Below are 71,109 nucleotides of genomic sequence, written 5' to 3' on the forward strand. Positions count from 1 at the left end.
CTGGTAGAGTGGACACAGCAGGCCTGCTCCCTCCACACGGTGCCAGCTGTTTACGAACTCAGAAGACAAGAAGAACTTGCTGAAGAAAGCTGACTTGAGACCTTAACTCACAGTTGAGCAGCAAAGGGTAAACTAACTTCCTACAGGAGGCCTGGGTGGGGAGTTCTTCCTGAGCCCCTATTTTCATCTGCATCTCTAGCATCTGTGAGTCAGAGAAGAGTTTACTACTCCTCGGTGGCTGTATCTACAGCCCAGGTTGCCTCACGGTTTCTAAGACCTTCTTTCCAGTTGCCTGTAACACAGACAAACTCTCATCATCCAGGTCAGGCTTTTCTGTGATCAAGCTGGTTGATTTACCTGCCTCATTTTCAGTGGGGACACCTACCAGGCAGAAGCTATATAGCAACATGCTTGTTCAATCTCAGTGGAAGAAAAAAGTCCTACAATTGGGGTGCTCCAAGAGCTGCAAACTTTGGAGAGGCAAAAGGCCCATGCACCTTGCCTGGCATGACCAACCAATGTTGCCCGACTGAAGCCCCAGGCTCAGTGGTCCCAACCATGGGCTGCCTCATCAGCCTCCTCTGCACTGCTTCTATGCTGATCACAAAACCAGAAGAAAACTACTCACTGTTGAGCTAGTTTTTTTGTCAGGTCATCAAACTCGATTGGCTTAGGAAAGGGTCAAGCAGAAGCCATAGCCAGCACAAAGAAAGGGGTTGATAAAGGAGGGGGAGAAAGGGGTGGAACTGCAACCTGAAGAAAGCAGACCAACTCTTGATTTGAAGTGCAGGGCAATTTCCCTTGATTAGGTCATCTAGGTTGTGAACCAATCTGTGGGGTGAAAAGGAAGAACCTAGTCTGTGTAAATATGAATACGTAGACAGAGCAGTGGCAATGTGATGAATAGTTCTTTCAGGCTTTGTAGCCTGAAAGAGAGCGCCTTGAGAATGAGCTGTAGTTAGGGCTGCCTGGAAGATGATGAGTGCAAATGTTTCTGCTTAATGAGCATGCACGCTCATTTGCTCATTTAGAAGAAAGAAGTCATAAAGGAAGGCAATAAGCCGAAACAAAACCAGAAATTGCTGTGCTTCACAAACACCTACCTGTTCATAGCTTTTGCAGTGATCTCATGCCTTGCAAAGAGGTGCAACAAATACAGCACTGGAGTGCCAGCACGTTCTGAGGATGAGGAATAAGCCTCTCTTATTGCCCTTCTCTTTGATTTGTAAGGCCTTGTCTAGGAATCACTAGATAACTGAGGTAAATGACTCTATTTTATGGATTTGTCTGTGTTAAAAAGCAGCGTGTTTCTTTCAGCAGTTGGTATCTCCTTTATCATTACAAGCATTACCCATTGAGGTCCCCTGTAGTATCTTCAGAAAGCCTTGATCTGGTCATGGAGGCTCAACATGCCAGAAGACAGAGACACGGCCAGAGGAGGAAAAAGAGAGACAGATTGAGGCGTTGAACACCAAGGCCACAGCAAACCTGTGACACGTTGGGGGCAGCAGAAAGTAGCTGGCATGACGTACACCTTCAACCACTTGCTCAATGTGTCTCCAAAACAAGATCAGGTCAGCAAAAATCAGTCCTGTTCTGTGACAAACATTTCACCTCATGTGAACTTACAAAATGCTCTTAGCCTGGAGACCAAATGGGGCCCACAGGCAGGACAATGTATATAAATACCTAGGGAAGGCTGGCGAGGAAACAAATGAACAGGCTCTAATTTTCTGCTGCAAAATTGGGCAGCTTTCATACTGTGGGAGACTAGAAAGGTTGAGTTACCCTGACGCCGGTACAGTCATTATTGGCTCAGGTTTTTGGCTGGCATACAAGGCTGACATTCCCACTCTAGAGGGGGCTTTACTGTAACACAGAAATTGGTAGGAAACTTCAATATGTTGTGCACCTCCGTAAGCTACCTCAGTTGCCTGAATTCCAGAACATCTGGAGACCAACCATGGTGACCACGTTGCCAAGCTGTCAGGAAGGCTAATGAACAACTTCACTGTAATTAAATGGTGTCCTCAGATGCTCTAAAATGAAAAACAAACAAACCCCAGACAATGTGTGCAGCCTGCACACGTGCACCATCCAGGCAGTGAAGTATTTCATATCACTTCCTATCAAGCAACATTCAACATTCCTCATGCCCATACTTACCACGGTGGAGGTGACTGGGGGAATTATCTTGCAACAGGCCTATGTATCTGAGGGCTAGAGAGCAAATTACAGGCTCTTAGTGTTTTCCCAAATATTTTCACATGCGCTCTGTTATTATCTGTATTGCATTACAGACTATCATGAGCCATTCGACTTTAACAACAGGCGACTTAAATTGTATGCTGGAGGTTGGAGAGCATTCATAGGAGATGTTGGCAGTAATAACCAAACACTGTGCCTTGCAAACATGTTCTCCTGAGGTCAGGGGAAGCTCAAGCTGCTAAGGACAACCTTGAGGCCTTCTAGATACCTGGAACCTGTCCATATCGACCTTTTCCTAAATTCTCCCAAGGATCTGAAACAACACATAGTACTCTCCTACCTTACTGCATCCAACCATTAGGGGTAGAAAATTATGAAACAGAGATGATCCTTTAACTAAGTGGTGAATAGGAGGTCCATCGCAGTGGAATAAATCGCATCCCTGGCTGAGTCAGAGTCCATTAGGTTCAAATGAGTATTGGGCCAGACGGATTTCTTCTCCCATTTAGCTAGTCTATGGTCAAGATAGAAAAGGAATACATTGCCATCAGTGAAAGTTGGCTGGCAACACTTTGAGGAGAGTCCCCTGTCTGACTGACCGCTACCAGCTGGAAATGTGCATACTCAAAAATGCAGGGACGTGAGTATCTCTTTCAAGCAACTGTGGAAAACATCTGTGAAGGCAGCAGTGTTCTCTTTTTGTAGCGCGTGTCATTTATTAACAAAACCTAAAATCCCAACCCCATTTTCATCCTATTGTTGAAACTGTTTCCTGTCCTAACCCCTCTGCGTCACTGTTAGAAACCATTGATATGGGTTGTAAACACCAGAAAGAACTACATTTCAGTAGTACACGAAAATAGCTCAGGTACAGCAGAATCTTGGTAAAATACAAAAATAATTGTTTTAAGTGCTTTAACTGCTATGATTTGGTAGCAGAAGCACTGCTGTAAAACAATAATCATACTTAAGCTTTTAGGTATTTCTTTATTATGTGGATGGTAAGTAAACCAATGCATAAGGTGACAGTACATGCTCTGAAGATCCCTTCACCGTTTCAGATCTTCATGGTCTAAAGTCTTTGACACAAGAGTCTTCTTTTTGAAGTGGTGCCTGCTATTTCAAAATGGTGTAAGTTACATTGCACATGGGAATTTGCAAATAGTATCCACGCAAAGAGAATGCCTGTTTTTTTTACGCTCCCATACCAGGCATTCATAAGGAACCTGCTTGCTTTGCACTACCTCAGAGAAGCACTTTGCTTCAATGACTTTCATTTTCCCAGCTCTGGGATTGAGATGGGAATACAGGCAGGAATCTGATGTGAAGGCTGCACACACCACGGCTAAATATTGCCATACAATAATGAAAGGGAATAGCTCCCTCCTCCCCCTCCTCCTCATAGTCTTTCACACAACCCTGAATCACATCTCATGTTATTATTTTAGAGTCTTTTTTTTTTTTTCCCAAATCATTTTACATCCTCTCTCTTTGGGTATCCCCAGTACTTTAATATCTAGTGTGTGTCTGATTCTGAACTGAAATTATGTATCACCAGGCACAGCTGCAAAACCACAAAACCAGTAAAAACAGAATAAGCAAAATTAACTGGGCATGGCTTAAAAAAATCCCCACCTGCGACAGAGCTATTCCTTTCAAGCAGGTAAGCAAAAATCAAGGCACCTCATAAACGTGAAACCTAGATTGGCTAAAGAAATTCTAACAGCTTCAACATGAGACATGCAAATGTGAGCGTGTGCGTTCATTTATTATGAGAAGTGTTGCTGCCTGAACGGTTTTGTGTGTGGGGGGAGACAAAACCGGTGACCAGTAAATTCCCTTCTGAGTACTCTAACAGTTGTTTCCCCTCCAGTTGGTCAGCACATTATCCTTTTCCTTGGCCAAAATTTTCAAGGTGTTTAAATTCAATTAATTATCATTTTTTTTGCAATTGTTTGGCCCAAAGAGAATGGATGCAAAAATGACCGGCTAGGTTTTTTGGGTGATTCAAATCATTGCAATTCTGCCACCTGGGCCGGGATGAAGCTGGATGACAGCAGCTGGGGCCACCGACTGTGGAAGGGGGCAGACCCGCCGGTTGGGAAAATAACCCCCGATCCCTGCGTGACCCCCCACCTCCCCCCGAGGCTGGGAGGGTTTGTCTGGCAACCGGCAGAGCTCCGCGGGGGGGTGCTCGCCTCGGGGCTACTTTGCCCTCCCGGGAGGAGAGAGCGGGAGAAGCGGGATTCCCCCTTGGGCTCCGGTGTCATCCCCGTCTGGAAAGATTTGGGCAGCCTGGAGGGGGTGGGTATCAGCATCCCCCCTCTCCACGAAGGCTCAGCGTGGCCGAGCCCCGTCGGGAAACGGCTTCTCAGCAGCCACCCGCGGCGGGGACACCCGGGACACCCCGGCCCGACCCCTCGGGGCAGGGTGGAGGCGGAGGAGCGGAGCGGGGGGTGATGCGTTGAGCTCCGCCCGCCTCCCCTCCCCCGGGGGCCGGCGGGGGCGGGAGGGGGAGGAGCTGCAGCCGGATCGCGGCGGCGGCGGCGGCTCCGGCGGAGCCCCCGAAGTTTGCGGTGCCGGCGGAGGGCGGCCCTCGTCGTTCAGTTCCCTCTGTCCCGCCGCTTCCCCAGCTCCCAGCGGGAGGGAAGGAGGGAACCGGCTCACCGGCAGGACGGGCCCCCAGCCCCGGCCCGGGACGGGGCGGGCCGGGCCGGGCCGGGCCGCGCCGCGATGAAGAAGCCGGACGGGAAGGTGGTGCTGCTGGGGGACATGAACGTGGGCAAGACCTCCCTGCTGCACCGCTACATGGAGAAGCGCTTCCAGGAGACGGTCAGCACCGTCGGCGGCGCCTTCTACCTCAAGCAGTGGGGGCCGTACAACATCTCCATCTGGGACACCGCAGGTGAGACCCCCGGCGAGGGGGTGGGGGGGTGTCCCGGTGTATCCCAGCCCCCCGGGCACTTGTGGGGTGTTTGTTTGCCGGCGGGCTGCCCCTCTTCTCCTCGTCCGGCGGCGGCGGCGCTCGCCCCTCCGCCCGCCTCGGTCCGGGGACTGCCCGCCGCCGCCGGCCGTGGTTCGGTCCCCGCGGCCCCGTGTTCTTCTTCTCCCCCACTTTTGGTTCGGCCCTGGTGTAAAAGCTGGTGGTTGGGGGGAGGCTGTGGCCGGGTGACCTCGCTCGGGACGGCTTCGCCTCTCCGAGGGCGCGGGAGATGGAGAGGAGAACCCCGGCCGGCACCGGGAAACCCTTCTCCCCGGGTGCCCGGCCCCTCAGCGCCTTTTATTTCGGTTCTGCTGTGAAGTCAGTCACTTAAAAGCAAATGGTTTGGCAGGAGAGCAGAGCCTGGAACGAAACACATCTTTGCCGGGCCAAGAAGGGGCCTTTGCAGCTGCTGATCTCTGGTATTTTGAGACCCGCTTTGCGAAAGGTGGATGCTCAGCAGAAGGTGGCCATGCCTTGTTGGCTTTGCTCTTGCCCGAGTAGGTGGGAGTCGGAGAGGTTACAACTTCTCTTCCTCGCTTCTTCCAGCGTGCTCTCTCCAATTGATGTCAGCTGGTGTCAGGCTCAGACTTTGGAAGGCAGGCACGCAGCTCATGGGCCCCTCAGACATGGCTTGCTCTCTCACCGCCGGGATAAGAGCCCACACATCAGGATTTAATGCTCAGGGAGCGTGGGCTGCGGGTGGTTTCTGTCAGGGATAGCAGTGAGGGATTGCCCAGCCAGCTGTCTTGTGGCCCGCAGCATCTCCGGGATGCAGGAGGGACCTCGGGTTGTGGTTTGGAGCCCTGGGGTGGAGAAGGTTGGGAGGGCACGGGCTGGAGAAGTGGTTTGTGGTGTTGGTCATATGACTAACTTGCTCTTGGTTATTAGGTCAGGAAGCTCTGCTCTGTCACACAGAGGGCTGGACTGCCCTGAAAAAAATGAGGTCTGTGAACATTCTTGCCTGTTAAGTTGGTCGTGGGAGAAATATCTTGTTCAATATTTGTGTTTTCACGTTTAGCTGAATTTTGTTAAAGTTTGTCAGGGGCGTTAATGAGGAATGCAGATCGTGTATTCTTGTGAAACTTGGGGAGCTACAGCATCGTGCAATATTCCAGTTTCCTCTTGGTGACGTTTAGGAGGGAAGTTCATTTGCTGTGTCACTTCATGTCACAATCTAGTCCAAAATGGCTTTTCCTGTGTCAGGAATAGAGAAGGAGGAAGGGGGAATGAAACTGCCAAAAAGTTATGCAGAAAAACTTTTTACAGGGAGGAGGAGATGTTTAAGAGCATTTCTTGATCTATTGCTATGATGAAAGTTCTTTACTGGTAGCTCTATTTTAAATACAGTTTCTATGTCCTTTGCAGATATATTTTTTTCTTAAATCTACTTTAGTTTTAGAATTGACATAATCTAGTGTGGGCAGTCTCCTGTGGACAATTGCTGCTTCTTTCTAGTACGCCAGGCCCATGTGGGTGATTTATGTGGGCTTTATTTCAACAGAAGAATTATCTTGATGAGATTGTTCTTTGGTAATTTCCCTTATGCCCTTCTGCTCTTTTTTTTTTTCTTCTTTTTCCTTTTTTAATCATATACTATAAAATAAGTCCCTCCCAGGCTTTGTCTTTTGGTTTTAGGGGCCTTCTTTTTCAGTTGTTTATACTTGTTGCAGTAGTTTCTTGTGTTAGTTGGGGATGGAGGTTCCAGCTCTACATGGGATCTGGAAAGCTCCAGAGGTGGTGCTCCATGTGCCAGGTGGTAACCCGTCTCGGAGCAACACAACCGTTCGGAGCTCATCTCCTTCCTAGCAGCTGGAGGCCCTCTGCACTCTGGACCTGCTCCTGCAGAACGATGGAAGTTGCCAAGTCCAGGCTTAGACTGTGGGCTCTGGTTTATTAACAGCTCTCATTAACCTTTTAAGAAATAACAGCTCCCAGGACACACATATGCTTTCTCCTGTCCTGATGAAGAAGGAAGGGACCCCGTGGACACTGCAGCTCTGTTGATGTGAAGTCAACAAGGGGATTTAAAAGCCTGCATTGTTTTTGTGTGGGGGTGGTTGGGTTTTTTTTATTATTTTTGTTTTGTGTGGATCTTATGCTTTGGCTGTCCACAACCTATCTGCCACAGTCCTTGGTCTGTGGCTCTTATCTCTCTGTGGTGTCACTGTCTTATCAGGTGTGTTCGAAGTAAGCTTGGAATTTTTGTAGTAAGGCAGAGTTTAAAATTTAGCTCATTTGTCTGTTTATTAACCTGACATTTCTTACTACTTAATTCCTGTGAGGCAGTTGCAAGGTCATCAGATACACATACGTTGTTTTCTCTAACTGTGTGTGTGTATATGTAGGGGAATCCAGAAAGAAAGACCATCCAGCAGATTAAAAATTCTTTAGCACGACAACATGACAAAAGTACGGTTCAATGTTTGCACTTGTGTTACCTGCCTAAATACTGAATGCCAGCTCAAGATGTCTGTCTTAGTACCCCAATAGTACTTTACAGGATCTGCAATGTAGCAATATGGAAGATCTGGCCTAGAAAATGAGAGGATGCTTGGCTGTAACTACTACACTAGTTCAGTATTCTAGTAAAATACACAATTATACAAGGTTAACTGGAATGCATGTTCTTTTAAAATTCTCTTAGTTTATGTTATATTTAATGTGTGAATGCATGTTGATTTTTGTTGTTGCTTATCAGCATTAGTTTGGGGACTGTTGTCTCCATAGGAGCCCCCTATATTTTACTTTCAGTTCAATTTGGACGGTTATTTACTATTCTGGTATGGGTTAGGCAGTTGGCTGTAACAGCCTTGATACACTGAAGCTTCATTCCTGTAACACAGAGTTTTGTTTTTACAAGATTAGACTTCAGTGATTGATGAGTATATCTGCAGTATCGGTGATGGATCAAAAGTTAATTATGCATGGATATTAGTAGTGCATCAGTTTAATTGTTAATCTTCTGAATTATTTAAAATATGTGTCATTTTCACTTACCACTTTGTTGATCTTGCATTACTTCTCACTCTGTTATTCAGAAAAATCTCACTTTTTTTTTTTTTTTTCAGAAAGAATTAAATCTACTTGCCAAAGTGCTTAAAATGTGTGTTTCTGTGTTGTTATCACTCAGTAAATCACAGAAGTGCATGCCTGACCTGTTCTACCAAGTTAGGTTTGAAGTGCAACTCGGTTATTCTTGGTAGGACTCTTCTCTTGGCTGTGCATTCACACTCCTCCTTATCTTGGAAAAGTCATCTACTTAGTCTAGTCTAAATCTTTCATGTTCTTATCTGCAAGTCTTGTAAAATGGGCCTGCAGAAGTTGTCAAGACTTGATTATTTTTTATGTAAATACAACAAATAGTTCAACATTTCCAGTCTTCCACTCTGATCGTTATGAGAGAAGTTATTTGGAAAATACATTCAACTCATGGAAACAAATGAACCACAGATGGAAGACTATTTGGAAGAAGTATCATATGCTTGCCATGCTTTTATGCTCTTTTTTTTTTTTCCCCCTAGCCATCTGCTTTGGACTGTTTCTCCATTGTCAGTGGCTTGGATAGATGGTCTTGTGTCTGACACAGCATGGCTGCTGTTGTATTCTTGGTGCAGAGAATTATTTATTTACTCCTTAGAATCTGATGCTACAAACTATATTTGCTTGTTTTCTGTTAAGGTCAGTTACTTCAAAGGAATTTAAAAACAAAAAAAGAAAGTGTAAACTATACAAAAAAAGGGAGCAACTGTAAATTTTAGCATATTTTAAAGGACTAGTCTGCTGGATGGAGGCCTGGTCTCTAAAGCATCTGCGTGTATGCTCTGAGACCTCCATAGTTGTATGTTTTGAAGTAGTATTTTTCTGAACCAAGGAAGGTGAGCAACACCATCAGCCAGAAGAACTTTACAGCCAGAACTTCACAGCTTTCTCATGTGAAAGGATTGGAGGTTGGAGACTCAGGATGTCAAAGCTATATATATGTATATGTGTGTGTGTGTGTATATATATATACACACACATATATCTATCTTCTAGGCAGTGTTGACAGCAACTGTGGAGTAAATCAAAACTTCCTGCCGGGTGTTGATGGCATGCAGCTCTGAGAGAGCTTGTGGCCTTTTATCTCAGGCAGTGCAAACATGTCCTGAAGTTCTGAGGGTCTTGGTCCTTTAAACATGGAATGCTAATCTGTGGTGGCTGCAGCTAACAATTTTGTGGGAGACTTTTGGATTTTCAGGCACATTTTCTGATGCCTTGATATTTTTAAAAGGAAAACCTTGTTTGTATGTTGGATTTTAGACTCTTTAAACTGACGTTTGTTCATCTGTTAAGCGGTGGCCTGGCAACAAGGCTTCTTCATTATTAGTGGTCATGTCCCCTGTGTTGCTGGCTTAGTATTAGAAGAGCCAACTGGTAAATTAATGACAGGTATTTAATAAAGTTCACTTCATGATGCTGTAAATGTATTTAAGAAAGAGGCTGGGTTTTGAACGTACCAACAGACAGTCATGTAGCGTTATAATGAGGAAACCTAAAGGTTAACTGGGAAAGCAAACTTCCCTTCTTTTCCTTCCTCTCATCTTGAGCTAGCTGTCTGCATGCAAGAACTGATTTGACTCTTTTCTTCTGTGAATATTGAGTTATCAGTTCATATTTTTACACCCTCCACCCCTTTACTTTGCACCTGCAGATTTTTGTTGGTGACTTTTCACTTGCCAGAGCTAGTAAGGACAGAGGAGATAAACATAGCCCGGAAAAATGCTTTTCTGTGGTGGGTCAACTGCAGTGTATCTGCATTGCCTACATCTCTGTCATTTCTTGTGACCGATTTGCTGATTGTGTGATGGATCGGTGCTGGTGAGCTTGTGTGAATTGCTCACAGTTTCTGATCTCTGATCGCCAGTGTTTTGTTGTCAGCAGTGCAAGCTGCTGCCTGGGCTGAGCTTTCTCGGGCTAGGTGTGAGTGTTCAGCTGGTCAGAAGTGTTAGCTTCCTCCCTCACTTAGTTAGGCTTTGAGGGTTTTGGGGTTTGGTTTTTTGTTGTGTGTTGGGTGGTTGTTGTTTTAATTTATTTGTCTGTGTTGATGTATACTTCCTCCTGCACATGTTTTTCTCCTGGAAAGGATCCAGCAAAGTTCTCAGAGAAGACTTGTGATGGGCTGACTCGGTCCTTTGCAGTATGAGATCAGCCCAGGTAGGCTGGTCTCCCTGCTGCCCTGGAGACAAACATTCCCCTGTGCCATGAACAATATATATATTGTGGGTAGGGAGAAAGCATGGTCCTCCATCATACTGAAACAGAACAAAGACAAGAGTAGGATTAAGTGATGTATTTTCCTCACAACTGAGCTCTGTTTGATATTCTCCTGGTTTTGACTTTTGGAAGTGGAGGACCAACACTGAGAAAAAAGAAGCTACAGATGAGATGGTTTGGTAGGTTAAGTCAAAGCCAAAGAGGACTCTTGAGGCATGTGGGAAAGTCTTTCCAAACCAAGTGAGAAGGTGACAGAGTAGCAGTTGGGGTTGGGTGTTGCTGAATGTGTGAGGAGCTATGTTTAACTGAGGAGGTCATTTGTGGAAGGGTTTAGAGGATATCGCCTCAGAAAGTGTCTTGGGCCTCAGGGATCATTTAGTGGGAAAGGGTGTTGAGCATGTAACTGTCAAGAGGCTGGAACTTAACAAGATATGAGATGGAGACCAGTGATGAGTAGTGTTCCTCAGGGGTTGGTACTAGGTCCAGTGCTGTTCAACATCTTTGTCGGAGACATGGACAATGGGATCTAGTGCACCTTCAGCAAGTTTGCTGATGACACCAAGCTGTGTGGCACGGTTGACATGCTGGAGGGAAGGGATGCCATCCAGAGCTGGACAGGCTTGAGAAGTGTGACTGTGCGAACCTCATGAAGTTCTACAAAGCCAAGTGCAAGGTCCTGCACCTGGGTCATGGCAATCCCAGGCACAAATACAGGTTGGGTGGAGAATGGATTGAGAGCAGCCCTGAGGAAAAGGACTTAGGGGGGGTATTGGTGGATGAAAAGCTCAACATGAGCTGGCAATGTGTGCTGGCAGCTCAGAAAGCCAACTGTATCCTTAGCTGTGTCAAAATGATCGTGGCCAGCAGGTCCAGGGAGGTGATTCTCCCCTTCTACTCAGCTCTGGTGAAACCCTACCTGGAGTACTGCATCCAGCTCTGGAGCCCCCAGCATGAGGGGCATGGACCTGTTGGAGTCCAGAGGAGGGCCATGAAGATGATCAGAGGGCTGGAGCACCTGTCCTGTGCAGACGGGCTAAGAGAGTTGGGATTGTTCAGCCTGGAGAAGAGACGGCTCCAGGGAGATCTTAGGCCTTCCAGTACCTAAAGATGGGAGGAAAGATGGGGAGGGACTCTTCTATCAGGGAGAGTAGTGATAGAATGAGGGATAACAGTTTTAAACTGAAAGAGGGTAGATTTAGATTAGATATTAGGAAGAGATTCGTTACTGTGAGAGTAATGAGGCACTGGAACAGGTTGCTCAGAGAGATGGTAGATTCCCCCTCTCTGGAATTGTTGAAGGCCAGGCTGGATGGGGCTTTGAGTAACTCGATCTTGTGGGAGATGTCCCTGCCCGTGGCTGGGGGGTTGGAACTTGACGATCTTTAAGGTCTCTTCCAACCCAAACCATTCTGTGATTTTATGGAAATTACAGAGAATAAAATGCCATAAATTTTTGCCAGTGAGTCACGGCTTTGGGGCCAGTTGGCTTTGATTTTTGGTTTTTGCCTTTGGGAAAATTATCCTGCAGAATATGGTGTTGGCCTCTGTATTAGTTTTTCATAACTATTGCATGTAAAACAATGACAGCAGAGGACCAGTGCCTCATCCACAAGCAGTGTGGCTTCCCTGGGATTACTGTGTACGGTTATAGTCCCTGCATCTTGAAAAGGAAATCTTAAGAGTGGAGGTTCAAAGGGACAGTATGGTTGAGCTGCTGAGAAAAATCTCCCATGTACGTGGAAGAACCCTCTGAAGAGAATTCGCTGTCAGTGAGCTCTGGGTCTAAAGCCTCTGCAGCAGGTTCAGAAATAGGAATAAAGATTTAGCTTTAGACCGTCCCTGAAAGGATGGTTTTATTGTTGTGCAACAGCACAGCAGGTTACTTTTTTCTGCAATGAATGTTTCCAAATAAGAGCAGAATAACTTGGGAAGTGACTGAAAATATGACGAAATAACGAATTGTCTGGAGAAAGTCCTGAAGGAAGTTCTATTTCCCATGTCCCACAACTTAAAAATACAATTCTACTCATGTAAAGTCAAAGGTAGCAAATTCACTGCAGGTGGAAGAAGATACTTTTGTATGCAAATGAAATAAAAATGTGGAAATACCTTGTCAGAGGGAATTGTGAAAAATACACATCAAAAAGAAACAGGAGACAAAACTCACTCACTTTGTTTATTCAGCTCCGGCAAACTTACTTTATTGAAGGAGAAATTTTGGTTTTTTGTTTTCCCTCTTGGGAAGGTAAGCTAATGGGGAAGGTAAGCTACTTCTTTGCTGTGAGCACTTGATGCCAGCCAAGATAAATGTCATGTATGAACCTCTGCAGTGACTTCTGTATTCCAGCCCCCACATTAAATCCCCGCTTTGCATGTGGTATTTAATAATAGCCTGCAAAGTGACTGCGCCGTCCCAGCCGAAGGGGGGAAACTACTTGATGGTTCAGTGAGACTCTCTCTAAATAGTATCCGTGACCTGAGGTCTGTGCCTGGCTAAAGCTGTCCAGTGCCATGCCACAGCATCGCAGCTTGATGGACATTAGCAACTTTGGGGTCCTCAGCAGCACCTCAGCTTCTGTAACAAAAGAGTTTTCTGATTTTAGCCTGGAGTGAGGCCTGAGTTTTAGAGTCGAGGGGTTAATATTGGATGGTGGAAGGGAGAACAAGAATGTATGTTTGTCTAGTCTTTGATGCATGGCCTCTGTTCTTGTTGTTCTGTGAAAATGTTGCTTCTCGGCTTTGGCTGATACAAATGATGGGCTGCCCAGGGAAGTGGTTGAGGCACCATCCCTGCAGGTTTTCAAAAGATGGGCTGACATAGCGCTTAGAGACATAGTTTAGTAATTTGGGGGGTTCTTTTGTATGGTTTTCTTTTGTTGTGGGTTTTTTTTTTTTTTTTCAATCAGAGTTAGGTTGATGGTTGGACTAGATGATCTTAAATGTCCCTTCCAACCTATGATTCAATTCTATGATTCTAATGAGTTTGTACAAGTCCTTGAATTGGTTGAATGTGTCTATTTTAAACTCATGTTTTAAAGCCCCAGATCCCAGATTGGAGCGATACTAATAATCTTCCTCATAAAGAGTTTGTGCCTTTGGCACTGCATCCTTTCTTCCCAGCTTACTGAAGGAAGAGGTGCGTTTTCCAGATATCTCTGTCAAAATTGACTCGACAGCTGAAAGGTTGGTTTAAGTGTTGACTGTCTGCTTTGTGACAATACTGAAAACGTATGAGAGAGGGAGGTGTGAACAAGAGAAATGGTTAGTCAAACAATGTAAATGCAATGGCAAAGCTGCTGACAAAAATTGCAGACATATGGAAATTCATCCACAGTAGATCAGGAGCAGGGGGGAGAAACTGTAGAAAATTTTGGAAGGAGGTCAAAGAACTGGATTATTCACTTCAGTAAAACAGGTTCTTGATGCCCTTTTGCACTCTTAAGTTTGAATTTTGTCTTTGTGAAATGTATGCCTGAACTGTCTAAAAAATTACCACTCTTTCAACAGCTTGAGCGTGAGGAGGAAAACATGGGGATGGGATGCATTTTCCCCGCTCCGTAGTTCCCTCTCTAGCTGAGTAAATAGTGTTGCGCAGAACAGCAAAAGGCTTCATTAGCTGTAACATAGAGATGACTGTGTACAAAGTAACTCATGTTGACACAGTTCTGGTTATTTCTGGGTACCAGGCACATACCGTAATGAAAAACAAATAGCTACTTAAAATTAGTATTGTGTGTTTAGGTGACTGAACTTGGACTGTCTGGGTTGTGATGTCTTTTTCTGTTGACTATGAAATGAATATTTACTCTTTCCTTTGGAAGGAAGGTGACAGCGGGTGCTTAAAATACAGGAACAGGGCAAGTAACTAGCTGTTAGCTGGGTGGTTTTACAGTCGCTTCTTTGAGTGCTCATGTATAGTGAGTATTTTTCTTGTTTCATCTCGCACACTGTGATGCACAAACGTCAAAGCACCTCATAGCCAGCTTCACAGTGCCCTGGCTGAGCTGCTCCTGATATTTAGGCTACTTCTAGTAACCTTACTTCACACTGCAATCACATCTTGTATCATAGAGGAGTTGTTTACTTCACTACAGTTATTGTCTGGCGTTGAAGCCACTAGCCATGTGAGCTTCCCAGAGATTTTTCCTGTGGCAGTGTTTCACTGGCTGAACCGAAGGTGAACTCGGTAATTCCTTGACTGAGTCACGTTGTACAATTTCAAAATAACCAAACAAGTAACCTTTGTTTGGGTCTCCATCCAGAAAGACACTTTGTCCGTGGTGGATTCATCTGGGCGCAATAGAAATTATAGAATGGAAAGAACAATTTTCTCTCCCAAGTCTGAATGATTTTCTTTCTTCCAGGTGAACACAAGGTAGAACATCCTGGGATTTATTTGATTAGAGGGCATAAAATTTGTGATAAATTCCTTTTTCTGCGCATGTCGTATTAACTATAACTTCATATGTAGTACTTGAAGATATGCTTAGGAAATGAGATTTGAACTTGGTGATTAAACTTAGCTTATGCAAGTGGTACTGCTGAGAAGAGAGGTGGTCAAAGGAAATGAGGATTTTTTGCTCTTAATTTGAATGAATACTCAATATAAGTAGTTTGCCATCTTTCACCACAGAAGATCCAGAATAGCATCCTTTAGGACAATCTATTCAATAAGCACACAAGATTTCCTAATCCTACTAACCTACCTGGGTGTGGAAAAAAACTAATCTAGAAAAGAACTACTTAACATTGTTTTTAAAGAGAGATAGATCATCAGACATGTTTTTGAATCTTCTGGTATGTCTTTCCATATGTATCTCTTAGGAAGCAGACTAGAATTGAAGTTGGCATTGCATGGGCCACCAAGGAGCTATTCATGGAAGAACTCTACTGATAGTCTAAAGACCTGTGTGAGCTTGAATTTATTAGTGTTTTCTAGATAAAGCAAAAAGAGGAAAGTGTGTATTTGAGCTTTTGACTTTTCACCAATTCCATTGGAGCAAAAATACATTTCAGTCTTGTTTGTAGTATGGTGGAAGCTTCATGTACAGGACTCCAGGAGAAGATACACTTAAATCTTTCAATACTCAAGCAGGATAATGTCTTATTATGAATTAAAGCTGCTGTGCTTTAGGTTCTTTCTGTCCTGCCCTTTCACAAATTCCTTTTTTGTTTTTGCTTTTTTCTGTCATGAAAATAACCCATCATATCCTCAGCTATACAGAATATCTCCTTTTTAATTTTTTTTTTTTTTTTCCCTGGGCTAGAGGTTAATGAATTGAAGATTGGAATAATTTTGTTGAATAGTGATTCAGCATCTGATATAGGTACTTTTCACTGTTTGCTCAGCCTTTCCTGTTGATCCACTGACATTTTTTCTTTAATCTGTTACGTGATTTGATATTCCTAGCCATTTTTTTGTACTCCAGGAAATTCATATAAAATGCAGAGAAAAGATGTTGTCCAGCCATCCAACTGTTTATACTTATATGCTTATGCTTAGTTTAAAAATAATGGTCTTCAGTACAGCTGAAGTATCAGAACGTTTTTGTTTTACATTCATGCAGCTGATGACTACTGGAATTTTTGGTCAAGTGTAATATTCAGCCATAGACTTTTAAATACTTGAGATTTTATTTTTCTCTTAATTATAACATTATCTGTAAAATGAAGGATAGCTTAGTTAGACCTTCTTCCTGGAAGAATACATTGACTAGAAATCCCAAAGAAACAGTTGGGGAGCTGGGCGAGAGAAATTCATGTGTAGTACACTTCATGAAGAATGTGAAGCAAAAGTTAGGTAGATTGAAATAGACTTCAAAACAAAATAAATGTCTAAATGCTGCTCATTGGCTGGGTAATAATTTCGCTACCCCAAGTCAACCAACTCTGATTTCTGCTCAAGCTCGTGTTGTGTTCCCAGTCCACTCAATGACCGCCATGTAAAAATACACGCATGTGATGATGTGCCCTGGTTGCAATGCTCTTCAGTTGAGCTTCTGCTTCCCTTTCCCCGAGGGGTTTGGGCTGAGTGACTTCCCTTTCTGGTTGTGCCGGTTACTGCAGCGATGGGACTGAGGCTTCATGCAGTTTAACGCCTTCTGTTGTGAAAGTCCTCAGAAGTTCAGTTTCTGTTCCTCATAGTGGGGTCTGTGATCTGGACCTTCAAATCTGTTGTTGCTCTCTTCTTAATTGTCGAACTGAGAAATAAGGCTCTTGGTTATATTTTAGAGGATTTTTTGTATATTATTTATTTGTTTCCATTCTCCAACTGTCATTTGCTCTCAAAAAACAAGTAAAGATTTTTGTTCATTCAGAAGAGGGAGAAATGATCAGAAACTTTAGCAGTTTATGGTTAAAAAAAACGGAAAGAAAAAGCCCTATCTAGTTACATCGTCATCTTCTAAGCTTCATAAAAGGGATCATCAAATCTTGTGGATTGCTGCAAGTGAGACTTGTGTATTTTAAACAAAACCAAAAAAGCCCCACTAGTATAACGAGGGATTTCTTTTTTTCCTCTAATACAGGCTGTTGCTTATTTAAAATTGCAAATCTCTAATTTTGTGAAACTGAAAATGTCTCAAACCGCTGGGGCCCTCCAACCCCCGCCAGTACAATGACTTCTAATTTTTATGAGGAGAAACAAACACCTCCTGTAAAACTGTTTTTAGGACATGAGATTTCCCTCCCGCAGCAGAGAGCTATATGTGTCACATTTATATTGTTTCCCTTATCTCCTTTCCTGTTTTAGCATTGTATGCTCTCTCCACATTGTCCTGCTCAACTTTTTTGTTTTTTTTTTTTTAACTTCAGGCCTTGGAAGCCCAATAGGAGTGGAATAGTTGGCATTTATCCTCTTTTTGAGTAGCAGAGCACTTTGTGACCAAGAGATGCTGCCTCATCATCTTAATTATGAAAGAAAAGGATGTAATGCATGTAAATCTGTAGGCAGTTCCCTTTTGGTAAGAAGCTTCCCCTCATGGCATGAGGGTTGAATGGGTAGACACTGGACTGTGGTAGCATCGCTCCTTGTAGCTTATTCTGCATAGAAAGTTGAGAATCAAACTGTTTATGGCTTTTAGTGGTACTCCCTTTGTGCCAGGATGGAGAAGTTAATGAGACGAGATCAATTTTTACCATGCCTGTGTTGTGGTTTTCATTTCTTTAATCCTCAAATTAATGCCTCTAAACAGTGAATACTAAATGTGCTCTTAATAGTGCAGGCAGACAAGCCAGAAGTGGAATTGAAAGGGAGAAGTGGTGCTGGAAATGTAAATGCCATGTGTTCATCTCAGCCAGTGCAAGTTCTGAAAACACAAGCCACGTGTCCTGTGATTAAAATTTCCTGAGTGAGGTGAGCAAGTTTGAGTATGCTCCTGTAAAACCCAGGTGGCTGCTGTATGTCTGGCATGGTCTCCTGCTTTGGGCACTCGCAGCCCACCGGATCACCAGAACTTCCTTCTGCTTTTGACCAACAGCAACTGCCCAAAGGTGACCCATGAAGAAGGCTTCAGCTGAATGAACCACTGGTGGTGGTTGGTAAGGAGTAGAAGCAATTATAATTTAGCCTCGAGAAAATTACAAGTGAATGAATTCCATGTGTTCTTAGTTGAGAAGCTGCCTACAAATGAACTGATGTTGAAACAAATCATAAAAATATCTGTCTATTGAGGGGGCCTAGATTTATGTCCCATGTTACTAATGTGAGTTTCTCTTCAAAAAAGAAAAAAGTACATTTTTAATTCAGTTTGCAAGATCTGTGGCTTTCTACCCATTCAGCAAGATTTTAATATTTTTTCAAATTACTAAGACGTTTGTTAAATTCATGGTATTTCCTCGCTCAAAAAGTAGTATGGTGCATTGCATTGGTTGACTTGCTATATATGTAGTTATCCTTCTGCCAAAAATCCTATGGGAAATTTTGTTTCTAAAAGAAAAGAAAAAAGTTGTAAAGAGATATGGAAGGCATAAGCAGAGTAGCTAATGAAGAAGTTGAAAAACCTAAGTAAACTTGAAACAGGAATAAAAATGAGGAAGCATTTCTTGTCTGTGAGGGAGCAGGCAGAGGTTGACTTGCTAACTCTTTGCCCAGGGCTGGCAGGAACGTCTGACCAGTGGTACCGTTTCAGAGTGCTTATTGAGATACATTTAGGAGGGCAATCTCAATTAACCTACCCCTCTCTGGATTTATTTATTTTATTCTATTTTTAAATCGCACACCTGTATCAATGTTTGCTTGGATGAATTGGAAGCCAAGTGAATTTGCCAGTTCCTTATTGAGCAATATGAAAGGTCCAACCAGTGTGGAGTGACCTCCTGGCTCCTTGATGCCAGTCAAATTGTGCTGAAATACACCCGACCACGCATTCCTGCCTGAGCTGAGGACCTCCTTCTCCATTTGAAGAGGAAACTTTGGGAGGGAGTATGGGCTTTGGAGATCTTTTGGAGTGACTCTGAAGAAAAGGGCTTGGCAACAGCCTCTGCTTAGCAACTGCATAGAGAAGTGGGCTCATCTGCAGTGCCTGTTCCCCTGTGGAAAAGGAATTGTAAATTTAAGGGAAAAGTATCACTTTTCAGGTACTGGAAAGAAAAACAAGCTGCTTTTTAGAGCTCATCCTGTGGAAAATGAATTGCTTTTCTGTAGGAGGGACTTCTCTTGGAGGAGATGGATTGGTATTTCAGTGGGCGTTAGGACCAAAAGGCTTCTTGCACAACCCAGAAGTGTCTTACGCAGGCGAGGTTGTTTTACAGCCCTAGCCTGTCACTGGCCTCTTTGTTACCCACCGCTGAGCAATATTTGACCGTCAAGCCCTGCTGCTGCAGTGAAGTGTTCAGTCCTATTGCTTCCCGCAGAACTCTTCCAAAGTAAATCTAAAGTTGGTTGGTTTTTGTTTTCTTTCTTTTTTTTTTTTTTCCCCTGATGGTTTGCTTCCAATCATATCTTTCCTGAAGAAGGTCATCTGCCAAATAACCGGTTCTTTTTTAAGTAGCAGTTAAAAATTGTCTTTTAAACGTAAAGCTTCAGAAGAATTTCGCATCAATGCTTAAATTTTACTTACATTCCAATTTCTAAATTATTTTTGCATTCCTGCTCCCTTATACTACAAGCATAGAGGAGCTTCATAACTATAACTCCTGAGCACTCTGCGATGTTTTCTTTTCCCATTAGAGATGGTGTTGATGCTAAATCTCAGCTGGAGTACTGGTGAAACATTTACTTGTAGACAGGATGATAACGTCCCGTAAACCTGACGGGCCCTTAGTTCTTTCACCAGACTTTAGAGTTTAGATAAAAAGTCTTCCTACCCAGCTGTGAGGTTGAAGAGGGAAATAGATAAATACCTGTGTCATTTTGTGTGGAGATACACTCAAGATACGCTTGCTGGATTGGCAGGGCTAAGGTCAATTCTGTTCTTCTTTTACAAGGCACTAGGCTTCCAGACAGCTGAAAAATATGTGAATTGCTTGAAGCTTCTGGGATTATTTCCACGTAAAAATAAACACAGTAGATAACTAAACAAAATAGGTGGTTTGAAAAAGGTAAGTCTTATTTAGCTAAGTGAAAATGTTATTCAGGTTTGTAGAGGGATCAATAGGATTCCTTAGCTGCAAATAGGGGTTTTTGGGGGGGTTTGGTGTTTTTTTTAATTTTTTAGGTCTAGCCTAAGTTTTTGTTGGCAAAAGCATAACAGGTAATGTGGTTAGGAGCTTTTTTCCTATGTAATGCTTTGTGTTACTAGGCATAATATGATTAACTTTAAAACTTTGGATAGAAAGCATATTGGCAGAGTAAAATTGTGTTTCTATAGGAACTTTGATTTTGAAGTTAAAATTCTTGCAAGTTTAGAAGCTTGAGAATAACTTCATTATTATAACGGTAAGCTCTGATTTATTCTTGCCAGCAAGAAAACTGGTTTTCTACTTATGCAACAGAATAGATCCCAGGTACTCTTTGTGTCCCAGAAAAGCTGAAACTAATTCATGGGCTTAATCTTGTAGATAATAGAGATCTTCTCTGATAGTATTTCTTCTTCTTTATATAGAGAATTGTGCAGCTCCTTTGTCTGGTGAAGACATTGCTGGTTATAGATACCATGAATATGCAATTAGTCCAAAGGCACTGAGTTTATAAGTTTCTTTATAAAAAAAAAATAATTGCAGCTAGAAATATGCAGACAAAGCAAATGCGTGAAGCTGCAAATGAAGAGAGACTAATGGTGTGGAGTGCTGGTAGCAGTTTAAACTAGATTCATTGGGGCAGTAATATGTAATTTGCAAGTCCATTGAGTTGGTAGTAGATGACATACTGAGTTCTTGGTACCTCGTGGTACCTATGAGCTATTCTGAAAAGTATACTGAGTGTTGGGAAGGATGAAAGTAGTGAAGAATGTAAGTAACCTCCTGGCTTTGGTGAGACTTTTACAGTCCTGGTTGTAGAATAATATGGGGAAAGGTTGGAGAAAAGAGCTACAAGTATGGTTAATGGTTTAGAGGAATCTGCCAGAGGCAAAGAGCCTGAATATGGAAAAAATGGTGATTTTTCTGTTTTAACAAGGAGGAGGTTAAGTCATAGAGGAATATCTTTTAGAGAGGAGAGTGGGGTTTTTCTGTTTTGGGGGTTGGGATTTTTGGGGGGGTGGGTGGTTTATTCTTTTCTTTTTTTCTGGGTTGGTTTTTTTTTTTTTTTTAAGAGGATGCATAATGAAGATGAAAGTCTATAAAAATTCAGAGTCTGGAAGCTGAAATGCAGCAAACTGATTTGTGGGATATTAACTTCACTTTCTTTGTTTGCTTTATAAAATACAAGTTCCTCCTCAGTCACAAGACGAAGGCTGAGCGAAATTCTATCGTCTTTGTTATGCAGGAGATCAGACTCAAATGAGGATTATGCTTCACCTCTGGCTTTGCTCTGTGAATTTTTATTATTTTTTTTTTCTCTCTTCTCTCCCTTGTTAACTTAATCTCCTCCTTCCCATGAGTGCATCTGATGGGTCTGTCTTTGGGAACCAGTAATGGAAGTCTTCAGTGTCAGTTAGGGAATGAAAATTGACAAAGTACTCTTCAGGACTGGATTAAAAAAGTTTCTGGGAATACTTAAGGTAATTCATGACTGAATAATACAGAATTTGACAAGATGACTGAGGGATGTTTATTGTAGTTGAGGTGGGTAGAACGTAGCTAGGCATCTGCTTTCAGTTTAGCTGCCTTCAGGAAGTGAAGCTTTTACTTAAAAGCATATTCTCCATAAACTATCACACCGTTAACTGTCAAAAAAAAAACCACCAACCAAAAAACCAAAAACCCCACAGCAAATTTTTGCCCATGTTTCAGTTTTGGCTTCTTTAAAGCCACCAACCAAAAAACCCCACAGCAAATTTTTGCCCATGTTTCAGTTTTGGCTTCTTTAAAGGTGTGCTACGAGTTCAGGCTATATGTCTTGTCAGCCGTTTCTTCAGCACATGAGAAAAATGTTGCAACTAGACATTTATTTTGGAGCTTTTACCAGCCTATGCCTAGAAAGATAACCTTTTTGGATGCTATGAAACAAAACCAGCTCCGGAGCAAAAATGCCCATTGTTTTCTGTTTTGCCACTTTTATTAAACAGGATTTTGTGTGTGCCCTTTTGCTGAAGAAAAACGTATGGCAACAAGCCATCATCTTCAGATAAAGCTCAGATGATCCTGTAGATCATTAACCATGTCTTACAGAGGTTGGCATGTGACATGCAGCACACCACGCCGACGTTATTCTTGCATAACTTCTCAGCGCTTTATTTGTCCTAACAATAAAAGCCCCATTTAAGTGAACTTCTGTGGAAGAATTGTTCTATGTGAATTGTACCAAAGTATAACTTTTGGAATGTTAATTGAATTGGTGTTTTAATAGCAATTAAGGAGTCGGTTGAAACTGCTTGACCTATTGGGAAAGTTCAAGTTTGACAAAGGAAAGCTGTCCTTGGAAAGGATGTGGGCATGAAGGGGGTTGGTCTTCCAGTCGGTCACGACTGTCTTGCACGAGTTGTGCTATAATTGCTCTGGGTGTATATAGCAAAAAAAAAAAAAAAAAGAAAAAAAGAAATACAGCCAAAACAGAATTATGACCACTTTTTACTGAGGAAAACCATAAAAGGAGAAGCAAATGAATAATAGTTGCTGCTGTCGTTTATTTTACCTGGCTGTTGACTTTCCTTTTGAAAAGGCTGTAAAGTAGGAATAAGCTTGACTCTGTAAAGAAATACAGAGAGCATTACTATTAGCAAAGTTATTAATCCTTTTAAGGGAAGGCTTATCTTTCAGAAGGTAGGTGAAGTGGCTAGAATTTTAGGGCAAAATCTTTTAGCTCCTTCGTATCTGTTTGTCCCTGCTGAAACATGTCCTGCAAACCTTATATGTTATGGCAGTTATTTTTAGTTTAGTTATTATATTTAAAGGGGAGGGGAAGGAAGTAGGCTAAAAGAAATATGGATATAGCTTTTTCTTTTCATTAAATGTATTACTATTCTTAGGTGTAGAGTGTAGTCCATTTCCAGTAACTAAACACCCACTTTTTCTGTATTTTAGGTGCCTTCTAGTGATTCTTTTTGTTTGTAAAGAGTCCACATTGATTCATTTCCCAGCCATACTGGTGGTGATTGCAACTCAAAAAATGGCATTCATACACTGCCCTTTTATTAGAACAGGCAAAAAGAGCAAAACCGCACAGAGGATACAGAGTGTGGTGGTATTCATGTGGTTTTTTTTCTTTCTTTTTTTTTTTTTTCTCTCTCTAGTTTGTCTTTATGCTCTCTAAAAACTGACTCTTCTTCTTTCTCTGTCCTGCTTTCTATATCTGTTTCCATGTCTGTGGGAGTTGTGGGTTTGTTTTTTGTTTGGTGGTTTTGTTTTTTTTTAATATAGTAGGGGTTAGAAATACATGATTTGTGGTTTTAGTGCCCTTAACTAAAGCTAGAATAAGAGTCAGTTGTTTTTCTTAAGGCACGCTGGTAGTTGCTGGTGTAGACTAGCCTTCCAGGGGGTAGTTGTATTCTCTTGGCAGAATGTTAATAGCTAATTTAGATGCCCAAAACGGTGTTGGTTTTGTTATGCAAAGGAATGGAAATAAAGGATGAGTTTCATTTTTTCCCTTGTATATTACATTGGAACAGAATCACCAGTAATAGGCTTTGATGCTAATCATCCCATTCCGTTTTTCCTGAATGTTATCATAACTTCTCTTTTTCCATGGAGAATGTATTAATATCTGTTAAATAAGTTTGTAAGGAACAAGTGGTTATCCTCTAAAGATAAAAGATAAGGTTTATGCTAAGTTTTAAAATTGTGTTTAAGAATTAGTCCTTTCAAATAGCTCTTCAGTTATTCATTGCCATGTATTTTTCCCCATTTTTGATTTCTATCAAAATTTAGGTTCCCTAATACCACAGTTCACATAGATTTTGGGATGTTTTTTATCCCAGGCACTGCTGGACTACTGATGGTATTTTAGTAGACTTCTAAAAAAAAAAAAGTAAAATTCTTTAATATTTTTATTTACACAGAATGATGCAGCTGAATCTCTCATGATAAAATCCACACTGTGGTAACATAGCTATTACATTTTGTAGTGCTAAGGCATTTCCTATTTCATCAAAACCCTTCTCTGCCTCCAGTTAGATAACTAGTTGTATTTACTCAGGTAACTTATCAGGCTGTTCAGACAAAATCAGGTCTATTAGATTGAATGTTTTAATACTTGGTAGAATTCTAGCCTCTAGTTTGTATACGATTTCTGTATATGAATTCAGCAGGGACTAGATTATAGCCACATAATATAATGGCACTTCCAGATGAGGAAAATAACGTTACACTCCTCCTGTATAACAGCGCACTGAGCTCTTGAGATCTGCCTTTTATTCAAATGTCATGGAGCTGAAAGTATTAGAAAGCATCTTCTGCTTCACTGTTTGCAGTTCACAAGGCTTTCTCATCTGTGGCAGACAGTTCAGCAACATCGTTGGTTCCTTTGAGTCTGGGACTTGACTCCATTTGAATATTGTGATCTTTTTTTGTTGTAGAAGATATTTGTAGCACTTGAAACAAATGTCATGAGTGTATTTGCCTTCTTGAATGCCAGCCTCTAGGGGAGGAGGAGAAGAGCTCGTGTAGTATATTTCCTTTATCTATATAAAAGCAGCAGATAAAAGCCTAAATGCTGTCAGACTTGGATCTTAGTAACTTTGGACATGAGCTTGTGAACAACCTCTATGATATAGAGTGTGTGTGTGGGTTGGTGAGGAGAAGGAACCATGCATGCAACATCATGGTACTTCTGTGTTTTTCTCTTTTAAATTGGAGTGAAAAGAAAGCTCTACAGACTGAAGTTGTGTTAATTGTTTCTATTTATTGTAGAAGTGTTTTTGAATAACTCCCGTTTTCTGAGACCAGATCTGAGGGGATTTCAGTAATTCATAATTCACAGATATCAATTCTGTAGTGGGTAAGTTCTAGTCTTTCCTGCCATGGATTTTTATGTCCAAGTGAAACAGTCGTTAGTGGGGGTGTGATAGTATGATAATTAAAGCTGACTGAAGGACAGGGGTTAGTTTGATCATGATTTCTTGTCTTGCCAAAGTGAGAAGTGAATGGTAACTCCTGGTCACGTGGCTTTCCTGCTCACACTGAGCTGCAGTTTTGCAGAAGGAGCTTTAAAACCCCAAACCGATTCCCATTTGTAGAGTGGGGATGTTTGTGGTGTCTTGGGAATGCCAGTCTCCTTCAGAACTCAATGTATTTGTTCATTAGGTCAAAATTACATAGATGTAAGGGAAGAGATGGTGTCTCTTGCCATTTTAAATTTTATTGTGAGACAGAAATACTTGGTGATAAGTTGTGTTTAGAAATGTAGTAGTCTTGTCCCAGTCATGTATTATATCGAGCCCACTTTCTTGACTGACTTTTTTTGATGTTTTTGCTTTGGAGAGCTATATTAAAGAATTTTCCTTTGTTCATTGTTCACTTAACCTATGTGGCTGTTATTTTCTTCTTCCATGTGTGGCTCTTTCTACTTTAAAACATGAAAGTGAAGCCCTTTGGGCATTAAGATCTGTACTTTCCTATGTTTATGTTATGTTTTACTTTGGCTAAGACGTCCGTATCTAATTTTAATAACTTAAATAGAAGCTCCTGAAATAGGGCACAGTTCATGTGAAACATTCAGGCCTTGAATGTTGATTCTTATCTAAGTAATGAGTGTAAACAAAATAAATGTCATCTTGATTTTTAGTAGAGCTAGAGGCCTGTTGCATTCTGAAACGTCAATCTGTGCAAGTATATTCTGTAATGTGATTGTGAATGTATAATTCTAGGTGAAGGTGGAGCTGAAATGAATTTTCCAGTTGCTCAACTGTAATTATTTTGATGGCTGGGTTTTTTGGGGGGTTTGTGGTGGTTTTTGGTGTTGAATTTTGGTTTCAGTTGGTTTCTTTACCGCCCCTTTCTCCCCTCAAGAATTTTATTCTATGGGGAAATTTGTCTTAGAGGAAAAACAAATGCTGGCTTTTTTTTCTAAAGGATTGGGAAATCATGTATTCAGACAGCTCCTGGATATATAAAGCAGTGGAGGGCTCAATTTTTCTGACTCATTTGTTTCCACTAATTCCTACTTATGTCCTTCGTGTTAATCCTTTGGGATGGGGAGCTTTATTTTTATCCCCAAGTAACCACAGGCATAGTCTGGTTCTAATAAAGCTCCTTACTTCAAGGGAAATGTGATAAAGCCACCTGGAAGAAATAAATATCAATCTTGAACAAGGTAATGAAGAACTCTGACTTTATCAGTGTCAAAACTTTACAGCCTGACTCACATGTGGGCAGGGGAATTTTCTGGAAACCTTCAGGAACCTTTATTGTTTGTTCTTTGATAGTCAGGATGCATCTCGGTGTATGTGCACAAACAAAAATCTCAGTTCCTAGCAAAATTGTTTCCCCTAATGTCCTTTAAAAGGTCACAACTTTACTGCTTTGTCTGCAAACAGAAGGAAATGCTGTTGCATAAAAAGGGGCTTCTTTCTCTGCTCTTGTGATCATGTGGATGTTTCTGCTGAGGTAACTCAGGAGCATCAGAGTCACCCTGTGAACCTTTGCCCACTGAAGCTGAATCCTCAACTCTCATTTCTTTCTAATACTGATTTTGGCGCTGTGTCATGGGTTTCATACTTTCTCTTTTCTTTCCTGTTTTGGCTATTTCCTTAGGGCACAGTTCCTATCTCTCTTCATGTATGCTCAAGTTCAGACTATCTTACAAAGGAGACAGAATTTGAAAGGCAAAATCTAGCTGATACCTTGTGTTTGTGCTAATTCCTCTCTACTCTTCAGATTCCAATCCCGCTTAAATTGCAGTGAAAATCCTTGGAAGATACTGGTTCATGGACTGAGAACTTCCTGGAAAATTTTGGACTCCTGTTGATTTTTAATGCAATGTTGGTGTGCTTCTAAAAGCTCACCTTCAGGTGCTTTCCCACACTACATATTCACTTTAGGAACTCAGAATTTAGGACCCCATTCAAACTGTGGTATTAAAGTGACAACAGAACTTTTTTTCGGTACTTTCTGGAGGACTTTTTTAGCTCTTTAATATTTGTGGTGTTTTATTCCCTCAAGACTTAAAGTAACAGCCTGTTTTGCATTCTTGTAAGTGCTCAATACTGAGAGATTAAAAACTTGTTCTTCCGGCAGAAGATTTCTTGAAAGAGTGTGTGTGGGATGTTATGCTACTTAAGAAGACGTGATGAAAGCCTTTGAAGAGGTGGTAGGTAAGGAACATTCAAATCTGGCTGGAAGAAATCTTTTGGTCTCATAAACATCAACAGCAACTTCATGGGCTACTTTGGATACCACCCCCAGGGATGGCAGGCAGAAGGAGAGCTCCAAGAAGGAGACCGGGGCAGCCACTAGCACTGTTGCTGTCAGTGGGTCCCACAGCTGGGAGCTGGGAAGGAAAGGGGATGCTCGGTCATGGGCTGTGGTCACATCCAGAGAGATCGTTCACGTGAGCTGCTGCCTTCCATCTGAGGTCGGGGTGCTGTAGGAGGCTGGCTAGACCAAAGCCTAGGCCTTCAGTTCAAGTCTCAGCACGCTTTAATTCTAGCCTTGCTTCTTTTTCAGGCTTGGCCTCTTGCAAGGTCTACTTTTCTCTTCTTTCTCCCTTGGGAATTTTATGATATTGAGGTCTATTTGGCTCAAAATTCTTTGATTTTTTTTTTTTTTATGACAACCGTCATATGACTCTCAAAATGCTTGGTGGCTGAGCTACTCCTGAGTGGGTGATGTCTCTAGCAGGGCTTCATATACTTGCTGGAAGAGCCTGCAGGTAGTGGTATGGCCATAGGGTTGTCGAACTGCTGTAAATGAGGCAAAACATAAAGATGAAAAGAAAAATGGAAATTAGGTTTTGATTGCTTGGCATTAAGAAATTTCCCTAATGTTGTAGCTTTGTGGTTGATTTGGTTCTTCTTGCAATTCCTTTGGTTGCAAATCATTTTTTCTGCCACTTTTCCCTGTTACCTTTATTTCTTGAAAGGGTGAAATTGGTTAATTCTTGGATTCAGGGTTTACCGTTTAATTTAGCTAACTGTGTAAAAAGGTACATGGCTGTAGTGGGACCAGATGGATCCAGAGAAAGCTATAGCTGGCCATAAGAAGGGACTGACTGTTCTCATGCAAGAAGATTTTTACTGTAATACTGATATTTTTTTGCCTGACACCTTGGGGAGAGATAAGGTATTAGTTTAAATACTTCGCGTGGTTTTAGGGGTTTTTCCACATCTAGGTTTGTTCCAGCCCTTGAGTGCCAGAAGTGGTCTGTACAAGGAAACTGTGCTGCAAAAATAAATCGTGCATTTTTTTTTTCTGCATGTAGATTGTGCTGTGTGGGTGAGTGAGAGAGACTATCCATAATTCCTCTGACATAATTAATCCCTTATGCAAGGTAAATTCTTCTTACTGTTTCTTTCCCCTTTTCAACAATATATTAGTTGTAGAAGTAGGCAGTTTGTAGTTAGAGTATAAAAATGTCATGGTTTATATTATGGTCATGGTTTATATTATATTATGCTGTGCAAGATTTGATTAGCATAGAAATTCCGTAAAACAAGTAATAGTATTGTTCTAGTACTCGTTTGCCGCAGCAAATGATTTTGGGGGCTGGATTTTATGGCTTAGGCATCTGAAGGAGGAGAATGGGGGAGGATGTATGTTCCATTGTGGTCTGGAAACCACAGTATAATCAGGATTCGGATGAAAACAAAGTAGGTCACAGCACAAACTTCTACTGAAAAATCGGAGACTTCTTAAAACTCGCTTGCAGTGCAGCTGAAAACACAACTTTGAACATGAGATTGGAGGAAAAAGTGTAAAAGCACTGACCTCCTCCTTCCCTTACACCCCAATCTCCCTTGCCCTTACCCAGCATACCTAAACAAGGGCATATCCTATTTTTTTTTCTCCTTTTTTTTCTGCCTTCAGGTCACTGGTTCAAAAAATGTAGTTTGCTAGAGGAGAACAAAGCAGAGGTTATACAAAATTGCACAGAAGCAATTCTCCATAAACTTTGCCTAATGCTTTTCTGAACTCCATGCATTGAACTTTTGACCTCTGCGAGGTCTGTAACACTGCCAATTATTCACTGTGTAGGAAAGTATTTAAACTACACACATGATTTTTTTGATGTGAAATAGTAATTTTCTGTGTTATGAGAAAGTTACCCGGGAATAACTATTTACTCTTTCTCAGTAATAGGCCTGAATTTATAGACATCTGTTTATACCCTTTTTTTTTTTTCAGTCATTCCCCAACCTGAGAGATCCAACCAGTTTTCCTCATGCAAAAGGTTTGCATGCTTCTGTGCATCCTCACCAGCTTCCCTTTGTACCTCTTTATAGTGTACTCTGCACCTCTTCTTCAAACCTGTTTCTCTGGCAGTTACAGGAATTTCACTCAGTGTTAGAGGTTTGGTGAGCTTTGGATTTCATGTTCTAGCTCGGTGTTTTCCAGTTTTGTTTTGCTGATAACAGTGAACACTGTGTCTCTCTCTTCTGGCCACCATGGAGTAGCGTCCTGAAGTTTGTCAAAGGACTTACTACAGCGACTCAAAGATCTATTTTAAGTTCTATTTCAAATGGAAATAGGCTCTAAGTTACTTTCACAGTGTGTATGATTGTGTGCAAATGTGTTTTCCCAATATACACAGACCCATATTTTTCAGCATGAATATCTTCTGCCTTTCCTATTCCACAGTCACTTACAAGGATCTCATGATGCTGTAAACTCATAGTGACCAGTAACTTTGTGCAGAAAATTAAAGTAACCAGATCATAGAATCATGTGGGGTTGGAAGGGACCTCTGGAGATCATCAAGTCCACCCACCCCACTGAAGTGGGTCTACCTAGAGCAGGTTGCACAGGATCTTGTCCAGGCAGTTTTTGAATGTCTCCAGAGAAGGGGACTCCAACACCTCTCTGGGCAGCCTCTACCCCTCTCACAGTAAAGAAGTTCCTCCTCATGTTTAGGTGGAACTTCTTATACTCAAGTTTGTGCCCATTTCCTCTTTGTGCCCATTTTCCATCACTTCCAGATTTTCTAGAAGTGGAGGCTCTGTGCAAAGAGACTGCGAAAAGAGTTGATAAATGATGATGAGCATAGTTGGCTCTTTTTTCTTTCTTTTTATTTTCTGTGTTCGTTCACATTTCTGTTCTGTAGTGACCTATGGCTGATTCTGGCTGGTTGAAATCTAGTGTGTTTTGGCTTTTTTTCTCGATTGATTTTGGGGAGTAACAGGAATATGCTACAGCAAATTCTACGTGTAGGAGATATTTGGGAAAAGTTGCAGTTCTCAATAGGAAAGGACAACCTCTGCCTCGTTTCTCTTAGTTCCTTTACAATTTCCAAAGAACATTGTTTGCTTCCTAGAACTTAAAGAAGAGTCAGTTTTGTTTTGTCTTTCAAGAAATGGATTGGAAGGAGGCCATTGAGGCTTAGCTACAAGTGCTGGTAGATAATTGCTGAACGATGAGGAGAAAGAAATGTTGTTGGTTATTGAGTGATGGTCAGGGCAACCTAAAAGATAAATTACTGTTAAAAGGTAGTTAGGGTTCTCTGTATTGTGTGTTTAATACTCTAAAAAAAAAAAAAGTGAGTACTTGGGGTGGGACATATCAATACAGGCTATTCACTGAAAGGGCTGTCAAGCTGTGGAACAAGCTGCCCAGGGAAGTGGTGAAATCGCCATCCCTGGACGTTTCTAAAAGATGGGTAGATGTGGTGCTGAGGGACATGGTTTAGTGATGATTTTGTCAGTCTTAGGTTGATGGCTGGATTTGGTGATCTAAAAGGTCCCTTCTAACCTAGACAATTCTATGATTCTATATACAGCAGCATTAAAGACAAGTCTTTTCTGTAAAGGCAGTGTACCTGAGAACTGTGGGCATGCAGCGTAGGACTAAATTGCTTACAAAATCCTTCAAAACTCAGGAAGAAGTGGATTATTGACTTTGATCCAGACTTCTGAACTGGTCATACTTGAGAGTGCATGCTGAATTTATAGGAGTAATAAGTTCTAGCAGAATTTGAAAAGGTAGAACTTATTTTTTGTTTATAAATGGTTAAATGGGTGGAATGGGCCACCTGTGGATGCAAGTAGGGTAGTTGTTAATGTGGGATAAATAAACTAGTATGCCATTTAATGAAAAAATAAACTTTTTTTGGCTTGCTGCAGCTATGAGTGCTGTGTCGTACTTGCTTGGTCACTGGTCTGTGCAGATTCCCTCCTCTGAAATCGAGCAAGTGGTAGACATCTGAGCTGTTCTGGGGCACTGTTGCAATCTGTAGGAAAAGCAGAAGGAAAAAAAACCTGAAAATACTACAAATAGCACATTTTTACCTTCCCTGCTCCTTCTAAACTTGTGAAACTGGCGTAAAATTCCTTAAACCCTTGGACTCGGTTAATAATGTAGCTTCCAGCCCGCTAACTTTTTGTTGTGTTTAAACCTTTGCCAGGGCGGGAGCAGTTTCATGGCCTGGGGTCTATGTACTGCAGAGGAGCAGCTGCTGTGATCCTCACGTATGATGTGAACAGCCTCCAGAGCCTGACAGAGCTGGAAGAGAGATTCTTGGCGCTGACGGACAGCGCGAGCGCCGACTGCATTTTTGCTATTGTTGGAAATAAAGTTGACCTCACCGATGACTGTGCTTTACCACCGGACGAAAATAGACCGGAGAAGTCCGCTGCCAGCTGTGGCTCCAAGGTGCGAAAACAAGTCCGTGCAGAGGATGCCATCGCTCTCTATAAAAAGATACTGAAATACAAAATGCTGGATGAGAAGGACGTTCCGGCAGCTGAGAAGATGTGCTTTGAGACCAGTGCGAAAACAGGATACAAGGTGGACTACCTCTTTGAAACTGTGTTCGAGATGGTTGTCCCCATAATCGTACGGCAGAAAGCAGAAGGGCCACCCCAAACTGTAGATATTACTGACTACAAGCCAGCAAAAAGGACAAAATCTGGTTGTTGTGCCTGAACTGTTTACATAACATAAGAAAAGGGGAGGGATTTTTTTGCTCCCGCAAACTGAGGAATAAGAAGTGCTTGCAGTTCACCAGAAAGAAAAAAGTCGAAGAATAAATAGATGAAATGGTGTACGTGGAAAAAAACAAATTTTGTGATCATGAAAAGTTTCTGGGAAGCTCTGTGTATGAAAAGTGGGAATGTGAGTGAAGTTGTGGAGGAAGACCTGCCAGTTTCTGAAGACAAATGGTGTGTTAGCACAATTGGTAGTGACAATCTGAACGGTTTTGAAGGAGTCTGATTTTTTAATGACTCACCATTTCATGTTGCATGTAAATGATCTATTTGTGTACTCTCGACAGCCTTTACATGATTATCGTCTTTCCCCTTGTGATTCTAACTTTGGAAGATTGAACACATGGTACTTTTTTACTCTTAAAAGAAAAAAAAAAAGAAAATCCAGGTATAATTTATATTTGTAGCAAATAATTCAATTACAGTCTTTTTATGTCAGATATGACAGTGTAAGATTCAGAAGCTGTACTATTAAAATAATTGTGAATATGTACTGTTCATTTGGAGACTTTATTCATGTGAATCCTTCTTCCATAGTGGGCTTTCATGTACTAACAGGCAGTGTGTCACAGCTCTTCCTGCCCTAATTATAAGTTGCAGGAGGAAGTGGTTTTCCTTCATTTTCTTTTTTCTCCTGTAGCTTTTTTTTAATGTGGATAGCAAAGATTTTGGGGGGAGGAAAGCTGTTTTCTATTTTGTCTGCATTTTGTAGAGACCTCTTTATAGTGCCCATGTGATACTGTGATGTTGGATACCTGTGTTCTGTCTTCCTTCTAACTCCTCCTTACTTGTGCTCAGGCAAAGCTGCAGCTTTGATTTTTTAGCAGCTATGTGTGACATTACCATCTACCTGGAGGGAAGCGAGGACTGGCATTTTCTGATGTGAAACTGGCTAATGCAGGAGGAAGGGAAGAGAAACTGCCTTTTGCGGAGTAGAAAGGCTCAGGAAGGAGCAGTAATGAGGTGTGTGGTTTTTCTCCTGACTGCAGTAAAAAGGAGGGGCTAATACTCAATAGTGCTCCTAGAGCTTCCCCAGCCCTCTCGGTTACAAAGAACACATGCAGTGACCCAGGAGCTCACATTGAGATACAGTAATCAGAGTGAAGAACTACTAGTTTTAAAAAAAGGCAAAAAAAAAAAAAAATCAACAAAAACCCCCACAAACACTTCACACTCGCTGTCAAACCCTTCCCTCCAAAAAAAACATAAGCAAAAAGAACCCTGAAGAAACAGCTCAGATGTTTCCAGTTCTGCAAGTTATTGTGTGGGGACTCCTTCCTCTTCCTCCGAGTGCTTTTGGATTAATTTTCTGAAACTAAAGCATTGGCTGTTCCTGTGCTTTGCTGTTGCCTTTCTCTGTCCCACCCAAATCAATAGTTGTTTAATATATAGGGAGAGAAGTCCTAAATGAATAATGGATTAAATTATTACTAAGTATATTTAAAACATTTTTTCCAAAGTTGAGCAACTCGCTGCAGAGCAGTAGCTTTATTTTCTGCTTTCAAGTTTACGCACAGTACATAAATAGTGGGGAAGAATAGCTTGAGAGAAAAACCTCTGTATACTTAAGGGTTGTCATCTTTTGGATTTACTAAGGGTTTGCAGTTTTACACCTGCCAACCTGTCAGAGACTGAACAGCACCTGCTCTGTGGTATTTAAAACTTTATACAATTAAAAACACCCTAGCTATTAACAAAACTTCACGGCTAGTGTCTAGTCTTCGCTCAGGACTGGGGAGAGGCAAAGAGGCTTACAGCCTCACTCTTGTTCATGACCAAAGGACCAAGGAGATCTGCCAACATGTCTGGGAGAGGTCCACCGCTGGCTTTGCTCCATCTGCTGACAACTGAACCTGCACTGCACAGAAGCTGTGCTGGGGCCTCTAGTCACTGGTTACGAGGTCAGGCTTTTGGGAGATGCTTATTACATAGAAGGTACTGAACAGGAAACACTTTTGTAAATTTAACATCTGATCCTTCTTGAGGTATAAATATTTGTATACATTTGTATAACATTTGTACCAGTGTTTGTTTCATATGAGGTCTTAAGGAATCCCTACAGTCTTTCCAAAAGTTACGAGGTCAGGCTTTTGGGAGATGCTTTATACTTAGAAGGTACTGAACAGGAAACACTTTTGTAAATTTAACATCTGATCCTTCTTGAGGTATAAATATTTGTATACATTTGTATAACATTTGTACCAGTGTTTGTTTCATATGAGGTCTTAAGGAATCCCTACAGTCTTTCCAAAAGTTCCAACTTGGTTGTTTTTGGTGAAAGAGATGACACAGGAACCGGTCTTGCTTTTGCCCCCCATGGGTGTGAGCTTGTCCAGCATGATGTTCATGGGTATTCCAACTTGGTTGGTTTTGGTGAAAGAGATGACAGGAACCGGTCTTGCGTGCTGTGCTTTTGCCCCCTATAGTTGTGAGCTTGTCCAGCATGATGTTCATGGGTTTTCAGTGTTGATGGCTATTGTTCCTTGAGAAATGTCTGGGTTTTGATGGGTTCTCACACTGCCAGGCTGTCATGCCAACCCTGATCACGGAGTTGCACAGCAGAACCTGGGAGGATGCATGAGACATGGGAGCTGTTGGTAGGAGTTCAGGAGGATATCATGCTAACCCCATTTCTTTGCTGCTTTCTGAAGTCAGATTGTGCTTTCAAGCAAAACTTGAAAGTTTCAGGAGTTTGATGTAGGATTTTCATTTCACTGGTATTTTGGACTCTGCTGTAGCTGAGCTCCATTATTACAGCCCACTGTTGACGCTCTGTCTACTGCAGCGGTGCCTATGCTGTCTCCACGTCTGCAAGCATGATCAGAGTTCAACCCTCAACACTGAAATGGCTTGGCTTTTTTTCCTGTTTAGTGGTGCTGTCCCCTTTTCCCCCTTTTTTCCTCCTTTTCCCCCTTTTTTCCCCCTTTTTCAACAGATATGGCCTGCTCTTGTGCTTGTTAAGTGTCCTAACGTTAATTCATTAACTTCCCTGTTGCTTCTGCAGCTGTATTCTGATATCCCAGCACTGTATAAAGCACTATTTCCCCCCCTCCCCTGGCTTCCTACATAATTTTACGTAACAATTCTGCTTGGCTTATTGGTGGGGAGGAGCAGTGAAGCTGTAGGGTAGGGACTGGTGACACAGGAACTGCACTGAAGAGCACTTCTATTGCCTTAATAGCCTCACAGCCGGGCTGTTAGTCAAGCTGGGCCAGTGCTAGGACCTCCATTTAACAGCAGCTGTGCATTCTCCTCTTCGATGCCTGCTCTTCTGCATCCCACCAGCTGCAGCGAGTGTTTTCCTCCATTGCTGTGAGGTTGTTTTCCCCATTAATAAGCTGGGCTCATGGCTGTGTGCTGCTGGAGCCCCCTGGCACCCCTTCCCACCAGGGTTAGCGATGGTGGATGAAAGCGGAGACCTGGGTTCTCTGCCTGCCCTGCCCTGGGGGGAACCTCATTTTACAAGTGTGGTTCTTCCCCCTCTCTCTCTCCCAGTTACGTTTGGCTGGATTATGTGAAGTGTTTGAACAGCAGGGAAAAAAAAAAAGATATGTTATTTTTGGCCGTGATGGGTGAATGTGGGCTACAGGCCCACCTGTGCCCAAGGTGATGGCTGTGACCCAAGGGGGAGGGAAAGATGGCAGGGTCACGGGGAGGATCTGTGCTGGGCTGGTTGGGAAGGCCCCATCATGGCCCTCACAGGTGGTGAGGGTGGTGCAGGACCAACATCACTGTCAGGCCCTGACAACCCCAACAAGGCTTCTGAGTCTCCTGGGGGGCCACAAGAGGAGCCTGGACCCCCCGGATATCCATGGAGAAGGGAGAGCTGTTGAGCCACCTGCTTTGGCTTAGTTATGCCCTTGCCCATGTTGTGGTGGGAAGCACCACTGCTTGTTGTAACTTCTCTGCTTGCGGGCCATGGGCACAGTGATGCACCTCTCCTATGAAGATAGGCTGAGAGAGTTGAGGCTGTTCAGCCCGGAGAAGAGAAGGCTCCAGGGAAGACCTTATAGCGGTCTTCCAGTAAAAAGGGTCTGCAGGTAAGATGGGGAGGGACTCTTATTGGGGAAAAGGCTCTACAGGTAAGATGGGGAGGGACTCTTATTGGGGAGTGTAGTGATAGGATGAGGAATAACGATTTTTGAACTAAAAGAGGTTAGATTTAGATTAGATATTAGGGAGAAATTCTTTACTGTGATGCTGGTGAGGCACTTGCACAGGTTGCCCAGAGAAGCTGTGGATGCCCCAAGCCTGGAAGTGTTCAAGGCCAGGCTGGATGGGGCTTTGAGCAACCTGGTCGAATAGGAGGGTGTCCCTGCTTATGATAGGGGCATTGGAACTAGATGGTCTTTGAGGTCCCTTTCAACCTGAACCATTCTATGTCACTTCTTCCTCTTGTCCAGTGTATCTTGCACTGATGTGTGCCTAGTCCCTACCGGCTGTGAGGCCAGGCTTCTGCTTTCCCTCCCTGTGCAATTATGGGGGCTGCTGCTGACTGCACCGGGGCACCACTGGCACATCAGCAGTGACCCCCCCAGCCTCTCTTCTGGCAGCCATCTGATACTTTCTCTTGTAGGGTCATACATGCTACTTGCTAATTTTCTATTTCCAGAAACTGTGGACAAGCCCAGTCAGGTAGGCTGTGAACAAACTCAGCCGATCAGGTCAGCACACTCTGAGGAAATAATTGGTGTCAACTGATGTCACTGTGTTGACTTCAATATATCTGTGCTGACATATTGATGCACTGTTACCTACAGAAGGGGAATATAATCTTGCTTACATTCTCCAGGCTCAGCAGCATGTTATGCTTCAGTGTCTTTTCAAACAGGAAAGTGTAAGAAGTAAACACCACGCTTTGAAGCAAAAGATTTGACTTGGTCAAATCCAGGCAAAACACTTGCAGATTTTACATCCTAGGCTGGAGTACTATGGGCCAGTAAAAAGATTGTTTTGTTTTGCTGTAGATGGGTTTTTTTGGTAAAAAAAAAAAATAATTTCTTGGAAGTGTGTTCTGGGATCACAGAATCATGAAATGGTTTGGGCTGGAAGGGATCATCAAAGATCTAGTCCCAGCCCTCCTGCCATGGCTATGGACATCTTTCACTAGATCAGGCTCTCCAAAGCCCTTTCCAGCCTGTCCTTGGACGATTCCAGTGATGGGGCATCCACAACTCTGGGCAACCTATTCCAGTATCTCACCACCCTCATCATAACAAATGTCCTCCTCCTGTCCAATCTAATTCTTCCCTCTCTCAGTTTAAAACTGCTGCCCCTTGTCCCTTCATAAAACATCTATCTTGCTTACAAGCCCCCTTTAACTATTGAAAGCCACAATAAGGTCTCCCTGGAACCTTCTCTTCTCCAGGCTGAACAACCCAAACTCTCTCGGTCTGACTTAACAGGAGAAGGGGTAAATGTCCAGTGGAGAGGCAGTTTGAGTAAGCCAGTTCCCCTCCGTGCTGTGCTGCAGGTTGGCTCTCTGGGTGAAATCTCTGGCTGCTGCAGGTATTTCATGTGTTGGCGTGCGGGAACTCCCTCCCCTTCCCAAACAGTGATTGCGCAGGCTTTGGAGAAACACGGATATGAGTACGCTTGACCTGAAGCACACGATGTACACAAACAAAGTACAAAAGTTCAAGTCTTCATGGCACCTTGTGGGGTTTTGTGGTTCAACTTAACGCTGTGCTGATACCGCGCTGAGCAAACTTGTTAAGAACAGCTGATGTGAGTCAGAGAAAATTAGGAGGCAAAGCCACTGTTGGAGGAAGACCTATCTGCTGAAGTTTTGCATGAAAAAAAAATAATGAGCTGCATAGGAAGATTAGGCAATGTATTAGCAATGCAAATCCAAACAGCTTGCTGTTGTTGTTGACATAATCTGTTTTTACAGAATTCTATAACCTCCACTTGAATTCTCTTAAAATGCTGCATGAGCTGCACTGCTGGAGTTGGGTGCTGTAAAAATCACAAGTGATACCTGTGTGATCATCCCATGACCACCGACGACTAGCACCACCTGGAAGAGACAAGTTGCTGATTCTTGGGTGTTTGCTACTGCCATGTGAAATTTAAAAGAATTGGCAAACATGGAATAGATTTGGCTCATGATGACTGCAGTGTTTTCAGTTCTAAGTATTTTATTCAGCTGAAGCAAATACCAGTGTAATTAAGTTTGTTTGGGAGCTGCCTTTCAGAGCTACAGCATGGCCAGAAAGCTCATTTCAAGCTCAGGTAATTTTTGTGTTTATGGATATATCTAATTATATGTACAACTAATCGAGGTAAGACAGTGTGCTAGCTAAGAACTTTAACTTAATTTATACTTTATTTTTTTTTTTTGCGGAGGTGACACTTGTCAAGTGTGGTTAATATTGGTTTCCTGAATATTGCAGAGCATGAATAATATGTTGCTTTAATCTGCAACATTGCAATTTATTGCCTTAAATTGTTCTTCCTAATAACAGATGAAATACTATTTCAGTAGTTCAGCTTAAACAAGCAATTTTCGCAAAACAGTTTCCCTCTTGGATCTTTTTTAAGTGCTATGAAATAAACAAGTGTGATTCCTGTTTGAAGAGTTTGAATTTCAGTGGGAGGTGCTTTCTAGTAGTTCTTTTCGAATTTCTTAGGTGCAAACAAAGTAATTCAACAGAGCAGTCCACATGCATTGCCTAGAAAAACACCATTTACAAAATGGAAATCATCAGTAAATAAAGGTGTAGACAAAACCAGGTTTTATTTATGATACAGTGAGGATGGAATGTAATTACAAAAGCCAAGAAGCAACCAAAGCAGGAGTGAGGTGAACTGTTGAAAAATCTTCTCATTGCTATAAAAGTCTCTTTGATCTCAGTTTTAAGCATTCAGGTATGTAATCAGACTGTGTGAACATGAAAATTGCAGGTGATCCTTCTTTTTGCCCCCCTCTCTTGCAGTGGTGACACACAACTTTGGGTTAAATGCTTCTTTCTACAGAAGGAAAGAGCTAGTCATTCTGGCCATTTTATCAAGCCTAGCATGCAGTAACCTGGTTCTCTTTGGGAAAAGATGGGACTAAATAAATGCCTTGCTTCATTCCCCTTTGCTTTTGGAAGGATGGCTGTGTGCAAGTCGGGCTGGTGGCCACCCCGTTGCCACATGTCCCCAGCTGCCAGGACAGCATGCCTTCAGGCAGACAACTGGCAGGTCTGGAAGTTCTGTGTTGGAAGGTCATGTACATTGAGCAATACGGTCTCCTGTAAAACCTACCCTACGTGTGATGGCTGCTCCAACAGCACGTGGTTAAAATGTTTGTGCTGAGTGGCTTGGTTTCAGAGAGGAAAAAAATGCAATGCAAAACCAGTTGGTGCTGCTGCGTGGGCAGTGTGATACAGATGGATGTCCACAACACAGTGGAGCAAGAGACCTCTAATGACCCTTTGGCCTGGGGTATGTCTAGAAAAAAAGTTATCAAGCTTGTAAAACAAAATGTTGATCTTTGTTATATAGTCTCCTAATCAAAATAGGAAGAGTTACATTTTGGGAGGCTTCTGCTATTGACAGTGGTTAAAAGTGCTAAAGCATTGTGAGGCTTGAAAAAAACAAATGCAATAAAAAGAGAATTGTTGTGGGTGTGTTTGAAGCGCCCAAGCACAAAATGCCAACACCAAAGTTAGGTTTCAGTGCTGGACATAAGCCATTTCCAGAGTATATTTTCAGAATTTTGCAAGGGTTTAGCACTTTGATCACCTTGTGTTAATTTTTTTACTGAACAGCTGTTAGTGTTTACTGTTGTGACAAATACAGTTAATAGAAAAGATACATATATTCTCTTAAAGTAAACTTAGTGGGTATCTGACCAAGGTACCCATTTTTTATTGAAGGTTTTTTGGTGTTTGAAAGCTGCGAGTATCTGTATCATTTGGCAAATGACATAATGTTAGACTAGCAAAAAATGTGAATATATACTGTATAGTAGGAGAACACAGCATTAGATCTGTGTGTTACACTTAATTTGCTTTTACGGACATTTTTAAAAATTAACTTTCTATTCAGCTTTTGAGGTAATAAGTTAAAAAAGCACCAAGATGATTTATTCAAATGTCTAACCCTGGGAGAAGGTTCCACTGTATAGGAACTACATGGTAAGCAGGTTCCTTATACTGTGAAACGCTTCTATAAATTTTTCATACAGACTTGACATCTGCTGATATGGCTTCGGATGAGTCCTGCCTTGAGTGTATCTCCTGAGGGCTTGCTTTGGAAGGGCTGGTCGATGGTAGTGAGCCAGAAGCTGTATTTATTTGCAAAGTAGTGACAGGTTCCGCGTGCGCCATTGCATTCGATGAAGGGAGTCGCTCTGAAATCTTCCAGGCAGCTCCCAGGAGAAACCAGTGACTGTCCTCCACCTTCATCACCAGCAGCAGTGTGCTAAAGGAGACAAGGAGGGCAGTGTTCAGAGTACAACCTCAGACAATACTGTCAAAAACTTATGTGTGGGAAAAGAGAAAAAAACAGTAGAATAACTCCCAATTCTTATCTCTGGAGCAGAATCCTGAAACTTTGTAAGGCTTAAGGATTTGGCTGTGATTTAGCTAGACAAAGGAGCTAGCTCATATGTTGATGTCACTTTAAAATCCTTTGGCAAACAGCTTTTCTATAGCTAAGATTTTCACCGTGTGGGAAAAGAGAAAAAGCAGTAGAATAACTCCTAATTCTTATCTCTGGAGCAGAATCCTGAGACTTTGTAAGGCTCAAGGATTTGGCTGTGACTTAGCTAGACAAAGGAGCTAGCTCCTGTGTTGATGTCACTTTAAAATCCTTTGACAAACAGCTTTTCTATAGCTAAGATTTTCACTGTTGGAAGTTTTACACTTGGAGAATCATTTAGGTGGGAAAGGCCTGCTGGAGGTCACCTCAGCCAATGCCTTGCTCAAAGCAGGGCCAACTTCAAAGTTGCCCTTGGTTGCTCCAGGGCACTGTTGAGTTTTTAGTACCTCTAAGGATGGAGTTTGCACAACCTCTTCTTCTGTGTGATTGCCCTCACTGAGAAGAACTTCCCACCATACATCTAACTTTAATTTCCCTGATTTTAAAGTCTGTCTTACTCTGCATCGCACATGAGGAGCGCTGCAAAAACAAAATTAGCTTCCATACAAATAACTAGTTTCCTCTATGGCATATTCTTTGACAGCAAATTGCACCAAAATCACACCTCTTCACACCACTCGACTGTTACCTTTGGCACATACAGTGGTAACGAACTGAATGTTACTTTTGTTCTGTCAAAGTCATCACTAACAAAACAGATATTTTCTCTGTCCCTTTAAGGGCTGTACAGCTACATTTTTAAGTGAAGCTGTTTAATTTTTTTTTTTTTTGTTAAAAACGGAAAGAATTTGCAATGTAAAACAAAGCAACTGGAAAATAAAGTTGTTAAATAGTTTTGTAAATGTAGGGAGAAATCTGGGCACATCGAGTATGTTTGCCTGCCTATATGTTTTAATAAACACTGTATTATAAAAATACAAGCCATAACTGCCTTGGCTTATGCTGCAAGAGGCCCACTGTGTTCACACAAAAGAGTACCAGCAGTGCCCACCTTTTAACAGACTAAAGGACTTTGATATCTGGCTAGTGTTACATGTTGCTGAGATTTAGATAGTGGGTTTTTTTAAAAAAAAACCCAAAGCAGCAAGTAGTGCTAAGGGACATGGTGTAGGGGATGACTTTGTAGAGTAGGGTAGATGGTTGGACTCTGTGATCCCAAGGGTCTCTTCCAACCTAGACGATTCTATGATTCTATGATTCTAAGTACCTGTCCCCCCAAGAACCCCACCCAAATACCAAAGCTGCAGCCCACCAGACTTGCTAAGATATGAAGTTCAAGAGCAAAACTGTTCTAGCATTCCTCTACAAGGACAAAGCTGGTAAGAAGCAGCATAAACTATTAATAGCTTTGAGGCCTTTGCAGTTGGAGCTGGAAAGCAGTTAATAAAAACTACATGTGCTGTTTGAGCTTGGGAGCAGACCCCCTTGACAATCTCAGGACGAGCACTGACATTCCTATGATTCTATGATTCCTGTGCTCAGTGTACAAGCTCCAACTCAATGCCTAGAACAGCTCTTCTTGTATTGGCCACAGCATTTTATCCTTCTGCAATGCTTATGCCACCCTACCTTTATAGGATGCATGATAGTGGAGGGCCTTTGCTATGTGAAATCTTACTGACTTGTACGGCTGTTTGGGCAGGAGTCCATGGTGACTCCCTTCATGATTATGCCCTACCCAAGGGAAAGGAGGTGACAAATTTAAGCCAAGGAAGCAAAGCAGTGTGTACTCTGAGATAACCACAAGTGTGCTGTACTTCTTCCATAGTTGCCCGAGAAGCAAAAATGCGTACACGAAACACTTCACTTGCTCTGAACGCTAGCTGGGAAAACGTGAACTTCTCACTGTATGTTCCTTGGTGCTGGCAGACTTTGTCCTGGCAAAAAAATTCTTGCTAAGGTGACAACTTTGCTCTTAACAATGCTCAGTGTTTACATAAGGCTTTGCAAACATTTAATTAAGCCATGGCATTCTTGTGAAGTAACTATGAGGTTGGTATCAGGGCTTTTTACAGAAGCAAAAGAAAGGTCAAACACAAGGCTGGTCAAAAATTTGACCTGTCTTTTCTCAAAGCACTTTTTTCTGTAACTAAATGAAAAATATCAGAGGTCCATTTTACCTTATTTTCTGAAAACATGAAGTTTTTGGCTCTTGACAAATAAATAGTTTGCAGGTAAGATTAACTATTGTTCTGTGATGTTTTCTGCCAGAAAAATCTTTTTTTTTTTTTTTCCCCAACCTTGTTTACTTCAGCATTCAGTCTAGTCTTTAATGAGCTAACAACATGGGCAAACCGTTGCAGGTTTGGACATCAAGCAAGTCAGAAAAATGAGCATCTGTCAGATCATTCCCTAGCACATTCTATCTGCTCTTTGCCACGTTAAGCCCTCCAGTGCTTACACGATCCCTCTGTATGGTCTTGCAAGAGAAGGTCAGGCCCTTCAGCAGGTCTTCCATTGCACACCTAACACTAAGCTCTTCTGTAACAACCCATTTCCTAATGACAAGATCACAAGATCTAAGAGATTCTATAAGCAATGGGATATACAGCTCAGCTCCTATTGCCATCAGAGATCCAACACTGAAGATGATTTCTAAAAACAAGAGGAGGCTGTCTCCATTCTAGGTGAAAGACTTTGGCTTCTACCAAGTACCAATGATATTGGTAAGAGGAAAAATTTTGGCTTTTTTCTTCTAGATCAGCTTCTTAATAGTGACGCACCTAAGCAACTCCCAATCTTTAGCTCTGAAAATGCTTTGTAGGCTACTATCACACCTCACTGCAATTTTATTTGCTAATCCACAGCTGCCCTTGTGTTCTGCTCCAAAGCACTATTTTGTACATAAAGTAACATCGCACATGAGGAGCGCTGCAAAAACAAAATTAGCTTCCATACAAATAACTAGTTTCCTCTATGGCATATTCTTTGACAGCAAAACTGTTGGAAGTTTTACACTTGGAGAATCATTTAGGTGGGAAAGGCCTGCTGGAGGTCACCTCAGCCAATGCCTTGCTCAAAGCAGGGCCAACTTCAAAGTTGCCCTTGGTTGCTCCAGGGCACTGTTGAGTTTTTAGTACCTCTAAGGATGGAGTTTGCACAACCTCTTCTTCTGTGTGATTGCCCTCACTGAGAAGGACTTCCCACCATACATCTAACTTTAATTTCCCTGATTTTAAAGTCTGTCTTACTCTGAATCGCACATGAGGAGCACTGTGAAAACAAAATTAGCTTCCACACAAATAACTATTTTCCTCTATGGCATATTCTTTGACAGCAAATTGCACCAAAATCATGCCTCTTTACACCACTCGACTGTTACCTTTGGCACATACAGTGGTAACGAACTGAATGTTACTTTTGTTCTGTCAAAGTCATCACTAACAAACCAGATATTTTCTCTGTCCCTTTAAGGGCTGTACAGCTACATTTTTAAGTGAAGCTGTTTAATTTTTTTTTTTTTTTTTAAAAACGGAAAGAATTTGCAATGTAAAACAAAGCAACTGGAAAATAAAGTTGTTAAATAGTTTTGTAAATGTAGGGAGAAATCTGGGCACATCGAGTATGTTTGCCTGCCTATATGTTTTAATAAACACCGTATTATAAAAATACAAGCCATAACTGCCTTGGCTTATGCTGCAGCAGTGCCCACCTTTTAACAGACTAAAGGACTTTGATATCTGGCTAGTGTTACATGTTGCTGAGATTTAGATAGTGGGTTTTTTTAAAAAAAAACCCAAAGCAGCAAGTAGTGCTAAGGGACATGGTGTAGGGGATGACTTTGTAGAGTAGGGTAGATGGTTGGACTCTGTGATCCCAAGGGTCTCTTCCAACCTAGACGATTCTATGATTCTATGATTCTAAGTACCTGTCCCCCCAAGAACCCCACCCAAATACCAAAGCTGCAGCCCACCAGTAAGCTGTTTAATTTTTTTTTTTTGTTAAAAACTGAAAGAATTTGCAATGTAAAACAAAGCAACTGGAAAATAAAGTTGTTAAATAGTTTTCTAAATGTAGGGAGAAATCTGGGCACATCGAGTATGTTTGCCTGCCTATATGTTTTAATAAACACCGTATTATAAAAATACAAGCCATAACTGCCTTGGCTTATGCTGCAAGAGGCCCACTGTGTTCACACAAAAGAGTACCAGCAGTGCCCACCTTTTAACAGACTAAAGGACTTTGATATCTGGCTAGTGTTACATGTTGCTGAGATTTAGATAGTGGGTTTTTTTAAAAAAAAACCCAAAGCAGCAAGTAGTGCTAAGGGACATGGTGTAGGGGATGACTTTGTAGAGTAGGGTAGATGGTTGGACTCTGTGATCCCAAGGGTCTCTTCCAACCTAGACGATTCTATGATTCTATGATTCTAAGTACCTGTCCCCCCAAGAACCCCACCCAAATACCAAAGCTGCAGCCCACCAGACTTGCTAAGATATGAAGTTCAAGAGCAAAACTGTTCTAGCATTCCTCTACAAGGACAAAGCTGGTAAGAAGCAGCATAAACTATTAATAGCTTTGAGGCCTTTGCAGTTGGAGCTGGAAAGCAGTTAATAAAAACTACATGTGCTGTTTGAGCTTGGGAGCAGACCCCCTTGACAATCTCAGGACGAGCACTGACATTCCTATGATTCTATGATTCCTGTGCTCAGTGTACAAGCTCCAACTCAATGCCTAGAACAGCTCTTCTTGTATTGGCCACAGCATTTTATCCTTCTGCAATGCTTATGCCACCCTACCTTTATAGGATGCATGATAGTGGAGGGCCTTTGCTATGTGAAATCTTACTGACTTGTACGGCTGTTTGGGCAGGAGTCCATGGTGACTCCCTTCATGATTATGCCCTACCCAAGGGAAAGGAGGTGACAAATTTAAGCCAAGGAAGCAAAGCAGTGTGTACTCTGAGATAACCACAAGTGTGCTGTACTTCTTCCATAGTTGCCCGAGAAGCAAAAATGCGTACACGAAACACTTCACTTGCTCTGAACGCTAGCTGGGAAAACGTGAACTTCTCACTGTATGTTCCTTGGTGCTGGCAGACTTTGTCCTGGCAAAAAAATTCTTGCTAAGGTGACAACTTTGCTCTTAACAATGCTCAGTGTTTACATAAGGCTTTGCAAACATTTAATTAAGCCATGGCATTCTTGTGAAGTAACTATGAGGTTGGTATCAGGGCTTTTTACAGAAGCAAAAGAAAGGTCAAACACAAGGCTGGTCAAAAATTTGACCTGTCTTTTCTCAAAGCACTTTTTTCTGTAACTAAATGAAAAATATCAGAGGTCCATTTTACCTTATTTTCTGAAAACATGAAGTTTTTGGCTCTTGACAAATAAATAGTTTGCAGGTAAGATTAACTATTGTTCTGTGATGTTTTCTGCCAGAAAAATCTTTTTTTTTTTTTTTCCCCAACCTTGTTTACTTCAGCATTCAGTCTAGTCTTTAATGAGCTAACAACATGGGCAAACCGTTGCAGGTTTGGACATCAAGCAAGTCAGAAAAATGAGCATCTGTCAGATCATTCCCTAGCACATTCTATCTGCTCTTTGCCACGTTAAGCCCTCCAGTGCTTACACGATCCCTCTGTATGGTCTTGCAAGAGAAGGTCAGGCCCTTCAGCAGGTCTTCCATTGCACACCTAACACTAAGCTCTTCTGTAACAACCCATTTCCTAATGACAAGATCACAAGATCTAAGAGATTCTATAAGCAATGGGATATACAGCTCAGCTCCTATTGCCATCAGAGATCCAACACTGAAGATGATTTCTAAAAACAAGAGGAGGCTGTCTCCATTCTAGGTGAAAGACTTTGGCTTCTACCAAGTACCAATGATATTGGTAAGGGGAAAAATTTTGGCTTTTTTCTTCTAGATCAGCTTCTTAATAGTGACGCACCTAAGCAACTCCCAATCTTTAGCTCTGAAAATGCTTTGTAGGCTACTATCACACCTCACTGCAATTTTATTTGCTAATCCACAGCTGCCCTTGTGTTCTGCTCCAAAGCACTATTTTGTACATAAAGTAAGGACTCCAGATGCTGATCTGACAAAAGGCAATTTTCTCTGCAATTCACAGAAATTTTGTTTCTCCTCTTCTGCTTCCTAGAAACTAGTTTTGTAGTTCCCTGATTTCCCAGTATGATGCATGGTTTTGGTGTTGCTGGATCTAAAACAGAGCAGCCTTCCCAGTATCTAAGACTCAAACTTAAAACCCAGTGCCACACAAAATGTCACACTGGAGAACAAATACCATAAGGAAGGAATATCCGATCCACAAACTGCGCCAGCCTTCAGGGCAGTGAGGAATAGAAGCTTCTTGGCTGTGGACAGCAATTGCCACAGCTGGGGCCTCACAAACTGAGCAGCGACTGATATATGGCTTAATGTCATCTTCTGCCACAGGCATCATCGGGAGAGGTGCTGTAGTTGAGAGCCAGTAGGATTTATCATTCCGACTTGCATAATAACAAATGTCCCCAGGGTTACAGTAGAGGAATGGCATGGTACTAAACCGAGCCAAACATGAGCCGGCCAGCCCTGTTAAAAAAGAAGAAGAAGAAGAAAAAAAAAAAAAAGAAATGATGGCAACCGTTTTCACAGAAGACAATGCACGTTTTCAGTTCCCTGCTCCTTCCCAAGCACGTGTCAGTAAAAGCCTGCAGTCCAGAGTGTTTCCCTGGCTTTACAGGTCCCCCTGAACAACACTAATGACTTGCAGCAGCTCTTTCAGGGGCACTCAATGCAGACATGCAATTTTTATCTTCTCTCTTCCTAAGTCTGTTTGCTGAAGTCCCAGCTTTCTCTAAGCTCTATTTTTTTTTTTTTTTTTTTTTTTAATTTCAGCGAGAGAGATGGAACTGAGGCTGCTTCCAGCAATACCAGCACCTACCTAGATCCTGGTTGTGTGCTTTCTCTTGTCCTTCGAAGTACAGTAGGCTGTATCCACTCCAGAGTTTGTTCATGCCAACTGGGCACATGGGCTCTTGATCGGACTGGCTGTGCTTCACCAGCAGGTAGCCCATGCTAACGCTGCGACCCGGCATGCCTGGGAGCCCGGGGCTACCGGGGCGGCCTGGCTGACCTTAGGAGAGCAGGGGAAAAGAAATGATACAGCTTAGTTTGTGCTCCCACACACGCTCTGATGCCAGCTGATGTTTCAGCTAAGCTGCGGGCGAACAAAGCTCAACTGCGTGACGCCTCTTCTCATGGCAAGTTACTGTTCACAGAGCTGTAGTTCTAGGATTACAGCAGTTGCTTTTGAAGTAGATCGGTTCTGGGTCAGGCTCCCTGGTTTCTAAGATGATGTTTTTCACTGTCAGAGCCAGAGGAAACCACATATAAAGTTCTGATGAATTTTAGCATACTTTATACAATACAGATGAGCATATTTTCCCTTTAAAACTTTTTCTTAGTCCAAGATTAACTAATGTTTTTTGAATTGCTTGCATTTGTTTCATATTGTTAAAACTGTGCTCTTTAAAAAGGTTTGAAAGCCTTTTTGTCTGTGTACTTAGCTAATTGAGACAGTAATCATTCTGCTTTTTGATTGGATAAGGACACAGGTATTTCTTTTACTTATACATTCCCTTAAACATCATCTGTCCAAATATCACCTACCCAACTATTCGTTTCCACGCTAGGAAAACACAAGGCTTAAATACTTACGAGAAAACCAAGATAAAAATACACTCGGGTCAAAACAAACTCACTCATGTGAGTGGACTGATATATACAACTACCAAAACTTATTCTGAAAATAATGCTTTAAGATAACCGTTAAAAGTTAGTTAATTGTGCCTTGTAAAGAAGCTGTGAAGACAGAAACTTTCTTTTCCCCTCTCCCCATCCCAGTAACTACACAAGGATTTCTGGCAGTGAAAGGGGAAAAAGGGAAGAATTGCTGTGCGACATCTCTTACCTTCAAATCCCACCGGACCCTGAAAGCCTGCTCCTCCTTGTTCACCTCTGGAGCCAGGAGGAGCTGGAATGCCACCCCTGCCTTGGAGTCCTGGCTCTCCAGGTGAGCCTCTGAAACCTTGCATCAACAACAGTTATAAGCACAATGACTGCAGAGATATCAAGATGCTACCCACTTTAACACGTGCTCTACTTGCATAAGTTTGGTCCTATCTGCCAGCTTTACCAAGTTACACTAAAGGCAAGATCCTATGGTTTTTGCTAGGGCAAAGAACACTGACTTCATTGGAAAAGGTTGCTGGGATCAAGACTACATGAGCCCCACAACCCTAATCTTTCACTTTTGCTACCACCACATCTCTGGTGAAGCTAGTAGCAAGAGGTGCCCTGCATTGGGTCCGTCCATCACTAACACTACCTCCCCTGGGTTGACAGCACACCCATAAGGAAGTGTGCAGTTCCACCAAAGATGTTCAGTCTTGATTTAAGTGAGATCCGTATCTGATATTGCTTTGGCTGTGTGAGTATTGTCAAAGTTTTCTCCTGTTGTGCTTATGCTCTGCATGCTGAGAGGAGGAAGAAAGCCAAGTCTTAGCTTTGAAAGACGAAGATTTGACTCTCCTTTCTGATGTATAGAATTTAAAGTAGAAGGGAGCTATAGTAGGTATCTGTGGCCTTGTTCTGCTAAGGGGAACTGAGCTTTCGCTCCATATGTGCGATTCCTACCTGGATCGCCTGGTGGACCCTGAGGTCCCATTTCTCCTGGGCTTCCTTGAGGTCCTATATTTCCACGGGGACCTGGTGAACCTTGCTCAGCGACCAGCCTTGGAGGAAGGGGGGGCAACCCAGGAGAACCTGGAGGGCCCTGAAACCCTGTAATGGGAAGCAAGATGAGATAGATTGATTAAAAAAAGGCAACACTGTATTTTCCTTAACCTGCTTTCATCCACAGATACCTTGCTGTCACTTGGCTGCACATGTGAGAGAGGGACTGTGGTCTGCAACTCACCACCTTGGGTAAGCCCAAAGATAAACAGAAGGAAATGAATAATGTTACTGCTCCCTCACGTATCACATAGGGAGCTGGGAAGTTCCCCCCAAACAGCCAATAGCTCTCTGAGGTGCAGCACCACCTTTTGGTGGTCTTCTGGAGACACAAATACATGATGGTGTAGATGGGAGTGAAGGATTTAAAAGGTATTTCTAAATATCCAGTATGTCTACTCTGGAGGATTAATTCAGATCAGGAATTATTCTTTTTATTTAACCCTGAAAGTGGCTCTGATTTTGGAGTTGGCACCTCATACAAAATAAATTCATAAATGCAAAAAGTTGACTACCCACGTTATATTCAAGCACCTGTCTGCTGGAATTTGCCAGGGCTCACACAGTCATGCAGGTGGGAGAAGACTCCTGAGATCCTCTAGCCCAACCTTCTGCTCACAGCAAGGGCCAGTTAGATCAGGCTCTGTGTAGTTGCAGCATGAGGGGTTTAGAAAGGAGTCGCGCATCTGACTGCACTTACTCACCAGTCATTCCTCTGTCCCCCTTGGGCCCAATGGGTCCCAGATCACCTGGAAATCCTACGTTGCCCATGAAGCCAATGACACCTTGTTCACCCTTGCGACCTTTAATGCGAAATGACATGTGGCATTACTGCATTTCAACACAGATCAAGTGAGTGCAGAAGTCATATTATTAAAATGGTACAGGAGGTTCCCATGCCTCCAGCCATGATCAGTGTTTCCATCCTTACCTTTTGGTCCAGGGTACCCGGGAACACCAGGTCTCCCATCTAATCCAGGATCACCTCTACTTCCTTTTGGGCCAGTTTGTCCACTCACACCTGCTTGTCCACTTTCTCCTTTGCTTCCTGGTGGAGCCGGTACTCCAGGCTGCCCCTGTAGTCCTGGATAGCCTGTTTAGAGTGCATATAAGTTGTAATCTGTTTATACTTAAGACCTGGGTACACACAGCACTATCTAATTGTATCCCATCAGGTTTTATTTCCTTAATTTAAGCGGGGAGCTAATGCGTAGCTCCTCAATAGACTTATTCAGCTCTCCTGTTCCTGTTCTCAGGCTGGAATTACCCTTCTGCTGCAGCAGTAGAGGAACTGGAGCATGAAGCTCCCACAAAGCACAGTGTCATCTCAAGCAAGATTTCAGCAGAAGTGGGGGGCCTGCTGACATACAGCCCTCAATGAGCTACTGCTTCCCCAGCAAACGCCCCACTTCACTGGGTGCCTTCCTGCTTAATCCTAAATTCTCCAAGTAACTAGAGAGAAATCAAAGCAGCGAGTATCTGACTCAGTGCCAGGTGGTAAATAAGCCAAGGACTTACTGTTCCGTGTATCTTGGTGCTTCAGTTTAACATCTGGATACAAATAACTACTTCATGCTGTCTTGGGAATTATGGGAACAGCTTCTTTTTCCAGAATTACATATTGCCTGAGGCTAAGCCTGGCAGTTTTCTGTTTGGTTACCTCTGCTGCCTAAGACGACATTTGGATCTTATTTCTAAGGAAAGAGAGACTTTCTAACTTGGGTTTTGAGTGGGACATCTCTCATGCTGCCCGTTGAAGCTGGATCACGTGTGGATACGAATGCAAGATGCATGTGGCAAAGTATGAGCGAGCCATTCCTGTCTCACCATTTTGGCTGGGAGATGGTGTTCCTGTTCCAACTCTCCTGACTGCTTCTATTTTTATGTTTTAATCCAATGGCTGCTTGGGGAGTAGGAATCTGTATGCAGAGTTAGGCCAACTAATCTGCACACTTAGGTATTTTGTTGTTTTTAAGCTGGTTTGCCTGTTTTAAGTTTTTGCTGACTTTACATAAAAATTTCCATGCATCGTATAAAGGTGACAGTGGGACACCTGCAGCTTCTGCTACAAGCTCTTCACAGCAGCACTACAGTTTGAAATGACTGTGCAGTCCAATAAACAACAGGTATATCAGCCTCTAAATATAGAGAGAAACAGAGTGGCCCTTTCATATGTGAGAGAGGCAGAGTTACAGCGTGGGCTTTTAGAGAGAATAAGAGCTAATGCTTCCTAATGTAACTTAGTTTGCATGGTAATTTCACATAGGAAAATTTTGTAAGTGATGAAGAAAATATTCTGTAGATTTGCACGTCTGCCACAGACCTCACATTTTAAAGTACTAAATTAGCATAATGCTTCTGAAAGTTTTTAAGAGAATTCTGGATGATTAAATCTGTTATTTGCATGAAAATCAAGCCCTTCCATCAGGACAACCTGGAGGAACTGCCTTTTGCTTTCAAGAGATCTGTCCCCATTACCTTATGCACCATTAGTTCTGTCCAACAATTATTCATGCACTTTAGTGTTGCATTTTGTAAGAATATTTTACTGAATCAAGACCGAAATAACAGTGACTGCTGTTTCTAACCCGGTACTTAAACTTCTATCGTTGTCTGAGGGCACAACCTTGTACTTAATCTTTTATTGTTGTCTGAGGGGAACAAGGTGTGAATTACCTGGCACTCCGTCTAGACCTGGGGAGCCTTTATCACCAGGATATCCTGATATATTTGAAATCCCAGGAGGCCCTGGAAATCCTTCCTGCCCAGGAATGCCAAAGGGTCCTGGGACTCCTGAAAGGAAGAGAAGAAATAATCAGTACTGCAAGGAAAATGCACAGTTGCAATTATAAGGACTCACCTTAGACTAAATATAAAGAATGAGATTTTCATAATGGAAAACACCTGCAGTTCCCACTGATTTTTGGTTTATTTTTTTCAGATGATGTTGTGGAGGTTTTTCTTAAAAGAACCAAATGCTACTTCTGTGCCAAAGCTCTCTGGATAGCTAATTACATATCACTGTGTGGAATGCTAATAATCTTGTGCTTGCCAGGTAAAATATTATTTCAAGATAGGAAGTACTCAAAAATATCCTAGGTATATTGAAGCAGACAAGAAAGCACCTTTGTTATTCTGTGCCCTGCGGAGTCAGGGATCACACTCACTTAGGGTTTTTGGGGGTCAGTTAAAACCGAAAGTTTGAGTCCAAGAAGTTCTCTATAGATGAGAAGTGTTAAATGGTCAAAAATCTGGCCCACCAATGACAGATTATTATTTTAAGTAGATTCAAGTTGTCAGGAAGCCACAACCCCCCTTTTGTTTATTCATTTAAAAAAAAAATAAAAATGATTCTGACAAACAAACATGAATAAGTGAAATAAGTGTTTCTCCCAGGGCTTGATAATAAATCTGTGAATGGTGTTTGATATGGCACAGCATGTTAGAAACAACAGAGTGTACCACAAAAGAACAGGAATGAGCCATTGAACCAAGCAGGCAAAGGCAGTAAGGTTTTATATCCTTAATGTCCTTATATCCTTTATGTCCTTAATCCTTTCAGAGCCAAAACATTGGGAAACTTTTTTAAAAAAAACCTGTAATTAGTTGATTCACCCGTAACATCAGTCTGGTGGCTCCCTGGTGCAGAAGAACTGGTGATGAACCATACTGAGATAAGCACAGCCTACTACAGCAAGGTGGGTTTGAGCTGGAAGGCTGGATGCTTATGTTGCACAAGGGATGAAGGTTCCCTGAGCATGGAAATAGAGCCCAGGAGGGCTCAGAGGGACAATCACACATTGATGGACAGTGAGGCTTTCAGAAGAAGGGCAAACATTGATGGATTTGCAAAAAAAAGGAAGAAAGAAAAGCCATAGTGTTTGTTAGAGCTGCAGCACTAACTCCAAACGGTGACCTTCCTTCCCCACATCGGGAGCTCGCCTATACAGCTGTCTGCGCTACACCGCGTTCTGTGACATCCGTAACACCCACAGCTGTAACAAATAGCAAGCAGATCCCATTCTCTGGAGTACGAACCTGGAACACCTCTGTCTCCCTTCTGACCCGGCGGTCCTCGGCTGCCTTCCACTCTGCTGGGCTCTCCGGCCTCCCCTTTGTCCCCCACTGCACCCGGGAAACCCGCAGAGCCGTAGCCATCCGGACCTGTTGGGGAGGTGTTCAAAAATGAAGATGAAAGCTGAAACGTTTCGACATCTAACAACATACCAGCTTGCTAACGTACCCGTACGGAGCATATGGATTTACCAAACACACAGTTAAACAAAGTCACGTTGCAGAGATCTCCCTGACCAAACCTGCAGCCAACGAACGCAACGTTGGGGCCATGAGCAGGCAGAATAAGAGCCTCACTCACCTGGTGATCCTGGTAAGCCCTTAGTGCCTGGTAAACCATGTAGTCCACTGATTCCTCTTAAGCCAGGCAAGCCTGTTAATAAAATTACATTCATGATGATCATTAATAGTTTCTATGAGTTTGTATATATTCCTAGGCAAAAAAATTAAAATGCTTGAATAAATACTATTCCTTGTTAAAAATCTTGTGCGTTGTATGCAAATTAGTTCATTACAATAAGCTTATTATGAAATACACCACACCATGGTTTTGTGATTGTCAAATTTTGTTATTATCCAATGAACTCACTATGAGATATTTTTTAATCTCTCTGATCCGTCTGGTAGCACGCCATTAGTTCCAGTCTTGCTGCCACAATTTTGTTAATAACCATTTCGTTTTTCAAAATCCTCAAACCAAGATAATTATGGCATAATTGTAGGCTCTAAATGTGATTATAATGATGCTCTCTTCAGGAGAAATTCACTCCGTGTCATTTAAGAAAAACAACAAAACCCTAACAAAATGTCTAATAGCTGCTGCTGCTGTTACAGGTGAAAATTTATCCCACCTATTTGTACCTGTCAAAGTGTCAAGCGTGATGTTAAAACTAGACAGGTATCTCTAATCAACGGCCAGAGCTCTGGAGGACAGTACAGCCTTCACAAAAATAAGTGTCTGTCTCTCTCTTCACTGCCTATAAAGGCAGCCTTCATAACCATATTATCTTAGATTTGATGCAGATTCAGATAGATGAATCTTACTAGAAGCAGGGCAATTTCTGGCTGCACTGTGGAAAAAAAATCTGCTGACTTAATATATTAAGGAATTAGGTGGCAACCAATGTGATTCTGTATCCTGTGATACAAACAAACGGCTTCATTTTAAACTATCATCTGTATTTGGATAGCAGAATTCTCTCTGAGCTGTAAGTAATTTATCCTTAAAACCAGACGTTGGATCAGTTTGCAGTTTTAGATGATGATGTAAGACAAGTATATTTTTTGTTATCTATTGCCACATTATAATATTCTAATACTGATATCACTAATCTTGTTGCATTTTAAATAATTTTTTTTTGTTTTTTTCTTCCCAGCCGTCATGAAAGGTGAAAATACTTCCTGCAAACTGCTTTCCTGCTTGAGGGAGGTCATCAGCAGTTGAAGTGAGCTCAGCAGACAGCAATCCTTCAGAAGCCATAAGGCAGAAAGCAACCACACGGGTCTTCGTTAATGCACCTGGACCTCATGGGGCGTAAGTGTTTACTAGAGGCAACTCTGCCACTCTGAACTGCAAAAAAGCCCCCTTTCTTTTTCACCCTAAAGGAACACCAGGAAGTGCTCGCACTGAAATGACTGGATAGCTGAAGCTGTGTAAATACCTGCTTGTCCTGGTAAGCCAGGCCAGCCGGGAGTTCCCCTTTCACCTTGAAATCCAGGCGTCCCAGGGCTTCCTTGCTGCCCTGGGGGGCCGACCAGTCCTGGCAGACCTGCGCGACAGCCATGAATCGTTGCTCGTCAGTGTCCTTAAAACCAATAGCCCAAAAACATGGACTTGTGCTGCCTTCATTCTCTCGGGTAGCAAAATGAAGGCTTTTCCCTCCTAACAACGTTGCATGACACTGCACGGCTCATCCAAGCAGAAGAAAACCGAAGTGAGCAAAGGTAGGAGAGACAAGGTGTAACAGAGCAATTTGTCACAAACTTCAGGTGTCTGAGAAACTCATACAGTTGGGCTCCTCCTATTAAAATGATAATTTTACTTCTATTGCCAGTTACAGTGAGTAATTTCATTTTTGTGCACCTCAGTTTTCCCTTCTGCCACATCTGTTTTGCCTTTCCAACTGGAAAGCTGGTTGGAAAAAGACTGTTTCCCAGTGAGATACCTACCGAAACTGCTCCAGTCTTGGCTGGAGTTTCTAAGCCCTATAATTAGATGAGAAATGTGGAGCAACTGTTCTAAAAGAGAATTTTCATGATCTTCCTGCAATAAGACATGTTCTTAAACCCTGAGTTTATGATCCAGCCAGAGCCGAACCTGACTTTGGTTCCCCAGAACTCTTGCACAGTTGGCCAACGAGCCTTGCTCAAAGGATCCTGAGTAACTGGGTCCTGGGGGATATTGACTTCATTTGTATCAGAAGAGAGCATTGAAAAGCCCATCTCCTTGTAGTATTGAGACAGCATTAGAATACCTGAGTAGGCCAGCAAAACAACACTTTTACTGGACAAATGATCACTGTAAAAAAGGTAAAACTGGTATGAAGCAGAGTTAGGCTTTCAAAGTTTCCTCTTAAGTTCTACCATGAGTTCCACATCCTTTTCACTGCTCTTTACCAACTTACAGAACGATTAACATATTAAAAAAATTAATTACTTTCTTTTGAGGGAAATGAGATTACTTTTTCTTTCTCTTCTTATCAGTTTTATTCTTTGGAGTGTTGAAGAGAATATTTTACCTTCCTGTCCCACAGAGCCAGGGACACCCTGTGTGCCCTTGAGACCTTCAATGCCAGGGAAACCAGGATCACCGCCTTCGCCTTTTTGTCCTACACCTCCTCTTGTGCCTGGAAAACCACAAAACCAGTACATTCTTTTAATAATCTCTATACGACCCTAAGCTAACAAGCACAATGTGAAGTTGGCTACTGAACAGGTCCTGGTCTTGCCATGTAAAGACATTCTTCTAATCACAGTGCTTGCATTATCTGTGAGAATGAATAGTCATCTACAACACAGTGGCCAAACCATCATTGAATTTGTTTTTAAAAGTACCCCCCAAATGATGTGGAATATGACACTGATGTTCAAGTGTGCCACATGTGCCAGGAAATTTTAATACATTACCAATCCAACCCAATATGAAAATCAACCTGACTCTACCATCTCATCTTCCATAATCACAGCCTGATATTGCTCCTTCCGTTATCAATGGCCAAAAATTATATAGGAATGTTTACTAGAGTTGCCTGTGATTGATGTTTACTGCTATAACTGTACTTTCAGTTGAAGAGGCAAATTTCAGCAGTAAAATTAGCAGACACATTTCAATAAAGAACAGACGAACCTCTTCAGGAGCTGTCATGACAGCAGAGGTTCAACAGCCATCAAAAGCCTACAATAAGCTCCCCCACCCTTCCTCAGTGGACTTAAGCATGTGAAAAGTAATACATCCAGAGAAACTGTGAAATCAATACCTGTTAAGCCTGGCACACCAACTTCCCCTTTAAGACCTGGCATTCCTGGTAAGTTTATAGTATCTCCTCGCTCACCTATTTCAAGCAAAAATGAATGCATGAGTAGTAAGGCTTTAATTTAAACAGTATTTCCTGTTGTTTCAAAGGAATTGCAAATTCCAAGGCAAAATTCAGTAATTATTATCTTTCTAGAATTAAAGAGGAGTAAGTTAAAGAAACATAAGAGTCTCCAGAACAGCTGCCCTCCCCATCATGGATGGATTTATCTATGGACTGTACAGATTGCATGAAATTACCAGTATTAACCTTTTCACTGCCTCCCACTTATACAATATCATTCTGTACGAAGACTCTTTAAGACTGAAGGCCCCCTAAGGCTCTTCAGAACTTAATGCTGAACATTTGATGGGTAATGAATAGAAAGAGCACTCAGATAAGAGAACAAACTCACCTATTTCACCATGTGAGCCAGGAGTACCAAAATGTCCTGCAACTCCTGGAATACCCTTTTCTCCCTATCATATGGTTGAAAACAGGTATCAGTTAATGACGATGAGGATTAATTCAACCTCCCAAGCAGCACAGTTTGGAAATACTGAAAAAAGGCTTACCATTTTTTAATTTCCCTAGTACTTGATAATTTATAGTCATTTAGCTGAAATGAGTTGAACCAAACCAGTACAAACAAAGGAACAAGTTATGTTTGCAAAGACTGAAGTTTGAAATTGAGAACATCCTATTACACATATATAGAATCATAGAATGGTTTGGATTGGAAGGGACCTTAAAGATCATCACGTTCCAACCCCCCTGCCATGGGCAGGGACAGCTCCCACTAGACCAGGTTGCCCAAAGCCCCATCCTACCTGGCCTTAAATATTTCCAGGGATGGGGCATCCACAACTTCTCTGGGCAACCTGTTCCAGTGTCTCACCACTCTCACAGTAAAGAATTTCTTTCTGGAAGTGGTGCTGATGCTATCTGGTGCTGAGTACTGCAGTCCTTGGTTAGGAAAAAGTCCTAGTGAAATCTAAGGGCAAAGTGACCTGAGAAAGCAATAGATTTTGGCTCTCTCAAACAAATGATGTCTGTGAGTCTACTGTCTACTGAGTCTACTGTAAATCTCTTTATCTTTCCCTCTTTTCTCCTGGGAGCAAGAAGCTGGGGGAGAGCATCTGTCACCATCATAAGCCAATTTAGCCTAAACTACAACAAAGCCTTTGGTAAGAGTTTATTTCTTCCAGTATGACTTATTTTGCAGCCAAAGTGGATCACAGTGAATTACCCTCTAGGAGCTGGGATTCTTAGACTCTTTTACTGTTATTTGAGTGACAGTGAGTAATTTTTGGCAGTGGTACTATCAAGTCCTGGGAGAAAAGGAAGAGTAAGTCCAGCACTGAGAATAATTTTTAATAACAGCTATGGTAACAGGACCACAGACCTAGAAGGAACTGTCTGGATCCTCATGGGCAGAAAGCTGGCTTCTGAATTTTGGATGTCTTCCAACGACAAAAGAAAGGACTCTGCTTAATGAACATTAGCAGGATCAAGCAAAAATGTTTGATCCATTTATTCAATTTTTATGGTGTTTTTATCTTTGCACTGTAGCTGTTCAGCAGAATTTCAAGGGGTGAACGCCACTCTCTAGAGAAGCTGAATGCCAGCACAAGGACACCCTCAGGGGCACGAACTCACCCTGCCTCCTGTGCTGCCAGGGAAGCCTCTGATGCCAGGAGAGCCTGTTGGACCAGGATACCCTTTCAGACCTGTCAGCCCTTTCGCGCCGATGTCCCCTTTCACACCGGCCACATAGCTGGGATGCCCAGGGGACCCTGGAGTCCCTGTCTTTCCGGGGATGCCTGGCATTCCCTTGCTACCTGCAGGCGGGGAAGAAGAAAAATAAAGAAGACTTTATTATCAAAGCTGGGAAGACCGATTTGCAGTTGCTTGTGTGTAAGAGGTTTTCTGGCTAGCAGCCTTCTCGGAACATGGCACCATGATGCGCTCCTGCAAAAAGGCAGCCCAGACACACAACGTAACCCTGCAAAGCTTTCCTCAGGGATGGCTCTGTGAAACCCTGCCAGAGACTTTGCTGGGGGAGGCAGGGGACTGCAGAACAATATTATGATGAGCGGGGAATATTTAATGTGGTAACTGAGAAAAGACACCACTCAATACTCCTGAATGCGATTTCTTCGTGTTTGTTGTGACCACTGACCTTTCAAGCCAAATAATCCCTTCGTGCCCCTTTCTCCAACATCTCCTTTTTCTCCTTTAACTTCCATCATCATGCTGGGCTTGAGCTTTGGGGGTTCTCCTGGGGGACCTTGATCTCCACGGTCACCTAAAGGATAAAAAACCCGACCATGTTACAAAAAGCTAGTCAGCAGCACTGTGTTGGAAAAAGCGAACAGAAGAGCGAGTTAAGCAAAAAAGGATTAATAGGTAATCTTGCACAAACTATGGAAAATCCATTTGCATAATAAGTTACCTGTGTCAATACAACGTGTCAGCAGAACAGTCAAGCATAGGAAAACATGAAAACGGAGTTAAACTTTTGTACGTACAATCCTGGGGAGCTGGACCCAGTGATAGATAATTTACCTCTCTGCAGATCAGTTAGGTATCATGTGTTTACAAAACCCAGAAAGCATACTGGAGAAAGTACAGAAAAGTAGGTTAGTTCCAGTGAGAGGGAAACTCTCAGTCAAAAAGCCCTGGGTGAAAGAAAGTGTTGGGATTTGTTACTTTGTTCCTTTGCTTAATTTGAAGATTACTGGTGACATGAGTAAATAATATCCTGAAGAAAGGACCTAAATAGACTATATGACTGTCTTTAGCCCTTTGTGGGACGCAGAGACAGGCCAGCCACCCAGACTTGTCTCCTATGATCTTACACTTCTTCACCAAGAAGCATATTTGCACTTTTCTTCACAGGGGCTGTTTTCACACCTGCCTTTTGCTCAGACCTCCCCTGAATTACTGGGAGCACTGTTTTGCAGCTCTTGAATTGCAGACCAATTTTTCTGAAGTAGCTGTCTCAGGGTCTCTAGAAATAACATTTTGGCCTCGTGGTAAAGTGTGTACTTAAAGATAACTGTATGCAAATAAAAGAGGACTACTTACAGTATTAATTTCACCGATGATGATATCAATTGATACATTTGTGACTTTTAACTACTTAATTGCCTGGTTTTCTGAATATTTCAGTGCCGTTACAGCACAACCAGAGCAAAATCTGATTCTTTTCCCCCAAACACCTTACGGTCCCCAGGAAAAGGCTCTGTTGAGTTCTGCATGTGCCCAGAGGTGCCACTGTCTGAGCTCAGCTGAATAATGAGATGTCTGTCTCCAACCCTAAACGTGTGAAGATTCACAAAGAAGTAACCTTTCCCTGAGCCTAAAACCCAGGCCTCCCAGCCAGAAGCCCATGTGTGAAATAGGTGGAGGAATGTCTGAGCTAAATTTAGCATGTGAAAAATGTGTCTTCTTTGTCTTTGTGTCCTCGTAAAATAGTTCTCCAGATGTGAAAAGCAAACACACTGCTACCACCCATTAGCAAATACCTTTAAAGCCGCGTGCACCCTGTGCGCCTTTATCACCCTGAGCTCCTGACGGGCCAGAGTCTCCTCTGATTCCCTTGATGCCTGGTCTTCCTTTTAGGCCAGTCATGCCTTTGAAACCATCAATGCCAGGTGAACCTCTTGAGCCTTTAGAGAAAGAAAAGGAAGAGAACTATTAGCTCACTCAGTTTTCTGCAAACTAAGTAAATGTTGACCAGCAACGCATGTCTAAAATGGAATGAAAACTTCAATGCAGCAGTACCCATTTTTGGTTGCCTTGACACTTAGGGAAATCTGCAGCTCTAGATCAGGCACCCAAGCTCTCTGAGAGGTAAACAAGAGCAGGGGTACACTGAATTACCTAAACTGCCCAAAAGGAGATGCCGTGGAGATGACCAGAATTTAGTGTCTTCTGAAAGATCAGTTCAACTCCTCTCCTACAGATAAGCTAGAGAAAGGTACCTTGTTTCACACAAGGTTTTTAGTGAGTCTGTTCTACATGTAGAGATACAAATCATGGGTCTAGGACTGGCTGGCCTTTTCTCACCAAATATCCCCATACTCCTCTTTTCAAAACATGAGGATGCTGTTTTAAATGGGTCATGCTAACAAACAGATCTTCATTCCTCTCAAATGAGAGCCGACCAGTACTCCAGAGCTGTCCTAGCAAAAAAGTCCTAGCTTTCCAACTGATGAAATTGCAACATGTGTTTTTAAACATGCAACCCCCCACTTTGTGTTTAACTTGGCTTCATATAGAGTTGAATCCTGTTGAAACTCCCTGTATGATGTAGACAATTTGCATTATACATAGCGTTTTTGTGGCTGCCAAGTGAGAATCTCGCCTTCTGTATATGTAATATTATTATGCTGGTAAAAGTCAACATCAAGGTCTTTTGTCTGGAATTGCTCAGTACACAACTGCCACCTTCAAAAAATTTAAAACAAAGGTTTGGGGAAACATCTCTTTAATTTCACTGAGAACCCGTGGGACAGGGACAAGGGAAAGACTTTTGGAGAGAGAAGAGAGTAAATACTGCATAATTTTTAAAAGGAGAGATAAAACAGCCATTGTCCTTCCAAATAGGGCTGCACGTCACAAGCTAGCATTTTGCCAAGCATGACACAGGGGAAAACAGACAGTGATTTTGGAATATATTAGGCCTGTGACCCTAATTCTTCCATTTTAAACAGAGGTAGACCAGCAGAGAAAGTATCCTGTTCATCTCAGCACAGAACAGCTTTAAGCAACAAGACTTTTTTCAAAGCAGCTGTCCAAAGCTCACCTTTATCTCCTGGAAAGCCATCCATTCCGCTTATGCCAGGGGGACCAGTCACGCCAGGTGTACCTTGTAATCCAGGGTAACCTACATCACCTTTGTCACCAGACAGACCTTTCAGGCCCACAGGGCCAGGAAAACCTTGCTCACCATCTTCTCCCCTAGCACCAGGGGGACCTGCCAAGTGAACATACGAATAGGGAAATTAAAAAGTTTTTGGACGTACATGATGATTTCATACAAGGTAGCTCAAGAGGAAGAAAAATGTTATCCTACCCAGCTTCATGTTGGTGGGGGAAAATTAGGATTTTTCTCAGTAAAGAACTGCAGAAATGGTTATAAAGACAAAGCAGCTCATCAATGCAAGCCAGTTTCACTGTCACCTTGGTTCTGTACCCACTCCCAATAGTGGTCCCAATAGGACCTTCCCTTCCCCTCCTCTTTAGAATTAAGCCCTTTTCCATAAGACTACTCCCATTTGGTAGCTCCCTTCTTGCGATCTACAACCAGCAAGCTCTGACCTGGCTTGCTAGGTGGCTACAGAAGAAGGAGGAGCAGCTCTGCCTGGAGGACGATCATCACCCCCTACTTCCCACCTGTGATACCGGCACAACTTGCAATCACAATGTCTGCACTATTACTGTAACTTCCCTGGCAGGGAATTAACACAACCCCATGCTTAACTTTCTGCTGTGGAAGCCATATAGTTGCCCTGCCACAGAGAACCGGCAGGAGGAGTGACACAAGACAGCAACACTTCCTCACCAAGAGGTCCTTGAGATCCAGGCCCACCAGCTGGCCCAGGGTTTCCTGGTGGCCCTGGGAATCCACGTGTTCCTGGTGTTCCCGGCAATCCCATCAAACCAGGGAGACCTTGTGGCCCTGGATCTCCTTTGGATCCTGGCAAACCTGGGTTACCATCCGCTCCTAAAATACCATAATCACGCATTAGAGAGCATAAATATCTAGAAAATTGATTACTACATATCACTTCTGCATGCACTAGTCTTTATGTTTTTCCTCTGAAAATTCAGTGACGACAGGAGAAGCAAATGGAAAGACTGCTCATTATTTTAAAAATAATTGATGTTACCAGTAGTGATCTCAATAGTTGCATCAGAAAGATTGACTGGTTCTTTCAAATCAATGGAAGCAATTTGGCACCAGGTGGATATAGATGGAGCAGGTCTCTTCCACTTTTAACTCAAATAATTCCGTATTTCCTGATCTCTCTCTTTATCACATAAACCTTTGTAAGAATCAAATTAAGCGGCTGACTGAGCCACTGAAATAATGCTCTGTATCTTTTCTAAAATGTGATAGGCAGGGATGGGAACATTTAAAAGAGATGGTGGGTTCTGGTTTCATGTTATTGTTCAGAAATTTTCAAGTGAGTTTGTTACAAGGCATTGTTATAAGATTCATACAAATTCATAAGCAAAAAGGCCCTGATTCTACATGACTTAGTGCACTGGGTGAAAATCTACATCTTGATGATGTAAGAGCAAAGAGGGTGTCAAGATTTAAAAGGCAATCCCTGCTTTGCATTCAGATTACAGAAGCAGCAGCGTACAAGACCTCAAAAGTACATGGCACTTAAAATCCAGGTGCAGTGGATCTGCTTCTCTTTATTCAGCTTTTACATCAGTGTAGGTCCATTGGCTTGACTAGCTAAGTGTGCTTTATAACTGAGGTCACATAAGGTGAGTTTTCTCAACAATAGAATACAGGCTTTAGTTCCCTATTCTGAGGCTTTAGTAGTTTAAGTGGCATAAATGATACAAAGGAATCACTAGCCACTTTATATAAAACTAAAAAGCCATGACTCGTAGAAAAATTCACTTTTGTTTTTGAGCCATTCTTTCAGAACTGTAAAATAAATCAAGAACAGAAAAACTAGTAATGCTTTTTCTTTTCGCTGTACTTATTTTTTGTTATTACTGAAAACTGAGTTCTACAGAAATGCTTAGAAGGAAGGAATAAAGCCAGGCTTTTTTTTTTTTTTTTTTTTTCTTCTCCTTTTGAAAACTCTTCTTCTGAACATCCCATCCAAGTTACCAGTGATTAAATAATTACAACTCTCTCAAAATAGGACTATGGCTATTTTGAAAACTATTTGTCTTTCCTTTTGTCTACATTTTGCTGAAGAGCATGTCAGTATGTGTTGTGTTAAAGCAGTGCAAAGGTTAGTAATGTCTTCTCAATCCATGTTTTACCTTGAATTTCTTCCCCTTTTCAAAGGTGTTAGTGATGTTTTTTGCCTTTTCTCAAACTTGCCGAGTGCCACAGAGCTGCCTTTATCCCTTTCCTTCACCCTGGGGTTCTACTAAAGGTAAAACCAGCTCTCCTCACTTCAAATAACTCGCGTAAGATGATGCTCTTCTTTTCTTCTTTTTTTTTAATTTGTATTGAAAATCATGAGAAGAGTCTCCAAAACAGGTTCCTGTGACATACCGCCTTGTTTTGAGCTAGCCCCACAATTACTACTCCTTTCTCACTTCCACAACAGTGCAAGGGGGTAATCAGCAGTCCTATATTTAACTATGTGTCCAAATGCTACTGAAACTGTGTAACAGGGAATGCTTGATTCCCACATTCGCTTTTGTCACTCTCTGAATTCTATTGAGGGAAGACCTTCAATGTCAGATTTTGTAGAGACACTATGGTTTTCTCTGTTTTCTACAAGGAATTTAGCCTGGTTTTTAAGCACTGTGAAACAATGAAATAAAATGAACACCCTAAAGTTATGAATAAGTACATAATGTTATCTTTTCCTTGTTCCTGCGTGCCCAAAGACTGATGAGGTAAAATGGATTATAAACATTTACTAAACACTATGTCCTCTTAGTTAAAACTTACAAATTCTGCTCTAATGCAGTTTGCTATTCTGCAAAGCCACGTATCATCCAACCATCTTCTGGTGTGGGAGAAAATCTCAGTATTATGCAGTATGTAAGTGAAAAGTCAGGATAATAACTACATCACCATTCCCTTATCTACAGTGGGAAAAATTAACAGCACATCTGAAGACAACAGAGATGAGCAAAATCTGTTTCTCTGGTGTCCTGTTGTAGCTGATTTCACGTAGTGTGATGTGAAGGAATGCTGGTCATAAGGAATGGATCTCCAGAAGGTGTTTGGAGGGGCCAGGCACATTGGTAAAGAGGTAGTCGGGGAAGGGATGGGAAATCATCAGGCACTGAGATTTGATGCTAGGGTCATCAACGTGTCCTAACTACTCACATTTCTGTGATTTGGCTACATTTAAATCACACTCTTACTCAAGAATTTCTTTATTTGAAGTAGCTGTTACCTCTGATTCCCGGTATTCCTTGGTCTCCTGGCAAGCCTTTCAACCCTGGGAAGCCGGGGAGTCCAACATCCCCTCGGGAACCTGCTGCTGCTCCTAAAGCATCACCAGGAAGTCCCTTCTGTCCTGCTGCTCCCGGAGCACCGGATTTTCCTGTAAGTCCTGGGTGTCCCTGCAGTCCAGGTAGACCGTTCGGGCCCCTGTCTCCCCTGGGCCCAGTAAAACCTATAAATAAAACAAGGAGTAGACATCACAGGGCTCACTACAAATGTTGGAGTTCAAATCCTAGATCCATCATTGCAACACCTTGGATACGATTGTAATTTCCCCTAGTTCTTATCAGAAACCTATAGAATCACTGTGTTTTTAAACCATATAGCATTTATAAGAACATTTGACCAAATGTGGATATTGGTAGAACTTACAGGTGACCCCTCAAGATACCCAGTGTCTTGGGTGATAAAAGATCCACAGCTGCAAGCACAGTTACTTCTGTGCAACTATTTTGACACAGATATTGCAGCATTTTATAAACATCTTATTCCTTAAGGGAAAAAAAAAACAGTTCCTGTACACAAAAAACTGGTTTGATATACAGCAGGGGTAACATGTTACAGGGAGTCAAATTTGAAAACATAAATGAGGAGTGAATGCATATTGGTAAACTGGGGAGACCTGGGGGACTTGCCCAGATGGGTCATTGCTGTTGCTATCCCCCACATATCTCAAGGGGCCAAGGCCAGTCATTTCATGCTCTTGATGAAGGAACACCACCATCCCTGTCTTCCACCCTGCCGGTGAATGACTGGGAGGGCACAAGCCCCCACTACCACAAATGACAGGGGAAAGCCTTCTTGTGGACTGGGAAACTGGATCTGGACTGGAAGTTAAGTCTAAGCACTGGGGAAAGACAGCACGGAAGGCTGCAGAAAATTGGTCTGAGTGGCCTGGGAACCATATGTTATGGAAGCTTTAATTGAGAGTACTCTGCAGGTCCATGGTCCTGCCTTATGCTGCATAGAGCTGTGTTTTACAACGCTTCCCTTGCCTGTTGACCAGGACATGCATCAACTCTTCTTTTGCTTTCTCTTGCTGCTACAGATGCTGTAGATGAGCCTAGAGAATACTTCCAGGTTGTGTGTTGCCTTAGAGTGAAGCAGCACCTGGGCACTGGATTTGGGAGAGTTTGCAGCAGTTTGGTGTCTGTGATGATTTAACACTTGGAAAACAGATAGATGGAGAGAATTTCTAAAGAGCTCCTAAATTAAGTTGCATCAATGGCTTCTGAATTGTGCTACACAAAAAAAATCAGCACCCATTTCTCTAATCTGTTCAGTCCACAGGGAAGTGGTAATTTCTTGCAGTAACTCTTGCTGGACTGACTGGTAAAATATGACAGGCACTGAACACTTGCAAACACTGTTTGGAAACACAGCTGTCTATGGGCAAGGAGAGTAGCTAGCATCCTGCCTTTGACAAGTCCTAATGCTGGAAAGAGTTAAATAGAAATACTAATACTAGCATTTTCCTTCTTTCTGATCACCATTCTGAGCATATCCCATTTGGAGTCTGAAATATATTGCTATTGAATTTCATTATTTCTATATGAACTTAATGAATTTTTACTGTCACATTTATAATTTTGCACTATAAAGCAGCTTTTAAAAGCTTGGCATCTATGATATTTTTCAGCTTTATAGAAGTTGGAGGAAATCCTTTTGGATATGAAAAGCAGCAGTTCTGTATAACAGTTTCTTGTTTGAATGGGGAAGAGAAAGGAAAATGTATCTGGAATCAAGTTTTTGTGTTTCAGTGACAGTAGTAAAAAGAGTTCAAAAGTTAAGAACAACTAATTATTTCAAGATACCTGGAGGACCTGGGAATCCTTCCCGACCTGGATCACCTCGTGTACCATTCAGCCCTGGGTATCCCATTGGACCTGGATCACCTGGGAATCCTCTTGTACCTTTTGCACCTAAATTATATAAAAGAAAGTAATAAAGTGTGATCTGAACAAACAAAATAGAAATGTGCATATAATGTAAGAAAAGGTAGTGGTAAATACCATCATGATGTGTTTCTGGATGCAAAGATGAAACTTCAAAAAAAAAATTTAATGGGACTATAGTGTAGCCTTTCAGCAGTACTCAAGATTGCAAGACATGGACCAAAAGTCTAGGCTAAGTGACTAGATGGCATTAACCTGGATGGCATAATCCAATTGCCCATGGATTAATCTGACTTAAAGACTAATGCTATGGAGGCTACTAGGGTGAAAATAATTAGTCTCATAGACTTGTGGACCTTTTTTTTTGGAGACTTTTAATATTTTGTAAATTAAGACTTTTAGCTTAAGGTCAAAAGGCAATGTCAAAGAAGAATGCTCAACAGAAATGGGCACAAATGAGATGCTGTAAAAGGAACAGATTTTTCACTTTCCTGCTAAACTGATCACAGAACAAGAGCAAACTGGTTTAGATAACCACGAAATAGAAATGTAAGGCTAAAGGTTAGATCTAATCATCCTAGAAACTGAATACAAATTAACTAGCCTACTTACTATATTTGTAACAGTACAGGTCTATAGCTTCAGTAGTGAAAGATGAGCTGTGCCCTGAAAAAATATTCCTCTGGCACTGAACTCATGTTCATACGGAGTTACCTCCTGACAGGTAAAATCAGACCTCGCTTCCTTGTGATGTAGTATTTGACATTTGGGTCAGGGCAAATATTACAGTTTCTTACCATTTCGAAACCTGCAAGCTTTTTGTAGGATTTTGTAAAGTTTATAATTATTTTTTCCATGCAGTAGTTTTATTTCATGACTCTCATTAAGTCACTGTATTCCAAGGCTTTTTTTTGGTAAAGTTCTTTGAAAATAACTCCTGTGGAACGCTTTGTTTCCGTACCCTCCCCAGCTCCTTGAACTCTTTAAGTTCCCAGCTCAGGCTTGAAGGTCAACAACATGCTTTAACATTTTAAGTGTTGTTGCTTAGCATCACCATGAATTACAACTCATTTATTTATTACATCAAAAGCCAGTTTCTCTCCACCTCTAACTATGACAAACCAAGGAAAATATCACTTGAATTTTGACACTTTTTTCCACTTTAGTTTTCGGAATTTCCATTATTTAGCCATGTTTTTTGCAGTTTTAGCTGTTTTTTGTGAAGGGGAGAAGGAAACCTCTAAAAAGACTGCAAATAAGGTGCACATAAACAGCCAATGCAGTGTGAATAGCATTTTCCCAGTGCCATACAGGACTATTATTCTCTCCCTTATATGAACAATAACTTCTCAGAAAGCAATTAAAAGGAAAAATCCTAGGCTTTCAGGCCTCTCTGAAAAATTCTAACGTGTCTCTTACCCAAATAACATCTTAGTCTTGTTTCCCATCTGTAATAACTGGCATTCATTCACTCTGTTCAGTATTGCACTAATTAAAAAGCCATTTAGAGAAAGAAGGCAGTGGATGAGAATGCAACCACTGCTTACCACATATTTCAGTAACTCATTACGCTCTGTTAGCTGGTGTTAACATGTTGTGCCAAGCAGTAGCAAGAAAAAGTTTTTATTTTAGACTAATGTTTAGTTTGCAAGTGCTTTAGCTGTATGTTTGAAATGGAAACCAACAAATTTTATTCAACAGCGATCATGTAGGTCTTGAGACTAATGAGTAGCCAGGGTGTAACTTAGCAGGGGCTGTGTATGTTGCCAGGAATTTCAAAGGAGCATAAGGATAAACTCCTTGCTTGATGTACTGGGTGTCATCAACACCTAGGACACTGAGAGACCTGATTGTATCTAGCAGAGCTCCATCCTGGCTGAAAAGGCGGCAGGAAATCTTGTAAACAAAACCACATCACTCCAAGCAGACAATGAAAACAGTTTAAAGGAGGCGCTGGTGCTTTTGTGACAATCCGGAGAGTGTGGGCAGGAATGATGCTCCAGGAAACTAGACTGACAGAGCTTTGGCAACAAGAAGCTGCAAAAAGTTGTAAAATGTGTCTGTCCTGTTCCTCCTGGGTTTCCAGCTCCAGAACTGCCTCAGGCTGAAAGGTGGCCATGAGCAGAGTTCTGCACTGGGCTCAGCAAGGGGCCTTTTCCAGATTTTGGAGGGAAGGCATGCAAAACAGTCCTTAAAATTACTAAAACATATAAGCTGACAAAGACAGAGAAAAATTTGTTAAAGAGCTAACCAAGAGTACAAAATATAAAACACACGAAAGCAGCATCACTTGTGTTACAGCAGTCTTACAGCTGGGAGTTAAATTTGACTGTATCCGCTGAAAGAAAAACCTTCAAGCAGATATGAATGAAATACTAAAAAAAAAAAATCAAACTCAGAAAAAAAATTAAAAAGATGACAAAGAAAACAACCTTCAGAAGTATTGATCCTAACAACAAACTAAGGCATTTGGACTAAGGAAACATAGGTCAGAGATACACATCGTCTTTCAAGAGAGATAAAATGTTCCCTTTTAGGATCCATTAGTCTGTGATAAATCAATCCATCAATCCATGCATGCCATAATAAACCTTGTGCTAGGAAAAAAAAATGTTTCACCTTAAAATTTATAGCCCAGATCTCTGACCATGGCTAAATCACAGGGGGCACAGGAAACAGGTGCATCAATAATTTTACAGTTCCCAAACTCTGAAGGGCCCAGTTGTGGGTTTTTTTCAGAACATTTACCAGCTGGTGATAAGGAAGATTTACTGAAAAACAGCTTTATTGCTTATACTGGAAGTACATGAGCTTATAGAAACTACCAGTGCTGGTCAGACCGTTCCCTCTTCAAGGTCAATTGTTATGTCCATTCAGCACATCTTGTCAGTGTTTCAATTCCATCTCACAAAGTCCTTCAGACCCTGTCCCTACCTCCCTTTCCTCTTCCTTTTGGAAAGAGGTCGGGATGTCTCAGTGCTGGGAAGGCTCAGGATCACCAGATGGTCCCTCTGGTGGACCAGCTCTGCAAGGAAGGCATGGGTGGCTACAGCCAGCCAGCTGCATTGCATCAGACAACCTGGCCCATTACACTGAGCTGTGTTAAAGAGTTTAGGCTCATGTTTGCTGAAGGAGCTCTGTATATCACATGAAGAGGAGTAATAAAAAGGATCTGCCACAGTCCTCCATTGCAACTTTTTATCACCCTGCTTTCAGAGGACAGGATTTTCCTTCTGAGGTGTCCTGTCAGCTCTGAGAGACCTTTGTGTACTTCCTACCAACAAACTTGCAGACTCTCTCTGTAAAGTCTCACTTACTCCCATGTGGAGAATAGCGAATGAGCTGTCCTTTCTGTCTTCTGTTTCATGGCTGATGCTCATTAGCAAAGGCAGAATTAGCTCAAGGAATAGTGCAGCCACTTGGGCTGCACACTGCTTAGGTCTCTCTGCCAGCCTCAAGTTAACACTGTCCTGCATTGTCATTTCTAAAACTCTCTGCCTACCAAGGCTCAGCTTTAATCAACCTAGCAAGATCTCCCTCAAAACGTAGCATATGTGGGAAACAAAGGTGAAGGCAAAACATTACCTGTGGCTCCTGGCAGTCCTGGCCTGCCTTGGGATCCCTTTGGTGGCCTCACACAGCCTGCACCTGCAAACAAAGAGGGTTAGTCACACCATACGTGCTCTCATACTGCCTCTCATCAGCTCTGCACCTGCAGTTGAGACAACTTCATTAAAGCAGGTGAATGAAGTTAACAGGCAAACCCCTAGTTTTAAAAAAAGTTTTATTTTTCATTAAATAAAAATACTAATTGGTCATGGGTGGTATTTTCAGAGGGGCACTCAAGCTGAACTCTACCCAAGAGCTGTTCTTCTGCCTGTTTTACAGGGGCTAAGGTGGCTGCTCCAGTTGGGTGCAACCTCATGGATAACTGTATTTTTCAGAATAAGAAAGGCACTTTGTTTCCCTGTGGGCAATTTATACCCTTGAAGCAATCAAGTCAATGTTTTGTACACATGAACGGATTTTTTCATTACATGTCAAATTGCATGGAAAATCTTTGCTCAAAGTT

General features: G+C 42.1%; 2 protein-coding genes across 2 annotated transcripts in view; one reads left to right on the forward strand and one right to left on the reverse strand.

Annotated features, from left to right (window-relative positions):
* The first annotated feature begins 4,722 nt into the window (after window positions 1-4,722).
* RAB20 (RAB20, member RAS oncogene family) lies at window positions 4,723-32,661 on the forward strand. The gene is made up of 2 exons (XM_014944117.1): window positions 4,723-5,113; window positions 31,473-32,661. Exons 1-2 carry the CDS (start codon window positions 4,942-4,944, stop codon window positions 31,991-31,993), a joined length of 693 nt encoding a protein of 230 aa, XP_014799603.1. The 5' UTR covers window positions 4,723-4,941; the 3' UTR covers window positions 31,994-32,661.
* Window positions 32,662-38,769: 6,108 nt separating this feature from the next.
* Window positions 38,770-71,109, reverse strand: part of COL4A2 (collagen, type IV, alpha 2) — a 153,936-nt gene continuing 121,596 nt past the window's right edge. The window contains exons 26-47 of the mRNA XM_014944116.1: window positions 70,623-70,685; window positions 66,957-67,064; window positions 65,093-65,314; window positions 62,545-62,706; window positions 61,786-61,956; window positions 60,503-60,646; window positions 59,155-59,280; window positions 58,632-58,813; window positions 57,388-57,451; window positions 56,937-57,011; window positions 56,199-56,306; window positions 55,122-55,229; window positions 53,762-53,833; window positions 53,425-53,550; window positions 52,063-52,179; window positions 50,318-50,479; window positions 50,091-50,189; window positions 49,288-49,434; window positions 48,563-48,679; window positions 47,534-47,725; window positions 46,895-47,181; window positions 38,770-40,467 (exon numbers count right to left, since the gene is read on the reverse strand). Of these exons, the coding sequence (XP_014799602.1) occupies window positions 40,213-40,467; window positions 46,895-47,181; window positions 47,534-47,725; window positions 48,563-48,679; window positions 49,288-49,434; window positions 50,091-50,189; window positions 50,318-50,479; window positions 52,063-52,179; window positions 53,425-53,550; window positions 53,762-53,833; window positions 55,122-55,229; window positions 56,199-56,306; window positions 56,937-57,011; window positions 57,388-57,451; window positions 58,632-58,813; window positions 59,155-59,280; window positions 60,503-60,646; window positions 61,786-61,956; window positions 62,545-62,706; window positions 65,093-65,314; window positions 66,957-67,064; window positions 70,623-70,685 (3,107 nt within the window). The 3' untranslated portion in view covers window positions 38,770-40,212. The remainder of the gene's footprint in view (window positions 40,468-46,894; window positions 47,182-47,533; window positions 47,726-48,562; window positions 48,680-49,287; window positions 49,435-50,090; window positions 50,190-50,317; window positions 50,480-52,062; window positions 52,180-53,424; window positions 53,551-53,761; window positions 53,834-55,121; window positions 55,230-56,198; window positions 56,307-56,936; window positions 57,012-57,387; window positions 57,452-58,631; window positions 58,814-59,154; window positions 59,281-60,502; window positions 60,647-61,785; window positions 61,957-62,544; window positions 62,707-65,092; window positions 65,315-66,956; window positions 67,065-70,622; window positions 70,686-71,109) is intronic.

Source organism: Calidris pugnax, unplaced genomic scaffold (assembly GCF_001431845.1).
Source record: "Calidris pugnax isolate Ruff unplaced genomic scaffold, ASM143184v1 scaffold69, whole genome shotgun sequence".
Taxonomy (NCBI): Eukaryota; Metazoa; Chordata; class Aves; order Charadriiformes; family Scolopacidae; genus Calidris; species Calidris pugnax.

What these genes read in the sequence shown, in the direction of transcription:
- RAB20 (XM_014944117.1), top strand. Translation starts at nt 4,942, where the DNA reads ATGAAGAAGCCGGACGGGAAGGTGGTGCTGCTGGGGGACATGAACGTG. An exon ending in CTCCATCTGGGACACCGCAG is followed by an intron (nt 5,114 to 31,472) that starts GTGAGACCCCCG and finishes AACCTTTGCCAG; the next exon opens with GGCGGGAGCAGTTTCATGGC.